The 67,554-nt window shown below is 31.4% G+C and overlaps 2 protein-coding genes across 6 annotated transcripts; both read right to left on the reverse strand.

Moving 5' to 3' along the window:
• Nucleotides 1–1,873: 1,873 nt before the first annotated feature.
• LOC142232329 (putative inositol monophosphatase 3) lies at nt 1,874–4,942 on the reverse strand. Its single transcript, XM_075303077.1, has 3 exons — nt 4,561–4,942; nt 4,160–4,490; nt 1,874–2,546 (listed from the first exon to the last, which is right to left on the reverse strand). The coding sequence occupies exons 1-3, from the start codon at nt 4,801–4,803 to the stop codon at nt 2,005–2,007; spliced, it is 1,116 nt and encodes a 371-aa protein (XP_075159192.1). The 5' UTR covers nt 4,804–4,942; the 3' UTR covers nt 1,874–2,004.
• A 14,487-nt stretch (nt 4,943–19,429) lies between these two features.
• On the reverse strand, nt 19,430–60,397 carry Stim (stromal interaction molecule). 5 transcript variants are annotated; one of them, XM_075303079.1, is made up of 12 exons: nt 60,205–60,397; nt 48,200–48,728; nt 47,973–48,130; nt 45,245–45,364; nt 45,068–45,180; nt 44,881–44,996; nt 44,649–44,821; nt 44,014–44,587; nt 38,120–38,167; nt 27,287–27,596; nt 26,814–27,074; nt 19,430–20,130 (listed from the first exon to the last, which is right to left on the reverse strand). In XM_075303079.1, the coding sequence occupies exons 2-12, from the start codon at nt 48,615–48,617 to the stop codon at nt 19,452–19,454; spliced, it is 2,970 nt and encodes a 989-aa protein (XP_075159194.1). In that variant the 5' UTR covers nt 48,618–48,728; nt 60,205–60,397; the 3' UTR covers nt 19,430–19,451. The 5 variants fall into 5 exon arrangements, with proteins under 5 accessions (XP_075159194.1, XP_075159193.1, XP_075159195.1 ...); XM_075303078.1 differs by having other exon boundaries at nt 27,287–27,617; XM_075303081.1 differs by lacking the exon at nt 19,430–20,130 and adding an exon at nt 20,932–21,116 and having other exon boundaries at nt 27,287–27,617; nt 60,205–60,395.
• Between the last annotated feature and the right edge of the window lie 7,157 nt (nt 60,398–67,554).

Below are 67,554 nucleotides of genomic sequence, written 5' to 3' on the forward strand. Positions count from 1 at the left end.
GGCTCCCCAAGCCAAATTTGGGGGTCGGTTTATATGGGGGCTATACGTAAACGTGGTCCGATATGGCCCATTTTCAATACCATCCGACCTACATCAATAAGAACTACTTGTGCCAAGTTTCAAGTCGATAGCTTGTTTCGTTCGGAAGTTAGCGTGATTTCCACAGACGGACGGACAGCCGGACAGACGGACAGACGGACAGACGGACGGACGGACGGACATGCTTAGATCGACTCAGAATTTCACCACGACCCAGAATATATATACTTTATGAGGTCTTAGAGCAATATTTCGATGTGTTACAAACGGAATGACAAAGTTAATATACCCCCATCCTATGGTGTGGGTATAATAATTGGATCAATTAATTTCGTGATTGCATCAGAACATTTGTTTTGTGTGTAGTGGGACTCGGAATCAGCTGGATTTATTTTCCGGATTGTGTTTCTCTTATCTGCCAATCTTGATATTCCAAAGGGATATGTGGAGGGATGTCGGGGATCCTCTTCAAAACATCCCTGAAGAATTCTCCCTACTCTCAGTTAGCTTTACCATAATTAATAAACGTTCTCTTCTCTGGAATAACGGTGTCCGTCTCTAGATAAATTTTCACTGTAGCCGGAAGGTGTTTAGAGTTCGTGGCCATGTTTTCTGTGCCACGAAATCAGAGCTTCGGCAGTTGCCTATTCGTATAGTCTTCATTGAATACACAAAATATGCGTCATCCACCTGATACGCAAATAATTCTCCCCTGCCGTCACATCTAAGCTCTGAGTACCAACTTTCTGGTCGCCTAACGGGATAAATTGCTACTGAGTTAATGTCTGAGTACTGGCTTATATCCTGCAAGGCAAACCGAATCGGAAGGAATATACGTTTTGCACACATGTATCTGCCTACTCCAGCGTGACTTTTCTCTAAATGGAGGTCTATCGTGGTCAAAGGCTTGGGTCTGTATTTCACAACAAAAGCTATTCCGACAACGACATTACTTTATCTTTCCTGTTTTTGAACAGAGTAGGAGTTTGATATAGAGAGACCATACCACAAGAGAGTTTAGTCTCTTGGAATGCGGCAATGAGAATACTTTTTCTGTCCATGCAATTTGTGCTTCCTATCATTGGTAGCCTTTTGAGTGTAATAAAAAAAATCCATCGACTTTATACAATAGCCTAAGGAGTATAACTGCTACTTAAAAATGTCTACAAGTTATCGCTCAAATCTTAATCGTTATTGAACCCAATGTCATTACCTAAAAATTGTCAGTTTATTGAATGATCGTTAGCTGTTTATTTATCGTATTTGGCTTGTTGCACAGCTGACAATTCATGCTTTACTACAGTTCACCGTGATCATTCAAAATAGATCAAATTTTGATGAATCAACTCTATAGCTGTCCACTCTCATATTTGGCTTATACCAACAAAATACAGTAAACGTTTATGAATAAATATTCAATATGAGTAAATAGGTTTTACATTTCTCAAGCAGATAGTTTCACACACCAACACATATTTCATACAAACATAAAAACACATAATTATTTTTTCCCCCATTCCCAATCAAGTTCATGACCTCTTTAGAAACTGGTTTCTGAATGAGTGAAAAAGAAATGCAAAAACAAAAGATGAAAAGAACTGATATGAAGATACTTACGCTATTTTGCTTCGAATATGAATATTCCAAATCATCATCTTGGCTTGCCAAAAACAATAACAACGGGAAGCTGGGGGACATCAGGTCTCCAAACAATTGTTAGCTGCTTCATTGCTGTTACTCTTCACGTTTAAAAGCTTATCGCACCAAATTATTATTCATGAAATTATTCAGTGTATAGCCCATATTTGATTTGATTTTTGTGTTATTAAAAAAAAATCGCTTGTAGCATAAGTTTTTTTCATCTTTTTTAATTTCACTCTAATATTTAAAATGTCTTAGAACTAATCTTACTGCCCATCTATATTTCACATAGGAACAATATTTATACTAAGTAGCATTGAAATATTACCGTTTCTTGGAGCTTGATTTATGGGTTTTCCTATATTCCATTAGTTTTTCAACATATTCCTTATGATTAACAATGGTGGCCAAAAGACCTCGAGCATTCACAGGAGATTCTGAAGGCCCATAATCGATGTATTCATTATCCAAGGTTGTCATTTTACCGCCAAGAGCCCTTAGTATGGCATCTCCTGCACAAATATCCCATTTTTTAATTTTAGTCGAATGCAAATATGCTGTGGCATTATTGGCCACAACTTGCAGAACTTTGTAACCAGCACCAGCTGCTGTTAGAATATTTGAATTTTCACCAAATACCGAACGTGTAAGCTCTTTAACATCGCCAGCATGTGAACGTGACACTGTAATAATGGGATGCTGGACATCAGGAATATCGGGATGAATCTGTGATAGATATTCTGACATGGAATGATCGACCCAAGCCCATGCGGTTTGTCCAATGAATGGGCTATGTATGACACCCATAACAGGTTTGCCATGAACAGCTACACATACCATGGTGGTTACATATTCATACAATTGTTCTGGGGGGAAAAATAAAAGGTTATGGAAATTTATTCAGGTTGATAAAAATAGAATTTTATTTTAATTAAATATTTATTGCTTAAATAGAATAATAAAAAAAGTATGTATATTAAAAAAAAACATATAAGAAAAGTTTAAGTCGGACATGGTTATGCTATATCCCGAACTTAAAAACGAAAATCCCAAAAGAAAATATAGAAATTTTATAATTCACAGCATATTAAAAAAATTATATGATAAACATATATCTCAAAGAAATTTGTAATTATCTTGTATCATAACTACTTTATTATTTTCAGTCACTATAGCTGATGGAAATTTTTTCGTAGAGCACATTAGGGTACACAACACCGACCTACCACAGACATCTAAATAGGTAAATTATTTTGGTTATTTTGACAAAATACATTTTTAAGAAAATTTTCGATAGAAATAAAATTTTAGAGAATACAATTTTGAGATTTTTTTTTATAATTCAATATCTTTGAAAATTTTAATTTTCGTGTTATTTCATACTATCAAAGTCCATGGTGGGTAAGTTCTCCCTTTTTGTAGAAGTCGTTAAAACATATAAAATTCTACACATTTACAATTCAAGGGTATTTATATACCCAACAAATTGTCGCTAATGGGAGGGATTATCCATTCGAAGAAAAAACATTTTTTTCATACTAACCACAAAGATTTGAACAAAAACTTCAAAATGTTTTTAATTTGGTACTTTGTGGTAAAATTTTCTTCATTTTTTTTTATTATTTTTGCCACGAGTGGCAAACGTGTCCCAAACAAGCCGATCAAAATATTTTTGGTTTTTTTGTGGCTATCAAAATCGCCATATGCCAATCCATTCGATTTTGGTCAGTTGAGAAAATAAAGGAGTAAAAACAAATGGCACTATAGAACAGTGAAGTGGAAGCCACCGTACTGCAATATTGAGTACGGCAAACTTGCATACAAATAAGTTTTTCAGCGGTGGATTATGTCCTCTCAGTTGTTCCACTGCAATATGTTAGGATGATCCCTTGAAATTGAGCTAAACATAGAAACGAACAGTACACGAACATACACTACGAAATGTCAGTAACAATCCATTTTTTTCTACGGCATTTGACTAAGTTGAAGAATGTCCAGAGTCCACACTACGGTTAAAAATAATGACAAATTCTGCGACCATCAAAAAATTTTCTTAAACTGTAGTCGTAAATTCTTTTTTCGCACTAGAAAAGCGCAAAGAAGAATTAGGTTAGGTTAGTGGCAGCCCGTTATTGTAGACTCATTTGTGAAACCTCAATGACATGCGATGAACTCATTTTTATAGGCGAGTCCGAGTCACTAAGAATATCTTTGAAACACATAGAAATGTCACCAATATTGCTTACAAGGGATAATCCTCCGATGAAAAACTTTTTGGTTTTTGGTCGAAACTGGCATTATCCATTGAATGCAAATCGTGCACCCTAAATATTGCATCATGATGGCTTCTTTTGGAAAGGTAGTCTTATTTAGGACCTTGTTCAAATTTATAATCTAAAATTACCATTTCCCAAGTTTTTGATTTTGAAATAGGCCTAATTCCACCAAGACCAAATTCTTACATAGAGACAATGCTTACCAGTAAATTCTTGTGTGGCATCCAATGGGTCAATCCATACGGTTACATCTTTGATATCTACCATTTCGTCCGGTATCACAGCAGTTTCATGCAATACCGTGGGATCCAAGTCGAATGTAGCCACATCAGCACATGATTCTTTATCCTCCTCAGAAAATATAGTTATGCGTGGGAATATTCGATGCATTCCCTGTTTCATTACACAATGACTGCGACCATCAGCATCGGTATAAGGATCATTCGCACCTTCATCTGTCTTGCCTTTACTTTTCTCTTTAAGGTCTCTGGTCTTAGCAACCTCCAATATTTCCAAGCCTCCTTTTTGTGCTGCCTATAAAGTTTATATACAATCAAAATGACACCGTTCCTTCTCCAACAAAAACGTCCTCGAAAATCATTACCTGTATTGCTCCTATCAGCAATTTCCTCATATTAACTTTATTTTGGTTCCTTAGCATTCCATACATGACCGGATGTTGTTCTTCATCCGAGCCACTGAACATAAAAACCATAAAACATAGAACCAATAAACATGCTATTGTGGCTGGAATACGATTGATTTTAATACTACGTCCATGCATTTTGTTGAAATTCGTAGGTTTTGTAGTGGCAGTGTTATTTAATAGGGGCTCTTCAGACGACATCCATTTGCCGTCGTTGCAGATATCAAGTGAGTGTTACAACTTTACGATTGTGCGAAGATCCAAGAACTTGAAGAAAGTGTTTGTTCTTGAGAGCTGAATTCATGAAATACTAAAATATTTTCTTCTCCCAACGACAATGTTGTTGTTGCTACATTTGTTTACATTTAATCAGAGATGTAAAAATTCGTATTAAAGTACTTTTCTTTGGGTATATCTAATAAAAAAGCGTTCCGGTTTGCAAGAGAAGATGGTGAGCGTATACTTTATTTTAAATATATACAGTAAGTGTATTTACGAATAAATATTCAAACGTTATTAAATTATAGTAATAATCTTTTCTTTTTAACACAATATTATTATAACAATTACTACAGGGCTTTCAGAGTGTATCTCGAATTTGTACAAAATTGAATACCTAGATGTTCAATTTTCTTTTTAACACAATATTATTATAACAATTACTACAGGGCTTTCAGAGTGTATCTCGAATTTGTACAAAATTGAATACCTAGATGTTCTAATATTTATGCATTATATATGACCTACAGTAACGAATCCGATAGGGTTCGTAACGGATATAAAGAACATCCCATACAAGAAAAAAAAAACGCATATGGAGAAACGCGATAACTTTTTAGTAGCAAAAATGTTTCGTATAAGAAAAAAAACTGATAATATAACAATTTAGCAATAACGCCATATGACCATCCTATTAAAAATATAGCTTCTATAAGAAAATGTTGTAATGCGGCGGTAATTATTCATAACTATTTTTTTAACGACAAAACTAGAATGCGTTTATTCCTATTAATTAAAAGAGATATAAGTGACATACAAGAAGAGGAATCGGAAGAAGGAAACAAGTTGTAACCACGGTTGCCATTCGAGCCAAAAATAATCTACCAAAAATTTCGACAAAATTTTACCAAAAACCTACCAAACAAAAATAAAATATTTTGCAAAATTGTATTTCTATAGAAAATTTTGTCATTTTTTTTTTTAATAGAAAGTTTTGTCAAAATTTTTGTTAAAATATCATTTCTTTAAAAAAATTTTCAAAATTTTACTTCTATAGAAAATTTTGTCAAAATTCTATTTCTATAGAAAATTTTGTCAAAATTGTATTTGTATAGACAATTTTGCCAAATTTTATTTTTATAGAAATATTTGACAAAATTTTATTTCTGGAGAAATATTTTTCAAAATTTTATTTCTATAGAAAATTTTGTCAAAATATTATTTCTTTAGACAATTTTGTCAAATTTTTTTTTCTATAGAACATTTTTTTCAAAATTTTACTTCTATGGAAAATTTTGTCAAAATTATTTCTTTAGAAATGTTTGTCAAAATTTTATTTTCATAGAAAATTTTTGTAATATGTTTTTTATAGAATATTTTGTAAAAATTATTTTTCTATAGAAAATTTTGTCAAAATATTTTTTCTATAGAAAATTTTGTCAAAATATTATTTTTTTACAAAATTTTGTCACAATTCTATTTCTATAGAAAATTTTGTCAAAATTGTATTTGTATAGAAAATTTTATTTCTATAGAAAATTTTGTCAACATTTTATTTATATAGAAAATTTTGTCAAAATGTTATTTCTATAGAAATTTTGTCAAAATTTTATTTTTATAGAAAATTTTGTCAAAATGTTATTTCTATAGAAATTTTGCCTAAATTTTATTTTTATAGAAAATTTTGTAAAAAGTTTTTTCTATAGAAAAATTTATTTCTATAGAAATATTTGCCAATTTTTATTTCTATAGAAATTTTGTCAAAATTTTATTTCTATAGAAAATTTTGTCAAAATTTTATTCCTATAGAAATATTTGTCAAAATTTTATTTCTATAGAAAATTTTGTCAAAATGTTATTTCTATAGAAAATCTTTCAAATTTTATTTCTATAGAAAATTTTGTCAAAATTTTATTTCTATAGAAGATTTTATCACAATTTTATTTTCATAGAAAATGTTTTTTCTATATAATATTTTGTAAAATGTTTTTTCTATAGAATATTTTGTCAAAATTGTATTTCTATAGAAAATTTTGTAAAAGTTTTATTTCTAATAGAAAATTTTGTCAAAATTTTATTTCTATAGGAAACTTTTTCACAATTCTATTTCCATAGAAAATTTTGTCAAAATTTTATTTCTATAGAAATTTTGTCAAAATTTTATTTCTATAGAAAAATTTTGTCAAAATTTTATTTCTAGAAAATTTTGTCAAAATTTTATTTTTATTGAAACATTTATTTCTATAGAAATATTTGTCAAAATTTTATTTCTATAGAAATTTTGTCAAAATTTTATTTCTATAAAAAATTTGTCAAAATTGTATTTGTATAGAACTTTTCCAAATTTTATTTCTATACAAAATTTTGTCAAAATTGTATTTCTATAGAAAATTTTGTCAACAATTTATTTCTATAGAAAATTTTGTAAAAATTTTATTTCTATAGAAAATTTTGTAAAGATTTTATTTCTATAGAAAATTTTGTCAATTTCTATAGAAAATTTTTATTTGTATAGAAAATTTTGTCAACATTCTATTTCTATAGAAAATTTTGTCAACATTTTATATCTACAGAAAATTTTGTCAAAATTTTATTTCTATAGAAAATTTTGTCAATTTCTATAGACAATTTTTATTTCTATCGAAAATTTTGTCAACATTTTATTTCTATACAAAATTTTGTTAAAATTTTATTTGTATAGAAAATTTTGTCAAAATTTTATTTCTATAGAAATGTTGTCAAAATTTTATTTTTATAGAAAATTTGGTAAAATGTTTTTTCTATGGAAATATTTGTCAAAATTTGATTTCTATAGAAAATTTTGTCAAAATTTTATTTCTATAGAAAGTTTTGTCAAAATTTTATTTTCATACAAAAATTTTGTAAAATGTTTTTTCTATAGAATATTTTGTCAAAATTGTATTTCTATAGAAAATTTTGTCAACATTTTGTTTCTATAGAAAGTTTTGTTTGTGTAGAAAATTTTGTCAAAATTTTATTTCTATAGAAAATTGTGTCAAAATTTTGTTTCTATAGAAAATTTTGTCAACATTTTATTTCTATAGAAAATTATTTCAAAATTTTATTTCTATGGAAAATTTGGTCAAAATTTTATTTCTATAGAAAATTTTGTCAAAATTTTACTTCTATAGAAAATTTTGGCAAAAATTTATTTCTATAGAAAATTTTCTCAAAATTTTATTTCTATAGAAAATTTTGTCAAAATTTTATTTCTATAGAAAATTTTGTCAAAATCTACCAAACAGTAAGAAATCTACCATCCCAGCAAACAAATTTGGAAGTTCTTCCAAAGGCACAAGTTTAAAAGCACTTCCAGAAGATGCACTCCCAATGATGTTCTTTATTTTAACTACCCAGGAAGTTCTTTTAATTAAATTTTTTAAACCTTGGGTTATTCATACTTTTAACGGGTAATTTTAACTTGTTTTGTTTCAAATAGGTTAAAAACAGAGTAATAATTCATAAAATGGTACAAATCATTTAAATTTTGTCGAAAAAATTCTAAATCCAATCTGAAAAAATTATTTATTCGACAAAATATCACAGAATTTTTTAATTTACATCCAAAACATTGAATTCGGATCATACCTTAAGAAGTGATGCAAATTCAGTGCAACGGCTGTTGAAATGGAGGACTTCCGTCCTATGACAAGCCCATGTTAAATTCATCGCTTCTGCGACAATTTCGCACCACTTCCGGATCCAAAAAGATTATTTTCATTACTTTTTTGGTGACGCTTTTTTGCTGGGATGTTTAGTAGATTTCTACTAACTGTGGCAACCCCTTCAAAGATTTTTTTAATTTGATACCACTTCAGAATGAAATTTTATTACATTTCCTGGATTTTTTAAATTTCTTTCCAAAACCATTTTTTTAAATTATATTCCTATAGGAAAGAGTATTCTTATACTCATATGTATGCTTAAAAGAAACGGGTTTTTTATAAACAATAATTTCGTTTAAGCAAACAAGTTGTGGTTTTTCTGACTTTCTTATTATATCCGTTTTGTTTTCATTTGGAAGGCATTTTTACTGCAGAATATTTATTTTTAAATAAAACGAATTGAAAATTTAGTAAGACTTTTTTTTTTGCTTTATTTTTTTATATAAATAATTTACAATATATAAAGTTGTAAATTTTATAAATATTACAATAATAATTTATAAAATTATACTAGAGAGACGCAAAAATTTCAAAAAAGAAAAAAATGTTTTAACATAAAATCATACATGAATAGATAGATATTTGTATACAAAGTAGAAAATGAATATTAAGTTTGATACTTCATAATACACGTTGGCAAAAAATTATATAAATATGTATGTAAAAACTTTTTAAGTATGTGTTGCACATAAAAACAACTTTTCTTATTCATATAATATCATTTTCGAAAATTTAGATTAAAGCATTTGAAGCCTAGAGCTTAAGTATATGGAAGAAATGGAGAATTTTCAAATTATTTAATAGACAGATAAATTTTTAAATTCAATTATGTAAAACGACAATAAAATATTTAATAGTATTTAATAATATCTCGTCTCCCATATGCATGTACATATCTATTAAAAGGCCCAAAAAAAAATTGAATTATAATTTTTGCGGGAGTAATAACAAGTGTAGCTGTAATTTATTGAATAATTATGCTAAGTACATATGTAAGTATAATGTGCACTATAAAGATTAGGTATGGTGTATTAAAAACGAGACGTATGTAATGGACCAAATCACTGCATACTTATTTTTTATTAATTGTTTACAGGAAAAAAAACATTTTTATTCAATCACAAAATCAATCAAAATACTAATTGACAATTTCTTTGCTTTTTTTAAATTAAAAAAAATGATTTGGCCCATCAATGAGAAATTACATGTGTTTAATAAATAATAAATACTATAAAAAAATTAATGAAAAAATGTATTAAAAATATCTAACCGAAATAGTGCGAGACAATCGATCAAAATCATAGACTATATAGTTGACAGCTGGTGGGATGATGATGAGAAAATATTGTAGAATATTTTAGTTTAATTGTTTATCGCATGAATCATCATGACCATATTCAAATGTCGTTCAATTTTCTTGTAATAAAAATAGAGGATATTTGATTATGTTTAAAAGCATAAACACTAAGGGGAAATTTCATGGCCAGACTTTTTTATGCATAGTTTAGGCGAATTTCATTCATTTGCGTTACTTGCAAATATAGTGTGCCTTTGAGTACCTGCGTAATACAATTTTTTTTTCAAGAAAAAAATTTTTCGCAATGATTTATCAGACTTCAATTTATTCTGAATAAGTAATCAAGTCATTAATAGGGGCCTAGTAAGAAATTTGACATTTGCTGAAAATTCTTGATATTTACGACATTGCATTTGATTATCTCAAAATAAATAAAAATTTGTTAAAGAAATGAGTTCAACAAACTATCATTTTTTTCTCACCCTAGTAAAAAGTTTCGGTTTCGAACATGCTCTTATTAATTTTTTTTTGGAAAATTATATTTTTTACATTACGAACCTCTGAAAAGTATACTACTCGATGGATTGTATACTTTAAAATAAACTTTCAATTTTATATGAAAATCCCGTTGTAAGTTCTTTTGAAACAATTTTAGTTGGTATTAATATTGAATTGATTTTAAACGCGTTTAAAATAGTTACTGTTGGAATAAAAAATATATCGAGTTATAAATAGAATTCTTCTATTTATACTTTTCATTGTTTCTTTATATCACGTATCTTGAAGTTCATATAAATTATTCAGCTCAAGGCAAAATGTCAAAGTTTTCATCTTTAAAAGTTTAAAAATTTAACTTACCTCGAATTTTTAAAAATTTAAAGATGAAAACTTATATGTCTTAATTATTTTTTGTTTAAACCCACTTTTGAAGGGCGCTATAAAAATGAACCCCATGAAAATTGGCCCCGAAACCTAAATGAAGTAGGACCCCAAAAAATTCTACGGAAAACAACAATACCAAATTTGTATGTGTTTTGGGGAGCAACTTCATTTTATTTATGGGGCCCGACATTATGAAAAATGGGGTCTATTTTCGCATTCTGGGTGTTAGGGGGTAACCCTGCAATCATAAACATAATAATTCGCAACAGCGATAATACTAAAATTGCTAGACAAGGATAGCAATAAAGCAAAAACTGACGCGCACAAAGCAACACGTTCAACCGCGTTTTTCAGCGTTTCTATTATTGTGTAGTTTTACCATTGTTAAGAAGAATAAGAATAAACACTTTACTTTATATTGTTAACATTAACAATCATAGTCTTTTATTTAACATAAAAGTACAACATTTGTGGCGACGAGGACGGAGCAATAAAATTTTTTCTAATTTTATTCAAGTTATTGTGAAATTCTTATAAGCAAAATGTCCGACGACAAAATTGTAAGAATTTTGGCTGAACAACAAAAAGCTATGAACGCACAAACACAGTTGCTCGAGAAACTCGCAGAACTAATCAAAGGGAAGGAGTCATCCACATCCACTGCAGTTTCCCAAACAAATTCCGGCTCATCTAAAGCTGCACTTATGGAGTCATTGGCACACTCAATGACAGAGTTCGTCTATGAACCAGAAAGTGGTCTCACATTCCAGACATGGTACAACCGTTTCGAACATGTGTTCGAAAGGGAAGCAAGTTCTTTGGAAGACCATGACAAAGTGGCTCTTCTCTGGAGAAAAATGTCAAACCAAGTCCACGAACGCTTCACAAACTACGTTCTGCCAAAGAAACCCACAGAAATGCTACTGAAGGACACAGTCGATCGTCTAACAAAACTTTTTGGTAAAACTGAAACACAAGTTGCACAGCGCTACAGATGTCTACAGCTGGCGAAAGCAGACAACGAAGACTTCAGAGAGTACGCAAGTCGCGTGAACTTGCAATGCGAACTTTTCAAAATGAACGAATTGCAACCCAATCAATTCAAGTGTCTTATTTTCGTACTTGGTCTCAAGTCCAGTAAAGACAATGAAATCAGGATACGTCTTCTCAAAATGCTCGATGAAGAAACCGACGGCATGAATTTGGACAAATTGGTGGATGCAACACAAAGGATCTTAGACCTGAAAGCAGACAACACTTTGATCGAAAATCAACAAAAGGTAATTTGTGCTGTTACGAAGGCAAAAAGCGATCCTAAGCATGCAGACCGAACACCAAAGACACCCTGTTGGTTTTGTGGAGATTTACATTACGTTAAATTCTGTCCCTATCGAGATCACAGATGTACCAGATGTCACCAAACTGGACACAAGGACAACTACTGCACAAGTGCAAGAACTGGCAGTACAACGAGACCGTCTCATAGTGGAACCAAGCAGAAAAACAACGAAAAGTCCAAAAACAATTTTCGCACAACGGCAGTTTTCACAACAAAACAACTAAACTTCAAGGAGCTTCGTAAGTATGTCACTGTACATTTCAACGACAAGCCCGTGAAACTACAAATAGACACAGCATCAGATATCTCCATGATTTCTGAGTCAACATGGAGAAATATCGGCAAACCCGAAGCTCATACCACCACTGACAGCGCTAGTGACGCCAACACAAACAACATTAACCTTCTAGCTAAGTTCAACGTAAATGTCACCATGAACAACACAACAAAACGTTTGCAGTGCTACATCACAGATGTAGATCAACTCAATATCATGGGTATCGATTGGATACAAGCATTTGGACTATGGGACAAACCAATTTCGATCTGGTGTCGTCAAATTTCTCTTGACGATGAAATAGCGGCATTAAAATCTAACTATCAATCTGTATTCGACAATTCTAGTCTCGGACTTTGTACAAAAACACAAGTTAGAATCCAATTACTGCCCAATGCAAAAGAAATTTTTGTTCCAAAGCGACCAGTCCCATATGCGGCAAGAGTAGAAATCGAAAATGAACTGGAAAGACTTGAAAAAGCCAACATAATTACACCAGTGGACACGTCAAGGTATGCAGCACCAATAGTAGTGAGTAAACGGAACGGGAAAATTAGAATTTGTGCAGATTACTCAACTGGACTAAATTCAATCGTAGAGTCTAATCAATATCCGTTACCAACGCCAGATGAAATACTCTCCGATTGCCATACAGCAACAATTTTTAGTCATCTTGACCTATCAGACGCCTACCTTCAAGTGGAAGTTGACGACGATAGTAAAGAGCTTCTTACTATCAACACCCACAAGGGTCTGTATAGATTCAACCGCTTGACGCCCGGCATCAAATCGGCTCCAGGGGCATTTCAGAGGATAATGGACCAACTTTGCAACGGCATAGATGGAGCAAAAGCATACATAGACGACATTATGCTTGCCAGTAAGTCAATTTCTGATCATATTACTAATTTGAATTTGCTTTTACAGAAAGTTCAAGAATTTGGTTTCAAGCTCAAGTTTGAAAAATGCCAATTTTTCAAAAACCAAATAACGTACCTCGGACAAGTCATCAGCAAAGAGGGCATTCGACCCGATCCGAACAAAATCGACGCCGTTCGAAACCTAAAGGTACCTCAAAATATATCAGAAGTTCGAAGCCTTCTGGGTTCTATCAACCATTACGGTAAATTTGTCAGCAACATGAGAAATTTACGCAAGCCTCTAGATGACCTATTGAAAAAGGATACACCATTTCAATGGACCCCAGATTGTCAAGCGTCATTGGATGAGTTTAAGAAGATTCTCTCATCGCCTCTTCTTTTAACGCATTACAACCCGGAATTACCGATACACGTCGCGGCCGACGCTTCTTCACACGGTATTGGAGCAGTAATTTACCACACATTCCCAAACGGCGGTATGAAGGCGATATATCACGTTTCAAGATCCCTCACACAAGCAGAGAGGAATTACAGCCAAATAGAAAAGGAGGGCTTAGCGTTAATCTTCGCAGTGCAAAGATTCCACAAAATGTTATTCGGACGCAGGTTCACGCTACATACCGATCACAAGCCTTTACTAACTATATTTGGTTCCAAAAAGGGAATCCCTGTATACACCGCAAACCGACTACAACGTTGGGCACTAATTCTACTTGCGTATGATTTTGAAATCACATATACCAACACCAAGGATTTTGGTCACGCAGATGTTCTTTCAAGGCTAATCTCGAATCACGAGAAACCACCTGATGATTACATTGTCGCTTCAATATCACTCGAGAAGGACATACAACACGAATTGAGCGAGAGCATGTCAACTCTTACAATATCACACGAAATGATAGTAAATACTACCAAAGAAGACAACGTTTTGCAACAAGTCATCAAATACATGCAAAATGGTTGGCCCGAAACTAGTAAGACAATAAACGCTTCCGTTCTTCCTTTCTTCAACCGTAAGGAATCACTCTCAATGGTAGACGGATGTCTTATGTTCAACACCCGAGTCGTAGTACCCGGTATTTTTCATCAGAAAATTCTCAAACAACTGCACCGAGGACACTTGTGTGCTGAAAGGAGCAAATCGATTGCACGGAGTTACGTGTACTGGCCGAACATCGACAGACAGATTGAGGAATATGTTCGTAAGTGCCAAAACTGTCAAAAGGCGGCAAAAAGTCCGGTTAAAACCAACCTCTGTTCATGGCCAGTCACATCCCAACCGCTTGAGAGGATACACATCGATTATGCTGGACCTGTAAAAGGCAAATATTATTTGGTGATTATTGACTCATACTCAAAATATCCAGTAATATATGAGACACAAACCATGACTGCAATTGCGACAATAAAACTACTCACCGAGTATTGCGCTCTGTTTGGTAACCCAGAACAAATCGTCTCAGACAATGGCACTCAATTTTGTTCTGAGCAATTTCAAACATGGTGCAAGGAAAGAGCGATCGTACACACAAGGACAGTGCGATTCCACCCAAGCTCCAACGGGCAAGCTGAACGATTCGTCGACACGCTTAAGCGAGCATTGAAAAAGATGGAAGGGGAAGAGAATACCACAGCAGCACTTCAAACATTCTTGGAAGTATATCGTTCCACTCCAAACCCCAATACTTCAAATTCCAGAACTCCAGCGGAATCTTTTATTGGCAGAAAGATGAGAACTGTCTTTGACGCCATTATAAGACCAGCTCCAAAGGAACCAAAATTTAACAAGGAAATGGAGGAGCAATATAACAAGAAACATGGTACACGACCTAGATCTTTCGACCACGGCGATCTAGTCTACGCCAAAAACTTCAAGGGCAACAAGAGCTACTGGGTTCCTGGAGAAATCATAGAAAGAATTGGTAAAGTAATCTATAATACACTCATCGACGTTGGAGACAAAAAGATACTCGTCAGAGCACACGCCGACCAACTTCGAACAAGAACCGCAGATATTTCATGCGATGAAACCACTTCGACAGGATTACCTCTAGACTTTCTACTGGATGAATTCAAGATTACACCTACTCATCAGAATGAAGACTTTGCTACACCACCATCTTCACCAAACTGGGCTCCTCAACGTATAGTATCAAGAAGACAGCCAGTGGAACCAGTATCGCGGTCTCCGCTTCAAATCTAAAGAGGGAGATGTTAGGGGGTAACCCTGCAATCATAAACATAATAATTCGCAACAGCGATAATACTAAAATTGCTAGACAAGGATAGCAATAAAGCAAAAACTGACGCGCACAAAGCAACACGTTCAACCGCGTTTTTCAGCGTTTCTATTATTGTGTAGTTTTACCATTGTTAAGAAGAATAAGAATAAACACTTTACTTTATATTGTTAACATTAACAATCATAGTCTTTTATTTAACATAAAAGTACAACACTGGGATTTTACAATGGTTGCCATCATACCATTGTATCGCTTCAGATTTGCTTTTTTCGTGGCCGGCCGGAGTTAAGACTTTCTCCTATGGACAGAGTCCAAGGTGGGATTAACAAGTTTCTCCAGAGATTCGTACTCAGGAACATATATATTTGTTTTTTCTTAAAACCTCATATTTTTCTAAACTTAAAATGAGCCATAATTTGATTTTGGGGGTCGCTTTTCATATTTCAGTTCAGTTTTTATTATGAAATGTCACCCCACATTTGTGGTCCTGTTTCTTTTGGATTTTGGCCTCATTTTCCTGGGGCCCATATTCATACCGCCCCTTTAGATTTGGCAAGAAATTTAATTTGTTGATTAAGAGTTTGCAAATACACTCTTCTAAATCAATTAAGATATTTGTCATGGTTAAATGATAATATATTGCTGAAGTGGGCTACATTTGGTGCTAATGAAATTGATCTTATATTATTGTCTAAAAGTTAAAACAAAGTTTTTTTTTTATATATAACACAAAGGCACTAACATTAACCTTAAAGGATGTTTCTTCAAACATAAAAAGAATATGAGGAGCTATAGTAGCGTATGAAATAGAAACAAAAATAATATCGAAAAAGTAAATCAAGTAAGAGACCATTCTTGTTTTTTTTTTTAATTAATTAAATTAATTTTAAATAACTTTAGTGATTTTAGTGAAACTTTTTGTCTTTTTTATTTTCTCGCAAAAGAGGCTTATTATTTTAGAAATCTAGAGAGATGAGGAAGGAATCTAAAATCGATTTGTTTTGGATTCCTTCCTCATCTACGCAATTTTCATACATGCATGACTTATGTGCTATTGTTCGTTAATGTTAAGGGAAAATAAGAACCGATTGCCTATTACCTTAGAAATGTAAATTATACATAAAATAAAGTTCTGATTTTTTCGTGAGACATTGCCAACACACAAAAAATAATTTTTGGATTTAATCACGAAATTAATTGATCCAATTGAAAATTTCCATTGATCCAATTGAAATCCCTTCAACAACAGTAATAATAGCATCAATCACTGAAGTTAATTAAATTAATTTAAATGAAATTAATTGATCCAATTAAAAACATAATTGATACTATTAATTCTTGTGATTGGTTTTTCTTTTAATTAAAAAAATTGTTAAATTGAAATTTGTAATTGAATATTTTTGAAAATTCAATTAAAATTTTAATTGAAAATATTTTGGTGAAAATTTTTTCTGTGAATCAATGTCCAATAATTGGAAGCAGTATAACTAATGAGAATATTATAATCTGAAACTGTACAGAGGTGTATCCAGTATTTTTCTGGCTCTTATCCCAAAAATGAAAGGTTTTTGTCCCCAAAAATCCACGGTTTAAATTAAAATTCTTCATAAAAATAGCCAATAAATTTTTGACAAGTTAAAAAAAAAATACAAAATAAAGAAATATTTTCTGCTATGGAAAATCAGTAATATTCTAAAAATTGAAAAAAAATATAAAATTTTTCTCGTACAAACAAACAAAGATCACTATTCCGAAGCACAAAACCAGGAGAGCGGTGATTATCTTTCAAATGCTCGTGAAATTAAAAAGGTAGAAATACTCAAGTAATAAAATTGGTTAGAAGATCAATTATAATGTAAAATGTCGTTTTTAATTAGAACGTCCTCCCATTTGGAATTTTCTTCCATTACATTTGGAATTATTTTCTCTTTCACCTTCTGTTTTCCGCAAAAGGTTTTTGGAATTTAGTGCGATCAATTCCTAATTTATTGTTAATGGGATTTTTTCCTTTACTTTGATTAAAATGTTTGTTATTGTTTAGGGAGCCATATTTATGCATTTTTGTTTTATAATCACGGATTATTAGTATAATAATAATTTATCTGTTATTATTATTGGTTTGTAAAAAGTATATAACTTGGTCTCATTATTAATATTAAACAGGATTAAGATTCTATGTAATATTGATAAATTGGCCTTTTTGGTTTTTAATATTGCAATAAAATAAATTAAATTATAAATTTGCGAATGGACCCATAAAATAAAATCCTGTGTCCATTACTAGACTTTTTGTTTTTAATTTAACTATCGCTGTGCTTCTTTTTTAATAATATAAGGTGGGTATTAAGTTCGAGTTTAGCCGCTAAAAACGTCATTTGTTCACGATTACTTTTCTTTAATAATCCATTTTAAGGAATACAAACTTTGTGAAAATTTGCTTTGGACTTTTCCCCATCAAGTTATAATAAAATTTGCAACAAATCTGTATAATTTCATGCATTTTTCTTACTGATTTAGTTTTCACTTTAGCGATTTTAGCGGCTAAACTCGAACTTAATACTCACCTATAGAAATAAAAAGAATTTCATTTAATCCTGATTTAACTGTTTCTCTCCTACAAAAAATCCCCAACTCGAATATTTTCTCTCCATCCATGTTTGGGGAAAATCCCCAATACTGGCAACACTGCTGTGCAGTCTTTTCAACTTTTTGGGATGTTAACAAAAACTTGCGCATTTTTTGTATGAGAAGTATTTAATTTTAAAAGAAAAAATGTTTTCACAATTTTGAATATTCATAAATTTTTATCTGTCGACCTTTCGAAAAACTTTAGTTCAGAAAGTTTAATTGAAATTATAACAATTCGACATTTTGTAAATAAAAAAATATTCAATGTTTTAAAAAACAAATTATTAAAAGTTAAATAAAATGGAAAATTCATCTTTTGAAATTCTATATATAAAAAAATGTGATTTTGGTTAACGCACATTATATGAATTTATTTTAAATCTTGACAAAAATCGTCAAATAAATTAAATTTAACAAACCCAACGAAACTATGACAAGTGGACACTTTGTACAGAAAAATTATTCAAAGTTAAAAAAAAAACAAAATCATCCTTTGAATTTCTATATTAAAAAATATGTGATTTTGGTTAATGCATGAGTTAGTTTTAAATCTTGAAAAACTCTAAAAATAAATAAAATTTAATAAATTCAACTAAATTATGAAAAATGGACATTTTGGTAAGAAAATATAATTTAAAGTATTAAGTTTTTTAAAAATAGATTAAAAAAAAAAAAATAAAATTAACTAAATTTTTCCGATGTTTTAAACATCAGATTTTTTGAAAAGTCAAAGAGTAATACCTCATTCACATTACACTTCCAAAATCCACTCTAACTAGATTTCAGCTGTCATTTGCCTTATACAAATGGATTTCAAATCCACTTTTACTCGATCGATTCGAGCCTAATGTGAATGAGCTATAAAATTAAAAAAAAAATGATATAAGTCCACCTTGTGATTTTATGTACAAAGAATGATTAGTCTCTTTTTCGATATTATTTTTTTTATTACCCCAAATAAATACCCTGTTTTGCAGTTACTTTCTTTCATTTCGTATAAAAAAAATAATTTTTACATTTACAAAAAAAAAAAAAAAAAAAAAATAGTGAGCTACATTAAATATCAGATACGTTAACTGCAAAAGAGAGTGCTATAACTCTAACTCCTCAAGGATGCTGTTTTGTTAGGGACCCTACCACTTTTCGGAACATAGTTAGTGTAAAATCCAATATCTTTCTCAAGTCGCTATTTGTCTTTTATAGTTTGTCACTTTGGAAAATGGAAGACTATTTACAGTCATATATTTATATATTGCTTATGTTTTTTTTTTTTTTTTTTTTTTGGGAGGCAGGGGATTCATTTAGCCGGACTTGAGATTGTTCCTATACTAATAACCTACAGGTGAGAAACAAAAACACTAAAAAAAAGAAATTCATGCACAAACACATGAAAACTATGTATTCTTCGATTTATTGCTGGTATCCGAAGAGCTTGATACACTTTGAGATTTCTTACTACCAAAGCCAAAACGCAAACCCTTCTTACGCTTTTTAACATTAGTACTGCCATCCGTGGTACTCTGGTCCCCTGAAGTTAGCTGTGTATCACTATGATATGAATCGGATATCATTGAAATATTGTCCATTGCATGTGAGGGTAATAACTCTTCAGATTTTAGACTTCCAGCCGATTGAAGCGTAGAGACTGACGATAGAAAATCGCTATCAACACTGGGAAAAGTCATCGGTGTTACAGATTTAGGTGGTTTAAAATTATGTTGCTGTAGATGTTGTGGCAATATTTGTCGTTCCAGCGATGATGTTGAGAAACGACTAGGCGATTGTTGTTTACTATTGCAACCCTGTTCGGGAGCCGATTGTACAGATGATGATGTGGATGAGGTAGACTGTTGACTTGCTGTACTGTGTTGTTTGACCATGCGTTTGCTTTTATTACCACTAGGTTTTGCCACCACGGCCGAAGAAATCGAACCATTATTGTTGCTATTAGGGCCCCCTTTAATAAGTGTCTGTATTTGTTGTGCTGTTGCCTGTGATGGTGGTGGTCTTCCCATTAAGGCGTAGAGATCTTTGACAGCCATTAAGTCCGAACTTTGCGATCTCAATAGAGGACTGTATAAAAATATAAATTGAAAATGTTTTTAAATTGAAATCATGCTATTTTTTTTTTTTTTTTTGCTTAATAAAGTTGTTAGTTACATGTAAAGTATTAGAGAAATATTGATAGGAGAGGGGTATGATGTGAAAATGTAGCATGCCAAATTATAGACTAAAAAAGAGGAATTTCGGCTTACGTGAACTTTGATATTTTGTGAGATATTTTACAATGTGGAAAACGTATAGAAGATTTTTAAATTCTTTAGATCAGAGATCTCTTATCGGTAGAAATTTTCTTGACTTAGGTTAAAAACCCTCTGCTACTTGTGATTTGTCCAATTTCGACTCTTCAACAAGAGAATAAATTAAACATAAATTTGTGAGTGAACCAATTTTCCAATTTAAAAAATTTCGACTATAGAATAATTTAAAATTTAACGACCCATATTAAACCCGCAACCAATGCAAATGGAAATAAAGATATAACATACACTGTCAATGTCCATGAGCACCACTATAGAAATGAGATTGTGTCATCATTATATCCCTCAAAAAGAAATTAAAACGGCGCAAAGTTCGGCCGGGCCGAAACTTGTATACCCTCCACCATGCATGTGAAATGTGTTGAACAAACTAAAAGTGGGACTAACAAAATTAAATGTTTTTACAGGTTAATTTGCGAGTCAAAAATGTCAATAGGGTCTATAATTTTTACTCAGATATCGGTCTATATGAAACTTAAACCCAAACGGACAAATGACAAACCCCTCATCCTATGGTGGAGGGTATAAATGCAATGCAATCGTATAACCGAAATAAAAAATAACAATAAATTTATTAACAAAATAATAAATATACATTAATAATACAATAAAATAATACAAGAATTTAATAGAAATAGTAGAAGTTGTAGTCGTTAAAATTATAGTAGAAATCAAGTCTATATGGTAGTTGTGTGGCGCACGAAGTCAAAAATTCATGTAGATTTCTGCTTCGAGTGTCTGAAATAGGAAAAAAAACCAAGAATCAAAAGATCTAAATTAGAATCGAATGATTTTATGGTGTGAATATGATTCTGTCGTTGGATTTGTAAGTGGAGTGGAAACAGGGGGACAGTGGTAATTAAATTATGGGCGGTGTTTGTACACGAATTTTCGTTCAGATAGCAAGTGGAAATAATTTTTTAATAAAATTTTCTAAAAAAAAAAAAACAAGTGAGGAAAGTCTAAAGTCGGGCGGGGCCGACTATATTATACCCTGCACCACTTTGTAGATCTAAATTTTCGATACCATATCACATCCGTCAAATATTTTGGGGGCTATATATAAGGGTTTGTCCCAAATACATACATTTAAATATCACTCGATTTGGACAGAATTTGATAGACTTTTACAAAATCTATAGACTCAAAATTTAAGTTGGCTAATGCACTAGGGTGGAACACAATTTTAGTAAACAAAATATGGGAAACATTTAAATCTGAAGCAATTTTAAGGGAACTTCGCAAAAGTTTATTTATGATTTATCGCTCGATATATATGTATTAGAAGTTTAGGAAAATGAGAGTCATTTTTACAACTTTTCGACTAAGCAGTGGCGATTTAACAAGGAAAATGTTGGTATTTCGACCATTTTTGTCGAAATCAGAAAAACATATATATGGGAGCTATATCGAAATCTGAACCGATTTCAATCAAATTTGGCACATATGACTATATTACTAATTGTACTCCTAGTGCAAAATTTCAACCAAATTGGGCCAAAACTCTGGCTTCTGGGGCCATATAAGTCAATATCGGGCGAAAACTATATATGGAAGCTATATCTAAATCTGAACCGATTTCAACCAAATTTGGCACGCATAGCTACAATGCTAATTCTACTCCCTGTGCAAAATGTCAACTAAATGGGAGCAAAAAATTGGCCTCTGTGGTCATTTGAGTGTAAATCGGGCGAAAGCTATATATGGGAGATATATCTAAATCTGAACCGATTTCAACCAAATTTGGCACACATAGCTACAATGCTAATTCTACTCCCTGTGCAAAATGTCAACTAAATCGGAGCAAAAAATTGGCCTCTGTGGTCATTTGAGTGTAAATCGGGCGAAAGCTATATATGGGAGCTATATCTAAATCTGAACCGATTTCCACCAAATATGACACGCATAACTATAATGCTAATTCTACTCCCTGTGCAACTAAATCGGAGCAAAAAATTGGCCTCTGTGGGCAAAGGAGTGTAAATCGGGCGAAAGCTATATATGGGAGCTATATCTAAATCTGAACCGATTTCCACCAAATTTGACACGCATAGCTATATTGCTAATTCTACTCCCAGTGCAAAATTTCAACTAAATCGGAGCAAAAAATTGGCCTCTGTGGACAAAGGAGTGTAAATCGGGCGAAAGCTATATATGGGAGCTATATCTAAATCTGAACCGATTTGGATGATATTTTGCAAGTTTTTCGAGACTCATAAAATATTGGGATGTACGGAATTAGAGGAAGATCGGTTGATATACACGCCAATTATGACCAGATCGGTGAAAAATATAATGGCAGCTATATCTAAATCTGAACCGATTTTTTCCAAAATCAATAGGGATCGTCTTTGAGCCGAAACAGGACCCCATACCAAATTTTTGGGTCTCAGACTTTTCCTTCTTGGCGTTACATACAAATGCACAAACTTATTATACCCTGTACCACAGTAGTGGTGAAGGGTATAATGACACGGTGATCAAGCACACAAAAAAATCAGATTCAATTACGAAATTAATTGATCCAATTAAATTTAATTAGGCATAAAAAATATTCGATATAAAAAATTAATTGATTTCAAAATTTCAATTAATTAAAAGTGATTCAATTAAAAATTTTATTAAAAAAATTATTGATTTTTTTTTAATTTTTAATAAAAACAAGTGAGTAAAGCAGAAAGTCGGGCGGGGCCGACTATATCATACCCTAAACCATCCCTAAACATTGTTTGTGGCGTATCAATGATATAGATTTGGGGAAAAACCGCATTTAAGAACATTAAGGGGTACATGGTTAAGGAGGTTTCATCACAATCTGAACAAAAATATCTGATATTAGGAGCTATAGTTGATTCTGAACCTACAGAGTTAGTATGCCACTAATATTGAGACCACTATAAAAAAAGAAGAAATCGCTCAATTAGTGTGGGTAATAAAGCCAAATTTCTGAAAATAGGGTAAAAGATTTATGCAAGAGCTACATGTAAGTCTAAATACGATCGCCTAATACATGTACATTTGAAATTTGAGCAACATTGGTTAATAAATAAGAGTATTATGGCCAAATTTTGGGAAAATCGATCGATGTATATATATGGGAGCTATATTTAAATCTGAACCGATTTTGATGATATTTCCAAGATTTGGTTGATACTAGAGGTCTGCACAATTCCATTTGTAAATGAAGAGTACACGTGTACTTGCTACATGAGTGCATCTATTTGAGAGAGTCGCAAAACAATTGGTACACATTTTGATGAACACCAAAAGCCACGAGTAACTTCTTGTTGCTACTCTGATGTCTTCACTACCAACAAACACATATTCCTCTTTCTCTCTTATTGAAGTGTACTCAGAGTGATCACGTCGAGTATATTGCGAGAACAAAACTTCATAGAGTACTCCATGTACCACGTGCAGTTTCAGAAATACAAAAAACAGTTACTCTCCATAATATATGTTTTCGCTTTGTTATAAAGAACGGCAAATGTTAAGGTAAGTGTGTGACATACATAAATATATGAAATATGTGACATACATACATATCTATGATTAATAATAACGGAAAGTTTTGCTTCGCACATAACTGAGAAATACTTGTGGTACCACGTGAAGTGAAGAGAATCCATGTTGTACTTTTTCTCAAGTACTTACATTTTTATTGTTCCTTTTTCTCGGAACACATATTGTTTCGGATAAGTACTTGGTGGTATTTGACAAGCAAGTGTTCTCTTCACTTCACTACTTGCGCTCTGAGAGAAATACAGTGTATGTACTATATTCGACAGCGAATTGCATACATGTAGTGAAAAGTTATTCGATGCAGACCTCTAGTTGATACCTCAGAAGGTTACCTTGTGCTAAATTAGAGTAAAATCGGGTACTAAATAAGGCTGTTATGGTCAGAAATATATTTTTAAGGGGTAATTTTTTCAAAACCGGGCGATACATACATATATATGGGAGCTATATCTAAATCTGAACCGATTTGGATTATATTTTGCAGGTTTTGTTGATATTACCGGAAATTACCTTGTGAGGCTACTACGGTCAAAAATAAGGTTATAAGGGGCAAATTTTTGAAAATTGGGCGCTACATATATATAGGAGCTATATATAAATCTGAACCGATTGGGATGATATTTTACACATGTAGTCAGTACTATAGAACATTATAGGAAGCCAAATTTGAGTAAGATCGGTTGATAAATAAGGGTTTTATGGTCAAATTTCTGAAAATCGGGCGATACATATATATGGGAGCTATAGCTAAATCTGAACTGATTTCGATTAATTTGGCCAAATTTCTGAAAATCGGGCGATACATATATATGGGAGCTATAGCCAAATCTGAACCGATTTCGATGATTTGTTGCACATATAGTAAGTACTATAGAAAACTAGATTTGGCCAACTTTGAGTCAGATCGGTTGATAAATAAGGGACTTATGGCCAAATGTAGGAAAATCGGGCGATACATATATATGGGAGCTATATTTAATTCTGAACCGGTTTCGATGAAATTTGGCACACTTAAAGGGTGGTCTATTGGATTACTTTGTGGCAAATTTGACGCCGATCGGCTAGTAAATGAATGCAATCCGGCCCCATTTATCGAAATCGGGCGATACCTATATATGGGAGCTATATCTAAATTTGATCCGATTTTTCCAAATTCAATAGCGTTCGTCCGTCCTCGTACCAAAAAAAGCGCCACATACAAAATTTTATCAAAATTGGTTAATAACACCAAGCGCTAGATCGACTCAGAAGGTGATGCTGAGTCGATTGGTATATATTTTATGGGGTCTAAAGTCAATATTTCACATTTTTTGGCGGATCAAAGTTATTATACCCTGTGGTTTAGGGTATAAAAAATTAATTGCTGTAATCAATTTTTTAATCCAAATAAAAACACAAAAGTCAGTTAAGAAAGTGATTGAAAATAGTTGCAAAAATCAATTCATTTTTTAATTGATTCAATTAAAATTTAAATGATTCAATTAAAAACTTGATTAATGTTGATTGCAGAAATCAATTAATTTTTTAATTGATTCAAATTAAATTTAATTGGTTACAAAAAAAAATATTTGATTAAAAAATTGATTAGAAAATTTCAATTAATGATAAGAGATTCAATTAAAAATTTAATTAAAAAATTAATGTTTTTTTTTTTATTTTTAATAAATAAATTCATGTAATCAATTTGTTAATTATAACATAAAAATACAAAAGTCAATTAAGAAAGTGCTTGAAAATAGTTGCAACAATCAATTAATTTTTTAATTGATTCAATTAAAAATTTAAATGATTCAATTAAAATTTTAATTGATGTCGATTGCAAAAATCAATTACATTTTTAATTGATTAAATCAAACATTTTATTTAAAAAATGATTGATTTTTTTTTAATTTTTAATAAAAAAATTAATTCATACTATCAATTTTTTGATCAAAATAAAAACACAAAGTCAATTAAGAAAGTGATTGAAAATAGTTGCGTCTTTAATTAAAAAAAAAAATAATAATTGATGCAATAATTTTTTAATCAAACTAAATACACACAGTAGTTAAGAAAATGAGTGAAAATCTGGGAGTTTTTTATTAAACAATGAATTTTTCCAATTAACAATTTAATTTAAAAAATTTAATCGATGTCGATTGCAAACCTCAATTAATTTTTTGATTAACTGATTTAATTGAAAAGTTTAACTAAATAATGAATTGAATTATGAACATTTTTCAATCATTGACGTAAAAAGTTAATTGTCAAAACTTTTTAATTGAAAGTTTTTAGCTTCAATTAACTTTTTAATTTGCTATATTTCGGTGATATCTAGTTTGATTAAAAAGTTAATTGTAACAATTTTTTAATTTATAGCTTTAGCTTCAATTAACTTTTTAATTGGATATATTTCGGTGATATTTTTTTCTGTATATAGAGCAAGAATATACCAAAAACTTAGGTTTGAAAAAAATTCAGTATGAGAATTTTATATATGACCTCCAATAACATAAATGAAAATTCTCCCTATAGCCGCAAAATCCGTTGTAGATAACTGATGTAATCTCGTGAAAATCCACATATAAACAAGGATTTGTTTTTTTAGTTTTTCCAAATGCGGAAAAGTCGACTTCGATTTTTTTTTAAATATGCGATTTAGCCATACTTATACTGGGGCCATTTAGACTGTTATGGTGGGGTACTTTTTGTAAAATTTTTCCTATTTAAAAAAAAATACAAATAAAAAGAGTTGATTACATAGAGGACTTTATGTATAAGGTTTGGAGGGTAAATATAACCATCGCAAAAATATCGTCATGCTCTGCTCAAAAGTATGTGTTAAAAACATGTAAGGATATAGGAGTCATCAAAACATATGTTCCCAAAACTTTGGGGGCGGGGATATAGAGTATAGTAGAGGGCTAAACAAACCTTTGGTTCGATTTACGTGGAGGGGGTAAAGGCGCTCGACCAACTGGTGCAGCACTGGGTGGCGATGGCGAAGATATTGATGTAGTCGAAGAAGGTGTCGTTGCACTTGTCGATGGACTTGTCGTTACAATTGCCAATGATAAATTGGGATTGCTATGATTGGCTTTTTTAGTACGTGGTGGTACAACTATTGAAGAACGGTCAGAGCGTTCTGATGATACCGAGGGACTATGACGATTAACGTCGTGTATCATGAAGACACTAAACGATGAAATATTTTAAAAGATTTTAATTAAGAAAAAAAAACAAAAATATTAAAAGAAAAAATATAGAAATGAATGAAGGGATGAAGGAGGAAAATAAAAGGAAGTTTAGAGAAAATTTATTAGAACACACACACACTCTCGTTGTATTAATGCCTATGTTAGAATCCGGAGGCTAATGTTAGGATTAGAATCATGCAAACCATATACCTGTCATTATACGAAGTGGATGAAGCTGCGCTGGCATTTATAATGTTGGCATGGTTACTAACGCCGACATGATTCAAAGCTTCAAGGGGTGCCGCCGGTGTGGCCAAGGGTGTACGTTGTGTTATCACCGGTGTGTTAACGGCACTTGCACTTATTGTAGACGAAGGGACATTGCCCAAATAGAATTGTACAGATTGTGATTCCACATTATCTTCGCTACCCGATGATTCATCACGCATGGCATTCGAAGTACTATTCAAGATGGAACTACCACTTAGACCGGAACTTCGACTATAGCCATCGATCATACCTGGATAAATAAATAAAAGTTCTTAAATTTTTTAATCGTTATGGGCCAAGCTGGGGGGACATTTAATGGATACTAGTAGCTGGTGGTTAACTTCGTCTAAATGGGTTTAGTTTAAATGCATTGATAATTAAAATATAGCTAGAGCAATTTAGTGTTTTTTTTGTCCTTGCAATTCAGCAATACAGCATTCAAAAGTACATATACATATATATGAGATTCAGACAAAGGAAAATGGTAATAAGATACAGGCAAAATGGTATCGAGAGTTATTCTGAGATTTCTACCAACAAAAATGATTTACTCATCGGATATCGATTTGGTTTTAAGAAACGTGATTTAGTGATTCATTATGATTAGTTGTCGGATATTCTTTTAAGTTTTTCTTCTTCTTGATCCATATGAGAATGTAAATAGGTGATGATGGAAATATAAGAGGAAACAAAAAAAAAAAAGAGAAGTAAATATTTTTCATCCATCATGCCAAGACAAACAATAGTAATGATGCTTATTAATGACAATTTAAGAAAATTATTTACATACGGGCAATAAAGACAGACATATGTAAGACAAAAGAAAAAAAACTCACTGGATTCTTACCTTGGAAGAAACCAAGTTTAGGCCCATATTTTCACAATTCTCAGTTTTCACAGATCTCTTTATGAACATCATTCACACGCTAAGATTCCTTGGGTTTTGTGGTACTACACATCTTTGTTTTTTTGTTTTTTCATGGATTTCAAGGTTTGTAAGGATGTATGAACGCAAATTGGTACAAAAAGAATGGACATTTTTTTATGAAGAAATTTTACAAACATTTTTCATATGATGGTTTATGGAAACAACAAACCATTAAAATTGATTCCTTCAATGGAAACCATTTACTAGCTGCTTAAGCACGCATATACTTACTGATAAATCTCTTATTCCCTATACTCTAACCCTTTGGATATTTTTTAGCCCTTCCGGTGTTTACCAAATTAATTTAAAAATTTTATTACCGACTTTTTCAACACAATGTGATTTGTCGCATAATAAAATCTATCGATCTATGGTGTACTACAAGAATTGTCGCATTTTATTCTAGATCTTTTTATGTAATTATAAGCCTTATAATTCCCAATAATTGTTCCACAAGTTAAAGTAAAGGGTGGTTAAATTGTAAGGGCCGATGTTGAATGTGAACCACACCTAAACGCCAAGTTTTTTTCCGAATTTTATTTGACATTTCTCTATTTCAGACTTACTCAATTTGAACCATGGAGAGATACACAATCCAACAACGTGTTAAATGGTTCCACGAAATGGCAACAGTGGATGATCAATTATCGAAGAAAATCATCTTCAGTGATGAGGCACATTTTCACCTCAGTGGATTCGTCAATAAACAGAATTGCCGCATTTGGGCGGATGAGAATCCAAGAGTGATTGTCGAAAAACCAATGCACCCACAAAGATTGACTGTTTGGTGCGGTTTATGGGCTGGCGGCATCATCGGGCCGTATTTTTTCCAAAATGTGGCCGGTCAGGCAGTTACTGTGAATGGTGTTCGCTATCGTGAGATGATAACGAACTTTTTATGGCCGGAATTGGAAGAAATGGATGTGGACGGTATGTGGTTTCAGCAGGACGGTGCCACTTGCCACACAGCTAACGAAACAATGGCTCTTTTGCGCAACAAATTCAATGGCCGTGTTATCTCACGTAAAAGATCATGTGATTTGGACTTTTTTCTTTGGGGTTATTTGAAAGAAAAGGTGTACAATTCAAGAGCTAAAGGATGAGACAATTCGGCACATTAACGGCATAGAACCTCCATTATGCCTCAGCGTCATCGAAAATTTGGACCATCGGATGGCCGATATTTTGTTCCATACATAATTGAATAATACCAATACATCATAATAAAATAAAATAACAATAATTTCCTAAATAATTTGTCTTTTATTCAAAATCAACATCGGCCCTTGAAATTTTAACCACCCTTTATTTAAGCCAGGTATTGAAGCCAGTTCAATAACTTTACGAACTTTCACAGAAAACAAACTTTCTGATGCAATCACGAAATTAATTGATCCAATTAAGTTTCGTGTCAATCACGAAAATGATAGCATCAATCACAGTTTTAATTGGGCATGAAAAATACTTGATTAAAAAATTAATTGGTTTCATGAGCAAATTTCAATTATTTTTTTATTAAAAACCTAACTTCTTTCAAACACCTTATTAGCCGACATAAGGTTGAGTTAAATATCATGCGATAATCCGTGAGATCAAAGAGAAAATTCAACTCTTCAATCAACGAACGCATTAACGCATGGTATGTAACTCAACCTCTAGTCTTCCTAGTAGAGGTGTGCGCGTGAGTGATATTTCACTCACACTCACGCACATTCACGCTCGCACGATAGGTGTGGTAGCCACTCACACTCACGCACATTCACGAAATGAAAACCAGTACTCACGCACGATTCACGTGACTCACGAAAAATTCACGATATTTTCCAACCGAGAATGAGCAAAGGTAACAAAATTCATGAATAGAATATAGTTCGACAGCTAAATTAATTTCAGTTAACATACGAGTAAGAATTAAATCTTGATTTTTTTCGTGAGCGTGATTTGCAGGAATTTTATTCACGCACATTCACATACCGAGTTTATTTCTCACGCACGCTCACACACGACACATTTGTTTCAGTCCCATTCACGCACATTCACGAGAGTTGCTTCAGATTTCGGTCACGATTCACGCGTGTCACGCGCACACCTCTACTTCCTAGTTTGATTAAAATATTAATCGCATCAATTAATTTTTTAATTCAAAATTTTAAAATTTTCAATCATTGACTTAATGGACGTCATGTTTCTAGTGTGATTAAAAAGTTAATTGAAAAAGTTTTCTGCTTCGAGATATTTTTTTCTGTGAAATGTTAGTGTCAGGCAGCAATCATTGATAAGAGAAAAGACCACCACTTCTTCCCAGCAAAACAAGCGTCGCCAAAAAAAGTAGTGAAAATTTTCTTTTTGGATCCGGAAGTGGTACAAAATTGGCACAGAAGCGATGAAATTAACATGGGCTTGTCATAGGACGAATGCCCACTACATTTCAACAGCCGTTGCACTGAATATGCATCACTTCTTTAGATGTGATCCGAATTCAGTGTTTTGGATGTGAATTAAAAAATTTTGTGGTATTTTGACAAATAATTAATTTTTATAATTTTTTTTATGATTTTTAATGCAATATAATGCTTGTCTGGAACCCTTGATAAAAAAATATTTGAAATATTTTCAAAATTTCGCAATTTTTCTAGAATGAATTTAGAATTTTTTTCGACAAAATTTAAATATTTTTTACCCTGTTTTTAACATATTTGAAACAAAAAATGTTAAAATTGCTCTTTAAAAGTATGAAAAAAGCGAGTTATAAAAAATTGAATTAAAATAACTTCCTAAGTAGTTAAAATAAAGAACATCTCTGGAAGGACATTTTTGGAAGTGCTTTTAAAGTTGTACCTTTAGAGGTACTTCCATATTTTTTTTCTGGGCTATAGTGTCACAATGGATCAAATAGTCTAAGTGAGGCTGAAATAACGGGCCGCCGCAATACCTTACCTAACCTAGACTTAGAAGTTAGAAGTATATTTTCAGCAATTTTGACGATTAGAAACAAAAAATTAAAAGGCTCTACACATACATCAAAATTTTTAATTAAGCAACTTCGAATCATTTTTTAAAACATTGTAAATAATTCGAATAGTTAACTGGGTGCATACGTTACGATGTAATAACAAAGTGGTATTATTGCAGATTTTTTTAATGAGTATATTCTTCAAACGTCATGCGGATCTTTTATTATTTTAAAATTATGGCAAAGTTGTCCAAAAATATTGTATAATAGCAATTCCTAAACAAATTCTTGACATTCTGGAAAGAAATTCAACACAGACCTAACATTACTTCTAAAAAAAATTCGATATAAATGCCACGTAATAGCAAGACGAATTCCCACAATGTAAAAAATGCAATTAAAGACTTAAATATTGTATATCGAAAATATAGCTACATTTTTCTATTCTTCTATTTCAAATTTTATAGTGACAAACTGGAAAGGAATGTCGTTATAAACATCAATGTCACGTTCTAATGACTAGATTTACGGATATATTCAGATGCCTGATTCTCGTTTTCATATGTGTACATTTTTGCTACGATTTCCGTCTGTAGGGCATTAGAGAAGGAGGCACAGTCAGCACGTGCTTAGGTGGCATGATATGAGTATTTCTGAAAGACTTGTTCAACCCATCCTAACTTCTCAAACTATTCGAGGATTTTTTTAACTCGGCTCAAAATTTAGAATATTCGAATTTTTCAAAAATCTGCTAGTATAATGAAATTACTCAGACAGAAGGAAATATGATAATCGTGTATGACTCATACTATATATCTGCCCATGCATGTTGTATTTCGAAGCATGAGAAGTTTAGATCAAAATTTTATTTTTATACAAAAACTAACTAAAAGAAAATTTTCTATAGACAAAGTCTATAGAAATTTTTTTTCTACGGAATATTTTGTCATTATTTTATTTCTATATGTTAGAAAAAATTGTCAAAATTTTATTTCTGTGGAAAAGTTTTTCAAAATTGTATTTCTATAGAAAATTTTGCCAAAATTGTATTTCTTTAGAATATTTTGTCAAAATTGTATTTCTATAGAAAATTTTGTCAAAATGTTATTTCTATAGAAAATTTGTCAAAATATGATTTCTATAGAAAATTTGTCAAAATTATATTTCTACAGAAAATTTTGTCAAAATTGCATTTCTTTTGAATATTTTGTCAAAATTGTATTTCTATAGAAAATTTTGGTTAGATTTTGTCAACATTTTATTTCTATAGAAAATTTTGTCAAAATTGTATTTATTTAGTATATTTTGTCAAAATTTTATTTCTTTTTATTTTTATAAAAAATTTGTCAAAATATTATCTCTATAGAAAAGTTTGTCAAAATTTTATTTCTATAGAAAGGATTGTCAAAATATTATCTCTGTATGTATTACTTCTTTATTTCATCATATAAATTTTGTTTGTACAATTTCAATATGAGTATGTTTATAATATAAAATAATATAAGATAATATAAAGAAGATGTATTTTAATTCATGTGCCATGTTACATTGTAACGTCTCTGTAGAAAATTTTGTCAAAATTGTATTTCTTTACAATATTTTGTCAAACTTGTATTTCTATAGAAAATTTGTCAAAATTGTTCTATATTCTATAGAAAATTTTGATTAAATTTACTCAAAATTTTATTTACATAGAAAATTTTTCAAAATTTTATTTCTATAAAAAATTTGTCAAAATTTTATTTCTACGGAAAATTTTTTCAAAATAGTATTTCTTTAAATTTCGCCAAAATTTTATTTCTATAGAAAATTTGTCAAAATTTTATTTCTATAAAAAATTTTGGTTAAATTTTGTCAAACTTTTAATTCTATAGAAAAATTTGTCAAAATATTATTTCTATAAAAAATTTTGTCAAAATATTATTTCTATAGAAAATTTTGTCAAAATTTTGCCTAAATTGTATTTCTATAGAAAATTTTGGTTAAATTTTGTCAAAAATTTATTTCTATAGAAAATTTGTCAAAATTTTATTTATATAAAAAATTTATCAAAATTTTATTTCTATAGAAAATTTTGTTGAAAATTATTTCTATTTTCTCAAAATTTTATTTCTATAGAAAATTTTGTCAAAATTTTATTTCTATAGAAAATTTTGCCAAAATGTTATTTTTATAGAAAATTTTTCCAAAATTTTATTTCTATAGAAAATTTTGCCAAAATTTTATTTCTATAGAAAATTTTGCCAAAATTTTATTTCTATAGAAATTGTTTTGCTATAGAAGATTTTGATTAAATTTTGTCAAAATTTGATTTATATAGAAAGTTTGTCAAAATTTTATTTCTATAAAAAAATTAATTTAACCGACAGAGGAAAAGAATGTTTGTCAAATTTTTTTGGGCAAAGCCCTATAGACTGCAAGATGGTTGGATGGACGCACGTTTCGGAATTACTACATTCCTCATCAGCATGCTCTACTTGCAGCAAAACTCTCAACCAATTATAAGAATAAATTCAGGTAGTTCATTAAAACCAACAATGAACCAAAATAAATTTGACAAACATTATTTTCCTCTGTTGGTTAAGCTACACTTGTAGTTTAGTCAATGCATCGTTTTAAGCTGACATCAAAAAAACAACAACAATGATTAAAGAACAAAACCAACAATAACAAAACAAAACGAATGAAAGAAGAGGAAGCACGCTCAAAATAAACGCAGCCAACTGCACTCAAATCGATGATTTGACGGTGGCAAAGGAAAAGAGATATGTTTGTACGAATTTATTTCGGCATAAGCCGGCTATCATGTTAAACCTTTTTTCGGAAGATTCAAGCGTGGTTCATTGTTGGGTTTAATGAACTGCCTGAATTTATTCTGATAATTGGTTGATAGTTTTGCTGCAAGTAGAGGATGCTGATGAGGAATGTGGTAATTCCGAAACGTGAGTCCATCCAACCATCTTGCAGTCTATAGGGCTTTGTCCAAATAAATTTGACAAACATTCTTTTCCTCTGTTGGTTAAGCTACACTTGTAGTTTAGTCAATGCATGGTTTTTAGCTGAAATCAAAAAAACAACAACAAAATTTTATTTCTATAGAAAAATTTGTCAAAACTGTATTTCTATAGAAAATTTTTGGTTAAATGTTGTCAAAATTGTATTTTTTAGAATATTTTGTCAAAATTGTATTTCTATAGAAAATTTTGTCAAAATTTTATTTCTATAGAAAATTTTGTTAAAATTTTATTTCTATAGAAAATTTTGCAAAATTGTTCTATACTCTATGGAAAATTTTGGTTAAATTTTGTCAAAATTTTATTTCTATAAAAAATTTGTAAAAATTTTATTTCTATAGAAAATTTTGTCAAAATTGTATTTTTTAGAATATTTTGTCAAAGTTGTATTTCTATAGAAAATTTTGATTAAATTTTGCCAAAATTTTATTTCTATAGAAAATTTGTCAAAACTTTATTTCTATAGAAAATTTTTTCAAAATTTTATTTCTATAGAAAATTTTGTCAAAATTGTTCTATATTCTATAGAAAATTTGGTTAAATTTTGTCAAAATTTTATTTCTATAGAAAATTTGTCAAAATTTTATTTCTATAAAAAATTTGTCAACATTTTATTTCTATAGAAAATTTTGTCGAAAATTATTTATATTTTCTCAAACTTTTATTTCTATAGAAAATTTTGTCGAAAATTATTCCTATTTTCTCCAAATTTTATTTCTGTAGAAAATTTTGTCAAAATTTTATTTCTATAGAAAATTTTTCAAAATTTTATTTTTATAAAAAATTTGTCAAAATTTTATTTCTATAGAAAATTTTGTCAAAATTTTATCTCTATAGAAAATTTTGTCAAAATTTTATTTCTATAGAAAATTTTGTCAAAATTTGATTTCTATAGAAATGTTTTGAATAAATTTTGCCAAAATTTTATTTCTATAGAAAATTTTGTCAAAATTTTATTTCTATAGAAAATTTTGTCCAAATTTTATTTCTAGAGACAATTTTGTTAAAATTGTATTTCTATTCTATTTCTATTGTATTGGGGAAAATATTCTGCAAAATCTACCTAAAAATCAAGAATACTACCAATCTACCAAACAGTCAAAAATCTACCATTTTTGGTAGAATTGTACCAACTGTGGAAACCGTGGTTTTGTGTCCTTAAGAGTATCGCTATGTCTTGCAAAATACGACCTTTCCCAGAGCTTCACGTTCAATCACATTCGACCATTCGATTATCTCGTTCAAAATCGATTTAAAGTAGATTATGGCCAAAATCAAAGTTCGATATTCAAAAAAATCAAATGTCATTTAGTCGAATTCGAAGATTACAAAAAGTCGACATGTCGACTTTTATTATTAACAACTATTATTCGAAATAAAGGGTGGTTAAATTGTAAGGGCCGATGTTGAATGTGAACCACACCTAAACGCCAAGTTTTTTTACGAATTTTATTTGACATTTCTCTATTTCAGACTTACTCAATTTGAACCATGGAGAGATACACAATCCAACAACGTGTTAAATGGTTCCAAGAAATGGCAATAGTGGATGATAAATTTTCGAAGAAAATCATCTTCAGTGATGAGGCACATTTTCACCTCAGTGGATTCGTCAATAAACAGAATTGCCGCATTTGGACGAATGAGAATCCAAGAGTGTTTGGTGCGGTTTATGGGCTGGCGGCCTCGTCGGGCCGTATTTTTTCCAAAATGAGGCCGGTCAGGCAGTTACTGTGAATGGTGTTCGCTATCGTGAGATGATAACGAACTTTTTATGGCCCAAATTGGAAGATATGGATATGGACGATATGTGGTTTCAGCAGGACGGTGCCACTTGCCACACAGCTAACGAAACAATGGCTCTTTTGCGCAACAAATTCAATGCCCGTGTTATCTCACGTAATGGCGATGTCAATTGGCCGCCAAGATCATGTGATTTGACACCGTTGGACTTTTTTCTTTGGGGTTATTTGAAAGAAAAGGTGTACGTCGATAAGTCAGCAACAATTCAAGAGCTAAAGGATGAGACAATTCGGCACATTAACGGCATAGAACCTCAATTATGCCTCAGCGTCATCGAAAATGTAGACCATCGGATGAAGGTGTGCCACCGAGGTCGAGGCGCCCTTTTGGATATTTTGTTCCATACATAATTGAGTAATACCAATATATCATAATAAAATAAAATTACAATAATTTCCTAAATAGTTTGTGTTTTATTCAAAATCAACATCGGCCCTTGAAATTTTAACCACCCTTTAATATTTGAAACTTTTGGAGATAAACATGTAGTTAACCGTCCTATTTGTGGTAGGGACCCTGCGGACATTTATTCATATATAGGTCTGTTTTTTTATATGATCTTAAATATGATGGTTTGGTAATAAACTGCATTTCGTAGATCAGGTAAAATACGGAGTTAAGGTTGAGTTACATACCATGCGTTAATGCGTCGGTTGATTGAAGAGTTGACTTTCTCTTTGAAAGCAACAGTTTTGTTAGAGTGCCTCAAAGTGAAAAATATAAACCCTTCCATCAGCGCACGGATCAACGCATGATATGTAACTCAACCTATATGAAATAATAAAAGCCAACAATTTACAAGGGGACCTTACCCCCTTGTCATTATAATTCAAAATTTAATAGGATTTCATATAACATAATCATACGGAATCTCATAGGTTAATATTCATTAAATATCCCCCAAATAACCATTGGGGAAAAATGAAAATGTCATTGATCAATACTGCCTGCTTAAAAAAGCCTTTTTCGAAAATTTCTCAATTAAAATTCATTATCATCCGATCTATTTATACACTTTCTGAGACTACCTTATTATTTGTTCTCACAACAATATTGTGTAAATCACTTTGTTCCCAATAATATGTATATGTACATTGCGTGCTGCGTCAGAACAATTAAAAAATATAAATCCATAAGCAAATAATTAACAAACAAAAATAAAAGTAAAAGCAAGCACCGGAAAGGATTAAAGCAAAATATCACACAGTGAAACCAAAATCTCATCGTTTCTATGTCGGTAGGTTGAGAGATATGTACAAAAAAAAAATAAAAAACAACATGAAAAACACAATCAATTCAAAAAATTAAAATCAAACAATTATTTATTAGAGAAAAAATAAGGAAAAAAATGCTAAAATAAAAAAGATAATGTTCTTAAAATATGTCTATGACCTTTGGAAGAAGATAGATAGAACATACAAAGAAATCAATTGTATACGTATTGCCGTAAAAAAACACAACGAGATTTTTTTTCTTCTAACAGTTAACATAAGAGAAAAAGAAACATTCCATTAGGATAGAGAGTGAGAGATATTATGATAGAAACTAATAATTTGCCAAAGAACAATGGGAATAACAAACGAAATCCAAATAAATGAAATCAAATGCAAATAAAGAAAGGTTTCTTTTTCATATGACTTATCAAATATTAAATATAATTGCACTTAGTTATAAATGGAAATTAAAACAGACACAGCATGTTTTTTTTTCGTAGGTTTCGTTCAAACTTAAAACTGAACTATTCAAATTTTAAAAATAAGGGAAGGAAAGTGTGTAGTTTGTTTTTTACTAAGTATATAGACATGTTTTAAACATAATAAACTGGGTTTATGATAAAAAAAATTTTAGCTTCATGTGGTATATTCAATCGTTAAATGCCATTAAATGATATACGATTTGAAATTAATTATTGATTTTCTTTTTTTTATCGTTATTCGATATTTCTGTACATATTGTTTTTGTCCATACATATTCGTATAAAATAGGTTCGTGAGGGGGTGGGGTTGTTGTGATAGTAGGTAGTAGGTTGAATCATTCAGCGGAGATCAAGGAAAAGTTTTCAAAATTGAGCTTACCTTGAACAGATTCATCATCTAATTCATCTGAGCTGCTTGTTATGCGGCCTGCAAACGAGATGAGAGAGACGTTTGAAATTCAAATACATGTCGATGTAAAGATTAAAAAAATATTACTGTTAACACACGAAATAATTAGTATAAAAACGGAAATTAAATAATTAAAATAAAGTTGCGGACAAAAAAGATACATTATTGGATAGCAATAGAAATATCAAACAGAGGGTCCACCAAACCACAAAATGTATCGGAAAACCATATAATCCATGACATGTAACGTAGGAAATAATAGTCTTCAAATGTACACAATATCGTTATTTATGGCCAATATAAACTGCCACAAATGGTCAAACACCCCATAATGGATGAGTACGGAAGGAAAGCCAAGATTCGAGTATGGGCGAGTCGTACAAACACGGTTGACACAGTTGGTAGAATTCTACCAAAAATGGCAGATTAGTTAATGTTTGAGAGATTAGCGGAATTCTAAATGTTTTGGTAGGTTTTGCAAAAGATTCTTCACCAAAAATTTTCTATAGAAATAAAATTTTGAAAAACTTTTCTATAGAAAAAAACATTCACAATGTTTTCTATGAAAATAATATATTGACAAAATTGTCTATAGAACTAAAATTTCGACAAATCTTTCTATAGAAATAAACTCTTGACAAAATTTTTTATAGAAATAAAATTTAGAAATAAATTTGCTTACAAAATTTTCTATAGAAATAAAATTTTCACAAAATTTTCTATAGAAATAAAATTTTGAAAAAAACTTCTATAGAAATAAACTTTTTACAAAATTTTCTATGGAAATAAAATATTGACAAAATTCTCCATAGAATTAAAATTTTGAGAAAATTTTCTATAGAAATAAAATTTTCACAAAATTTTCTATGGAAATAAAATCTTGACAAAATTTTCTATAGAAATAACTTTTTTTACAAAATTTTCTATAGAAATAGCATTTTGAGAACATTTTCTTTAGAAATAAAATTTTGAGACAATTTTCAATAGAAATAAAACTTTGACAAAATTGTCTATAGAAATAAAATCTTGACAAATTTTTCTATAGAAATAAAATTTTGAAAAAATTTTCTATAGAAAAAATTTTTTTTCTGATTTTGACAAAATTTTCTATAGAACTAAAATTTCGACACTTTCTATAAAAATAAAATTTTGACAAAATTTTCTATAGAAATAAAATTTAGAGAAATTTTTCTTCAGAAATAAATTTGCTTACAAATTTTTCTATAGAAATAAAATTTTGACAAAATTTTCTGTGGAAATAAAATTTTGACAAAATTTTCTATAGAAATAAAATTTAAAAAAAAACAACTTCTATAGAAATAACATTTTTACAAAAATTTTTGTGGAAATAAAATTTTGACAAAATTGTCTATAGAAATAAAATTTTGAAAAAACTTCTATAGAAATAAAATTTCGACCAAATTTTCTACAAAAATTACATTTTGAAAATATTTTCTATAGAAATAAAATTTTGAGAAAATTTTCTATAGAAAAAAAAACATTCACAATTTTTTCTATGGAAATAATATATTGACAAAATTTTCTATAGAACTAAAATTTCGACAAACCTTTCTATAGAAATAAATTTTAGAGAAAATTTTCTTTAGAAATAAATTTGCTTACAAAATTTTCTGTGGAAATAAAGTTTTACAAAATTTTCTATAGAAATAAAATTTTGAAAAAAATTCTATAGAAATTAAATTTTTACAAAATTTTCTATGGAAATAAAATATTGACAAAATTCTCTATAGAATTAAAATTGTGAGAAAATTTTCTAAAGAAATACAATTTTGACAAAATTTCTATAGAAATAAAATTTTGAAAAAAAAAACTATAGAAATAAAATTTTTACAAAATTTTCTATGGAAATAAAATATTGATAAAATTCTCCATAGAATTAAAATTTTGAGAAAATTTATATAGAAATAAAATTTTTAAAAAATTTTCTATAAAAATACAATTTTGACAAAATTTTCTATACAAATAAAATTTTCACAAAATTTTCTATGGAATTTATATAAATTGGCCGCTAAGTGGATTCAAATTACATGATGAAAATAAAAAATAAAAAAAATAAATAAATAAAATAAAATCTTGACAAAATTTTCTATAGAAATAACATTTTTTAGAAAATATTGTATAGAAATAGCATTTTGAGAACATTTCTTTAGAAATAGAAATTTCTTTGGAAATAAAATTTTGAGAGCCCTTTCTTTAGAAATAAAATTTTGAGACAATTTTCAATAGAAATAAAACTGACAAAATTTTCTATAGAAATAAAATTTTCAAAAAATTTTTTATGGAAATAAAATCTTGACAAAATTTTCTATAGAAATACAATTTTTTACAAAATTTTTCTGATTTTGACAAAATTTTCTATAGAACTAAAATTTCGACAAAACTTTCTATAGAAATAAAATCTTGACAAAATGTTCTATAGAAATAAAATTTAGAGAAAATTTTCTTTAGAAATAAATTTGCTTCACTTTCTGTGAAAATAAAATTTTGACAAAATTTTCTATAGAAATAAAATTTTGAAAAAACTTCTATAGAAATAAAATTTTTACAAAATTTTCTATGGAAATAAAATATCGACAAAATTCTCTATAGAATTAAAATTTGGAGAAAATTTTCTATAGAAATAACATTTTGACAAAATTTTCTATAGAAATAAAATTTTGTCAAAATTTTCTATAGAAATAAAAATTTGACTAAATTTTCTATAAAAATAAAATTTTGACATTTTTTATAGAAATAAAATGTTGGCAAAATTTTTTATAGAAATAAAATTTTGGCAAAATTTTCTATAGAAATTAAATGTTAACAAAAAATAAAATTTTCCAAAAAAAAATTTTGAACAAACCTTTCTGAAGAAATAAATTTTTTGCAAAATAATATTTTTTTGGTAAGATATTCTCCAAATGGTGGTAGATTATTTTTGTCTTAAGTTTCGAGCGTGACTGTAATTGTTTGCATTAATTTAGTACGCGATCGATAACTTATTATCTAAAAAGTGTTCGTGTGGAAGCGTAATATAGAAACACATACTTTTTTCGACTAAAACATTCTTGAAATTCAATAAAAATGAAATTTTTGACTATGGCTTTTACAAAATCGAGATTTTTCCCGCATGATAAATATATCACTGCCCAAAACAAATTCTCTCGCATGCTATACAAAGGATTTTTTTGGTAAGCTCGAACATTGTTGCTGTTTCACAAATTAATTGAACAAGGTACCGTTAACGGTTCAGGGGCCAAATCACCGCAGTCGAAATCGAGTACTTCGTCTTCGTAATGTAGTTTACGCGGATCACCGTGCAGTCGTTATCGAATTGTTTCTACTCGAAGTTGAACACGATAAGTAGCATGCTATCGAAAACGAAGTATATAGTGATTTTTGAGCAGAAAAAGGTAAACAAAAAGAAAAAAGTTGGTGAAAATGTAATTATTATTCCATTTTGGCAAAATACATTTAAGAAAATATATTACTTGCATTTATGGAATCGGATCAAAGAATGCTCAGTAGCCGCTTCAAAAAAACTTATTTTTTCAAGAACATATTTAAAAGCTTATTTTGACATATGAAAACGTCTTTTAAATCTACGGATGTTAAAAACACAATACTCTTACTCTACTTCAGGCAATGCTAAAGGACTGCTTTTGTCACGAATATTTTTCCTTATTAATGCCACTTTGTACTCATCGTCTGAATCCGAAAACGAGGAAAAAACACTTGGATTCATAATATATTTTTACACATATATTTTAACACACAAAAACAATATAAATATCTCAGAAATAACATAATTTGATAACAAAACATTATTTTGAAATTCTACTCTCTTTCAATTTCTTATTACCATATGTTTACAGCAATGTAAAAAAAAGTAGTAGACAAAATAAATTACGATCGAATGCGGTGATCCAAAAATTTAATGCGATCGAAATGTTTCTCTATACGAAACAGAACTCGATGACGAATGCGGTGATTTGGCCCTAGAACTATAAAGCGCCCTCACGTTAGGCGCGAATGCGAAAACCGCTCTTTTGTTACTGCACGTAGACGAAGCAGTACGGGTGGAGTAGAATCGCAGTCTATCACGTTGTTACCGCTCACGGTAAAGGTCATCTGCGAATAACACGTACTCTTGCCTTTGCTCCCATTGACATTATCTCCGCTCCTCAAATACTAGCGACTGCCTTGCTCTGTGTTCCGAATGCGGTCACTGTCATGTCACTTTCCGTTGTCTCACTCATGTTATCGCGACTTGGTTTTCGAAATGTAATTTTGTACGGCCACAATTAAATTCCAGAAGAGAAATTTGAATATCACGGTTAGAGTCTTGGCTACAATTTACAACTGGTTACTCAGTACCTTTACATCGAATACGTTTTGGTTTACAATCGGTTTTGTAAAACAAGGTTCACAAAACAAAACAAAATTTCGATCTGAAACCTAACCGCATATGCGAATAAGATCAATGGTCTTCTACATTTAAAAGTAGTCGGTCTACTAGGTGTTTATAAATGATTTTTTACACTTTAGTCTTGTTGTTCAGTTACATCCGCAAACTGATCACTTTTTATTTCGACACAAAATTCTCCATCGACCAAAAAGCATTTCACAATTTATTCGGAATTGACAGCGACATGGCTGACGAGTGTGTGCTATCTATAAGGTGGGTATTAAGTTCGAGTTTCGCCGCTAAAATCGCCATTTTTGACGAGATACTTTTCTTTAATAATCCATTTTAAAGAATAAAAAATTTTATGAAATGTTGCTTTAGAATATTTCCCATTAAGCTATAATAAAATTTCCATCAAAGATGTATATTTTTATATTTTTTACTGACTTATTTTTGATTTTAGCGGGTAAATTCGAACTTAATACCACCCTATACACCGAAAGGAATTTGCAGAAAAATCTTACAAAGGAAAATCAGTCTCTTGTTGCTGAAATGACAAACATACTCTACATAGAAAATAAAATAGCAAAAAATTACCCCAAGATTCTCGGGGTCACATTCGACAGCCTCTTTAAGTCGTCCGCCCATGCCACTGCAATTTGTGATAAGCTCCGCGGTAGAAACAATGTCCTCAAGTCGCTTGCCGGTAGCACTTGGGGTGCGGACAAGGAAACCTTGTTGACAGTACATCCCTGGATCACCTTTATGCGGAGACCAGATCATCCCGGTGCGTCGACACAATTACATGTCGTCAAAGCAGTACCTCTTGGGTTGCCATCGAAGTTGTCATCCAAATCACCATCTTGTGGATAGGCAACCTCCACCCAGGAATTTAGAGGTTGATCTTCACGTTCTAGAGCGCGAGATCCAGCGTTACAAAAGCGAGCCTCTAGATCAGGCAGCATATCAGACAGGATACTGTAGCTGAAGCGGTGAGCCCAATTAAGATCAGGCAAGTGCAGCCGCCTCAATTCCTACTTATCAGAGATTGATAGCAGCGTAGCTAGCGTGTGTCCCATCTGTAACCAAGGGCCTTTTCGCTTGCCCAGCTAAACCTACCCGACTCACCACCAGATCACTCTGGACGTACCCCACCCTTGTCGCAGAGTTCCTAGATCTGGAAACCAGTTGACGTACCAAAGCATAGAACAAAATGGATGAAATTACATTAAAAACTGTTACAACAACAAGTACAGTAGATGTATTCATTCAAGCAACTCTGCAACAACAACAGGCTCAATTTGAGTGCAAGAATTTTTTCAAACTTGATTGGATTTTCAATAAGACAATCCAATACAATAGAATATGTCATATGTGAAGATAAATTCCTTTCTTTATATTCCTAAATGTAATTTTTTCCATTAACTCTACGAGATTATCCAAAATATCGACTCACCTCTTGAAGTTTTAATCGATGCTCCTCCATTATTACGGCCATATAGAACATTTTCCAAATAAGATAATCCATTGTTGTTAACAATATTCATACCCAAACATTGCTCAATCTGTTTCCATCTATGCAAACGTTCTTGCAGTTCATTTGTTACTTCACCCAGAGAATTACGTGCCTCAACAATGGAACGATCAACGTCATCAATACTTTTGCCATGGGTAGAGACAAATGCGCCCACTAAACTGGAACGTTTCTTTCTTAGTTTTTCACATGCTTCACGGGCCGATTGCAGTTGTTTCTCCGCTGCAACACGCTTCTTTAGATGATTTTTACTTTCAAGTTCGTAGGTATATTGTAACCATGATTGTAACTGCGGAGGAGGGGCCCAACAGTTATCGACCAGCTCAATTTCAGCCCTCGACAATTCTGTGCGTAGCATTTCAATTTCTTTCTTCAACTGTTGTACCTCTAAATCGGAATTTGAAGAAGTTAATGTGGGGACTTCTTTTAGACGTCTCTCTAGGTCCATTTTCTCGGTAGCAACATTCTCCTGTTCCAATCTGGCTCTTTCCAATTCCTTAAATAGAATAGAATAGCAAAGTTCCTAATATCACTTGGAGTATATTTTAACTACAAACCTTTTGCATTTCTTGTAAACTTTGCTCTGCTCTTTGTAAACCCTCCATATCCTGAGCCATTCTTCTTAGATGTCTTTTGGCATTTTTATTTTGTTGATAAGCATACCAACAACCTATTATAGCACTTAATAATAATGTAACTAATATATAATCCTTCCATCGAGTACCAGTCTCTGAAAAAATTAAAATATTCATCAATATATACTCTAAAAACCTTTGCTGTATTATATACCTCTTGGAGGTCCAAACAATACGACATCCATAGCTTTAAGGGCAATTTTTTGTTTATGTATAGGATCTTTAATTCCCAAAACAGTACCCACATAGTGCATATTATTAACTGCCAACCTAAGGATTGAAACAAAATTTGTAATTGACATAAAGGGTAGAATATGTAGGATTAATCGAAATATATTTACCGTGGCAAAGCTGCTCCAGAAACCTTATGCTGTTTAAATAAATCAACATATTGGGGCAATTGTACTGATTGCGCAAGCCAATCTGTAGTTTGTTCAATAGTCCAATTGTGTACCTATTTTGAAATTCAAATGAGCTATCGGTTTTTGTATTTACTATGGCAGATATGATTCACTTACTTCAGATCTCAACCATGCTTCCCACAATTCTTTAACAGAGATATGCATATCATCATTGAAATGGAAAGCCTTTTGTCGCTTTTCGTAACCTGAATCGTATTTCAACTCCTCTCGTAAGAACTGAAAAAAAAAAACAACAACAAAAAAATAAATTGAATTGAATATTTCCTATTTTGAACAATTTATATACAATTTCAAAAACCATTTATTATCGAAAATTTTGGGTTAGATAAAATTTCATTGATAAAATTTCATAGAAAATTTTTATCAACATTTTTTTTTTTGTTACATTTTGACCTTAGATAAAATTTCATGGAAATTTTGTCTTTAAATAAAATTTCAGGGAAATTTTGTCTTTAGATAAAATTACATAGAAATTTTGTCGTTAGATAAATTTTCATACAAATTTTGTCGTTAAATAAAATTGCATACAAATTTTGTCTTTAGAGAAAATTTCATACAAATTTCAAATTTTTCCTTAGAGATAAATTGTTATCAAAATTTTGTCTTTAGATAAAATTTCATCGAAATTTTGTCGTTGGATAAAGTTTCATCGAAATTTTGTCTTTAGATAAAATTTCATAGAAAATTTCAGAGATTTTGTCTTTAAAGAAAATTTTATGTAAATTTTTTCTTTAGAAAAAAAATTGTACAAAAATTATCTTTTTGTCTTTATATAAAATTTCATGGAAATTTTGTTTTTTGATAAAATTTTATCGAAATTTTGTCTTTCAATGCAATTCAATTTCCATTTCCATCTGTCTTTAGATAAGATTTCATCGAAAATTTCATAGAAATTTTGTCTTTAGATAAAATTTAATAGACATTTTGTCTTTAGAGAAAATTTTATACAAATTTTGTCTTTAGAGAATATTTCGTCGAAATTTTGTCTTTAGATAAAATTTAATAGAAATTTTGTCTTTATATAAAATTTCATAGAAATTTTGTCTTTAGAGAAAATTTTATACAAGTTTTGTCTTTAGAGAAAATTTCATACAAATATTTCCTTAGAGATATTTTTTTTCCGAATTTTTGTCTTTAGATAAAATTTCATCGATATGTTGTCTTTAGATAAGATTTCAAAGAAATTTTGTCGTTAGATAAAATTTCAGGGAAATTTTGTCTTTAAATAAAATTTCAGGGAAATTTTTTCTTTAGATAAAATTTCATAGACATTTTGCTTCAGATACAATTTCAGGGAAATATTGTCGTTAGATAAAATTTCATAGAAATTTTGTCTTTTGATAAAATATTCATGGAAATTTTGTTTTTTGATAAAATTTCATCGAAATTTTGTCCTTATATAAAAATTTCATAGATATTTTGTCTTTAGATAAAATTTTCATAGACATTTTGTCTGTAGAAAAATTTTGGTTTTAGATAAAATTTCATACAAATTTTGTCTTTCAATACAATTCAATTTCCATTTCCATCTGTCTTTAGATAAGATTTCATCGAAAATTTCATAGAAATTTTGTCTTTAGATAAAATTTTATTAAAGACAAAATGTCTATGAACATTTTGTCTTTAAATAAAATTTCATATAAATTTTGTCTTTAGAGAAAATTTCATACAAATTTTGTCTTTAGAGAAAATTTTATACAAGTTTTGTCTTTAGAGAAATGTTCATACAAATATTTCCTTAGAGATAATTTTTTTTATCAAATTTTTAGATAAAATTTCATCGAAATATTGTCTTTAAATAATATTTCATAGAAATTTTCTCTTTAGATACAATTTCAGGAATTTTTGACTTTAGATAAAATTTCATGGAAATTTTGTATTTAGATAAAATTTCGTCGAAATTTTGTCTTTAGATAAAATTTCATCGAAATTTTGTGTTTAGATAAAATTTCATCGAAATTTTGTGTTTAGATAAAATTTCATCGAAATTTTGTCTTTAGATAAAATTTCATCTAAATTTTGTCTTTAGACAAGATTTCATCGAAATCTTTAGAGAAAATTTCATCGAAATTTTGTCATTAGAGAAAATTTCATACAAATTTTTCCTTAGAGATAAATTTTTATCAAAATTTTGTCTTTAGATAAAATTACGTAGAGATAGATAAAATTTCTTAGAGAAAATTTTATACAAATTTTGTCTTTAGATAAAATTTAATCGAAATTTTGTCTTTAGAGAAAATTTCATACAAATTTCGTCTTTAGAGAAAATTTCATACAAATTTCGTCTTTAGAGAAAATTTCAAACAAATTTTTCCTTAGAGATAAATTTTTATCAAAATTTTGTCTTTAGATAAAATTTATTAGAGATAGACAAAATTTCTTAGAGAAAATTTTATACAAATTTTGTCTTTGGATAAAATTTAATCGAAATTTTGTCTTTAGAGAAAATTTCATACAAATTTTTCCTTTGTCTTTAGATAAGATTTCAAAGAAATTTTGTCTTCAGATAAACTTTCAGGGAAATTTTGTCTTTATATAAAATTTCGGGGAAATGTTGTCTTTAGATAAAGTTTTATGGAAATTTTGTCTTTAGTAAAAATTTCATAGAAATTTTGGCTTTAAAGAACATTTCATAGAAATTTTATTTTAGATGTTTTATTGAAATTTAGCCTTCAGATAAAATTTCAAAGAAATGTCTTTAGATAACATTTTATTGAAATTTTGTCTTAACATAAAATTTCATTGAAAAATTGTCTTTAGATAAAATTTCATAGAAATGTTGTTTTGGACAAAAAAAATGAACCATTTCCTTCTCTTCACTTACATCATCGGATTCGCTTAAATCAATGTTTCCATTATCGTCGTCATCCAATTGTTGATGAAGCGTTCTTATGGCTTCCATACCCAAACGATCTTGAACATTATAACAATCGATATCATCAGCATGGCAAGCACCATCAGCCGAACCACTACCTAGAGAGCCTGAAATTAGGTCAATGAACTCGTATTAAGATTCGAAAAAATCAATTAATGGTCTATTACTAAACTCACTGAATTCATTACTAACGGCCTGCGACATGGCTTCACTTAATAAGTTATAGGTGTTTTTGGGTTCTGCATGTCCACTATGTGATGGCTGATATACAGCAGGTTGTGATGGATGATGATGAGGCAAACCGCCCCCACCAATGCCATGTGAAGAATACTGATGTTGGTACTGTGCGTGGTGATGTTGGTGTTGCTGCTGTTGCTGTTGCTGCTGCTGCGGATGGTGATGAGGTGATGCAGAATGTGTTGATGGTGGTTGCTGTTGTTGTTTTGGTCCACCATTGTCCGCTGTAGCTTGATGCGGATTATAATTACTACCGGCTATTGCATCACCCGGTGAACTACCGCTACTATGGACTAAACATCTATGTGAAGTAAGGGTAAGTAGTGTAAACGTAAGAATAACTTTGAAAAACTGCATTTTGTCTTTTGTTTGCGTTCCTTGCGTTCGCACAGCACTCTCAAGGCACACAATTTCGTTGAAATATATTAACGTTTATAGTTAATATAAAAAAGGGAAGAGATTTTTAGGCTGCAAAAACGAAAAAATAAATAAACATTAAATAAAACCGAAATGATGATTATAATACCAAATAGTGTTTGCCATAAATTGAGTAAATGCCGTAATTGTTAAAGCATAATGTTGTAAACTTTTTACCTTATTTATATCCATATTTTTAACTTTATTTAAAACCAATAACAATATACAATAAAGATAATTATCATAAAAAATTTGCCAGGTTGTAAAGATAAATGTTTATAGTGTTTATCATTCTATCATACCAAACAAAGGAAACAAAACAAAATGTCATTAAACAAGTCGGTCATTACGATTGTGCTCGACTCTATCTCCGTTTAATTCACTTTTCGTGTTAAGTAGAAAATGTAAATTTGTGTGCCAATAAGAAAATTTAAATACGAAAATATACTTTGAAACGGATGAAACGTCTACGCCAAACGTGTAAGATAATGTTCATGGTTTTGGCTAGAACATTGTCGAGAAGGCAAGCAGGAACCTCTTTCATTACAATGGGGGTAGACTTAGCATAGTTTTCGTCGATTTTTCGGTACTGACAGCAGGGAAAATTGTTCAAAAAGGCATAAGAATAGGTATGTTAGATTGGTAGATGATAACTTCAAGTGCAAGTACCACTTATAGATGATAGGTATAAATTCATTTCGGAGACATGAAATTCATAGCATGCGGCCGGCAGAAACTTAAATACCTATAACCATGGATCAAATATAATAGATTCCTTTTAAAACCCACTCGTTGTACCCGCAACGATAAAAAAAAATTATGAAAAATTGTACTCATTTCAATTTAACTTCCGGAATCGATGATCGGTGTATGTGTGGGTTATACCAAAACATGGATCTATGTAAACCAACTTCGATATAGAAAGGCCGATTAAATACGTATATAACTCAGTTCTTGAATGGTATATATAGGGGAGTCTATAAATAACTACGAACCGATGTGAACTGTTGCGAGGTAATTAGAGAACCAGAAGTGAAATCTGGAGATAGGTTTATATAGGGGCTTTTTATAATTATGAACTGATATGGACCAAATTTTGTTTAGTTCGGGGTATGATATGATGAAATTTGCTCCTCCAAGAGGCTCCGGAGGTCAAATCTGGGGATCGGTTTATATGGGGGGTATATATAATTATAGACCTATTTGGACCAATTTTTGCATGGGTGTTAAAGGCCATATATCAACACCACGTACCGAATTCCAACCGGATCGCATGAAAATTGTTCCTCCAAGAGCCTTCGGAGGTCAAATCTGGGGATCGGTTTATATGGGGCCTATATATAATTATGGACCTATATGGACCAATTTTAGCATGAGATCGTATACTAGCACCACGTATATATATATATATATATATAATATATGGACCAAATTTAGCGTGAATGTTAGAGACCACATACTAATACTACGTACCAAATTTCAACCGGATCGGATGAAATTTGCTTCCGCAAGCCAAATCCGGGCGTCCGTTTATATGGGAGATGTTCGTAAGTGGTCCGATATGACCCATTTGCAATACCATCCGACCTACATCAATAACAACTACTTGTGGCAAGTTTCAAGTCGATAACTTGTTTCATTCGGAAGTTAGCGTGATTCCCACAGTCGGACCGACGGAAGGACATGCTAAGATCGACTCGGAATGTCACCACGACCTAGAATATATATACTTTATGGGGTCTTAGACCAATATTTCGATGTGTAACAAACGGAATGACAAAGTTAATTTTTTATACCCTCCACCATAGGATGGGGGGGGGTATATCGTATGGTGGAGGGTATAAAAATCGGTATGTAAAAGCCATAGCAATAGAGGATAGAGGACTAATTTCATGCAAATCAGGTATCCAAAAAAAGACCGATCACAATTTTGATTTCAAGATTATCAGTGAGTAGAACCGAGCTTATATAAACGGATTTTAGGACATCTAAATGATCATGGAATCTGTGGTTTTCTAAAGAAAACGCCTATATCACAAAATCGCAATAATGTCCAAATAGTTTTCGAATTTTATAAAACGTATAGGCCTCAGGGTGATCGTGTAGTTAAAATAAGGTCCTTCTTTTTTTCGTCGTTTCGATGAGTGGGTTCAACCTCATGCCCAATTTTCCATAATCACCTTACGTTTTCCGGTGTACTTGAATTTTTCGGGGAAGGAATATTATATTTCTCGCCAAAAATGTACCCCATTTCAGGATTTCCAACCTTAATATCCTGAAACAGAGGAGATAGACACATAGGAGATAGTCACATATTCCAAGTTGATAACATATAACAACGTAAGTCTGTTCGCCGGTAGAAAAACTTTTCTTCTTAAAGAGTGGGAAACACGTGTAATCTACTTCAAATTTAATTTGTCCCCCTTTTTTTGATCGGAATTCTGAAATCTCGCCTTCCTGAGGCTAGATTTTTACAAGAAGCAGGATTATTATTATCGTTAAATGTGTCAAATTTAGTTCATATATAGGCCCGTCAATTCGATTCCTCAATATCAAGATATATAAAGAATTATAAATGATTTTTTGAAACAGGGACGATTCAGATTTAAATATATTACCGAGCCAGGATTTGGAATTTTATAGAATGACCAAATTGCTATGCTATTCATCTCCTGATATATCAATTAAAAATTAGTTTAATCAAGCATGCCTATGGTTTAAATGTCAAAAGAGTAGTTACTATTTTTTATGACCGCCATAAAAATGTTCTTGCAGACTTCTATCGCCAATATCATATATACACAAATCACTAATCTTCAGTAAACTTTTTCCCACCACGTAATCCCACTGACAAAAAAATAGGATACAAAATATGATGAAAGACTTTATATGATTGCATAGCACATGACTGAAAACAAATTTATTCCGGTTACAGCAATCACCTAGGTTTATGGTTGACAAGTTTGTAGGTGGACTGAATCACTCAATCAAAGGTGCCATGGATAAATGTATACAAATAGATACAAAGTTGTATGTGTGTGTGTGTGAATGCAGGCAATCATTATATTCAATGCGTGTGAAAGATAAGAAAAAGTAACTGCTTTCGCTGCAGCCAGGAAAAAATGTTAAATTATGCAAACAAAATATTTATAACTTTTAATTAATTGTTCTATATCAAACATTCCACATTCAAGCTGTAAACTAGCCCACTAGCTCGATGCAAACAAAATTATAAAGACAAACACACCTGGATACCGGTGAGATACACGCATATGAGTAATTCGCGAACTGTGACAACAGATAAAGCGAAATACAAAATGATTATGTTTGTATTTTGAAGGTTCATGTGGCCAATGAGCCAGCCAACCAGCCAGCCAGCCAGTCAGGGCAACCACAAATGCTCCAAAACTTGTTTAGACTTTTTCCGAAAATTTTTTTTGTTTGTCATTTGCTTTTTTTGTTTTGCATTAAATAAAAATTGCTGCTGTGTTATTGTGTATTCAGAGTACTTGAACTTGAGAGAAGTTTGCAATAATAATGGAAAAAAACAAAATCCATAGTAATCGCAACGACCATAAACTACCATAACAACAACTACAATAGTATTAACATTTTGAAGCCAAAGTGGAAATTGACAAAAACAGAAACTGCAATAATAATGACAATAACAATAAAAACAGTTCGAAATGGGGAATAGAAATTGTTTGAATTTTACTGACTAGAATTGCAAAACAACTACAGCTACCAGCATCTTCTATCTATCTCTCCTAGCCACTATGATCATTTTGTTTCCTCTAATTTCTGCTGTCATTACAAATATTAACTGTCTCAGCCACATTGAATTTACACATGAGTCGTGTGTACTTTCTCTCTACACACACACTCTCTCTCTCTCTCTCTCGATTTTGGTAAACATTAATTATCAGCTTTATACACCGTACAATTGAAATACAATTAATTTAAAACTTTATTGACATAACTTATTCACCCAATAATATCTAATAATTTTGGTATTAAAATTTTTTATTTCATATTTTGAATGAGCATAGAAAATACCACGTAGTCGATGTTCTTTGATGTAACTCATGCCCAGTCATATTGCCATGAAATTGTCTAGAACACTCTAGAACACAATGTATCCCTTACTATTTACACTCATTTTCATGAAGCTAACGTACTTTTAAACCGTCCCAGCAAAAAATCTCATTACCCGGTAATCTTGTATGTAAGCCTATTTAAAAATTAATATCTTATTAATTGGCATCGCTTCGGATTACATTTACATACGCATGTCCTAGAAGGAAAGTACAGTATGTCAAGAAAGTCTTTTGACATTGCCAAATATTTCAAATTCCAGAAATAATTGAAGTAAAAATCGAGTTGTTAATTCGTTTTGAGAAAAATAAAATATGTATACTTTGCAAAATACATAATAAAATATTTTTTAAAATTAAATTATATTTAATTTTGGAACAAAACATAAGTTTTATCCTATTGTCAAAACACTTTCTTGACATACTGTACTTCTCCCCAGGCATACTTTCGGCCATAAAATAAATAGTGCATTTAAAGCATATAATCACCTAATATGTAATGACTTATTCGTAGATACACCAAAGTTTGCAAAATAGCCATTTATTGTCTCAGCCAACCAAATCTCGAAAATATTGATTTCTATCGCCGATTACAATGGATCAAAATATGGCGAGTGATGCTGTAATAGGAGAACTATTTGAATAGAAACGAATATTGTATAAATAAACAAAAAATCTAATAAATAATCTAAATAAGATTACACGCAAATTAATTTCACACTTTAAATCTAAATAAATGTAGGTTGTTTAAGGGAGTTGGATTCGTGAATTACGTTATAATATATCCAATAGCCAATTCACATAAGGTTCGAAATCTACTAAAAGTGGATTTTAAGACTCTTTTCTTATAAGGCAAATGGCATTTGAAATTTAGTTTAAGCGCATTTTGGAAGTGTAATGTGGATGAGGTATAAAAAGCATTTATTTAAAACATAATATGATAATGTGATTAAACACAATTATTATGAAATATTTGTGATAAAAATTTCTTAACGGAAAATTTTTCAGAATTACCGTTACATTACATATTCTTTTTGATTTTTTATGTAAGTGCTCGATTATGTTAATAATTATACCTAATGGTGCCATCATGTATTCTATTTTATTAATTCGTTAACTACAACTGCCTAAAAATTTGAAAATAATAATTCGAAAATTACCGAGAAGTATTTATTTTTGTCATTACAAGTTAGTCATTATAACTCGCCGTAATGTAATGCAACGTGTAATGACAGCTTTACTCCTGGTAATGTCAATTGTAATGAGATGTGGTTACCAAGTTTTTGCTGAGCTATTATGGACATAGCTGCCATCTAGCCTATATGCCAGTTAGGAGCTTAACTGCCAAAAATTTTTCAGTTAAAGTTAACCGGACAGAAGATATTCGGAATATAAAGCCTGTTTCTGTATGTCGAACGAGCTCTATCGATCGACTGAAATGGAAACAGACAGCTGAATTTATAACCAAAAATCAGCTGTTTCTATGCATTTTAGTCGATCGATAGAGCTCGTTCGACATACAGAAACAGGCTGTTACTTTCTGTTAGCTACATGAGCTATATGGAAATGGTCGTTAATAATAAAAATACTTCTTTATATAGGAGGCTGCAATTTTGCAACTACTAAAACTACCCAGCAAAAAAAAAACGTTGACAAAATGAAAATGTTCTTTTTGGATCCGGAAGTGGTGCATAATTGACGCAGAAGCGATGAATTTAACATGGCCTTGTCATAGGACAGAAGTCCTCCATTTCAACAGCCGTTGCACTGAATTTGCATCACTTCTTTAGGTGTAATCCGAATTCAGTGTTTTCGATGTAAATTAAAAAATTCTGTTATATTTTGTTAAATAAATAATTTTTATAATTTTTTATAATTTTTAATATATTCTAACGCTTGTCGGAAACCTTTGACCTCAAATATTTTAAAAATTTACAATTTTTCTAAAATTGAATTTAGCATTTTTTCGACAAAATTTAAATGATTTGTACCATTTTATGAATTCTTACTCTGTTTTTAACCTATTTGAAACAAAAAAAGTTAAAGTTAGCCATTAAAAGCATGAAGAAATCAAGTTATAAAAAACTGAATTAAAATAACTTCTTGGGTAGTTAAAAAAACATCATTGGTAGTGCATCTTCTGGAAGTGCTTTTAAAGTTGTGCCTTTGGAAGAACTTCCAATTTTTTTGCTGGGATATAATTAATATAAATTCAAAAGTCGAAAATTTATTTTTATGGAGATAAGTCTAAAGAAATAGTTTGTACTCTTCAAACTAGGCTGATATGCATTGACTTTTGAGTTCCTTTTTTTTTGCAGCCAGTTCATACAATTACGAAAATTCCCTTGTTATGCTGATGTGACAATCCTCTCCTTAAGATCAATTTGAATTTGCTACGGCTTCGACGCAGAATTTATTTCCTGTATTTAGATTAACAGATGTTTTGTTAATGAATGATATGTGGGTTTATACAAACTTTGTAATTCAGTTTGTAACGCATCGAAATATTAGACTCAGATACCAGCAGCGTTGCCGTTACTGGCTCTAAAGGGCCAAATTGGCTCTTTTTTGAGATGTTGGCCCTTTTCTGGCTGTTATTTATTTTGGCTCCACATTTGGCTTTTTTATACCCACCACCATAGAATGGTGATTGGGGTATAATAAGTTTGTCATTCCGTTTGTAACACATCGAAATATCGATTTCCGACAATATAAAGTATATATATTCTTGATCAGGGAGAAATTCTAAGATGATATAACCATGTCCGTCTGTCTGTCTGGATGTCTGTTGTAATCACGCTACAGCCTTCAATAATAAAGCTATCTTGCTTAATTTTTGCACAAACTCGTCTTTTTGTCACCAAGCAGGTCAAGTTCCATTTTTTGGTAAATTTCATTCACACTCACGCACATTCACCAAGCCAAATATTTATTCACGCACACTCATGCACGATAAGTGTCGTAGCCTCTCACACTCACGCACATTCACGAAATGAAGAGCAGTACTCACGCACGAACTACTTTTACAGACTCACGCTCATGCATGATTCACGACAATTCCCGTGACTCACGACAAATTCACGAAACTCACGACATTTTCCAATCAGGAATGAGCAAAGGTAACAAAGTTCATAAATAACATATAGTTCGACAGCTTAACAAATTTCAGTTAACATATGAGTAAGATTTAAATCTATCACAATGGACTGAATAGTCTAAGTGAGCCTGATACATCGGGCTGCCACCTAACCTAACCTAACCTAACCTAAGATTTAAATCTTGATTTTTTTCGTGAGCGTGATTTTGCAGAAATTTTATTCACTCACATTCACGAACCGATTTTATTACTCACGAACGACATATTTATTTTAGTCCCATTCACACACATTCACGAGAGTTGCTTCAGATTTTATTCATGACTCTCGTGATTCATGCGTGTCACGACAATTTCGTGTCACGCCTCTAGCTCCCATAATATAAACCGACCCCCCTATTTAGGATCTTGGGCTTCTAGGAACCGTATTTTCTATACGATTTGCCTGAAATTGGAAATCTAGATTTATTTTAGTACCATAAATAAGTGTGCCGAAAATGGTGCCTAACGGTCCATGTTTTGGTATAGCCCCCATATAGACCCATCTCCCAATTTTACTTCTTGGGCTTCTAGAGACCGTATTTTTTAATCCGATTTTTTTAAAATTGGAAATCTATAGGTATTTTAGAACCATAAATCAGTGGGCAGAAAATGGAGCATATCGGTCCATGTTTTGGTATAGCCTCCATATAATCCGACCCCCCGATTTGGGGTCTTGGCCTTCTATAAACCTTATTTTCTTTTCGATTTGCCTGAAATTCGAAATCTAGAGGTATTTTGGAACCACAAATATGTGTGTCGAAAATGGGGTGTATCGGTTCATGTTTTGGTATAGCCCCCATATAGACCGACTTCCTGATTTAACTCCTTGGGCTTATCCGATTTGCCGAAATTGTAATGGATTTAGTTTTTATCGCTCCATTTCGTATGGCCTCCATGTAGACCGATTTCACTTCATGAGGGTATATATAGAAGGCGCACTGATCATGAAAGTTGCTTGAAACTGAAAGTAAATTTTCCAAATCTATAGATTTTAGATTTCAAATCAATGCGTTATTTAATCATTTCTATATATTATCATTCTATACATTATCAAGTAACCCTCTATATATTATCAAGTAGCATGCTATGACGAAGAGTTTTCAAAGGTAACTGTTATATTTGATTCATGGTACTACTGTTACTACTGTTTATAATAGTTTTTAATTTTTCTGGTCCTTTCTGTCTCATTTTTAGTTTTTTCCTAATTACAAAATTTAAAGCTACAAACAAAAATGGCAAAGGAAATATAAAACAGGTTGGAAAATTTTTTTTAAGAATAAAATCCTAAATAAATCCCTAAAGGGCATTGGTTGATTAAATGAATGAATAAATAAATAAATCTGTTCCACATTAAAATACATACCAGATTACATCGAACAACTACAACGAAATCTTTCTTTAAAAATTCCAAACGCCAATCATGGTTTAAGGGGCACAAAAATATTATCGAAGCCCAGAACATAAAATCTTGAAACGTAGTGATAGGTTAGGTTTGATGTATGAGACATTTTTTCAACGATGAAGAAAAAAGAATTAAAATCTTCTGAAACCCTCAATAAAATTCATGCCATACAAACGGGACCATGCCCACGCACAGCGGACCTTGCATTTTCGAAGTTAAACCTTCAAATTTGATTTCAGATTTACCTCATAAATAGCGAAAACCTTTATCTGCAAAATGAAAATTTCTAAAATTCAAGTGCAAATTGTTTTGCTACAATTGAATTAAACGCGTAAATTATTTAAGCTTTTCTTTGCAAAATGTACTCTTATGTTCTAATGAATTTTAAATTATTTTTAAAAATTTGGCAAAAAAGTCTGGGGAAATGCGGTACCCCATAAACTATATCACCAATTCAGATCAATATCGATAACAAGTACTTGTTATTGATATAGGTCAAATGGTATTGCACATCGGCTACATTTAGGTATAGTCCTTATATAAACCGATCTACAGATTTGACATTTGAAGCCTCCTGGTAGTGCAAATTTATTCTGAGCCGTAATTCAAGGTGGTATATGTATTAAAACTTGATCCGTATCGGTTCACAATTATGTATAGGCGCTTTGTAAACCGGCCCCCAGAATTGACTTATGGGGCCTCCTGGAGGAACACAAATCATATGATCCGGTTAAAATTGGGGGGGTGTTATGTCAGTATTGCTTTCCAACTACGAAACTCAATATATTTGATACAGGGGACATGTATAGCATCTATATGAAATATCGGAACAAGCTCCCAGATATGACCCAATTCGTAATTCACTATACTGAACCAAAAGGACCCTTTTTACGACTCAGTTTTTTTGCCAATTAAAAATAAATTAAAAAAAAAAAACTTTGCAAAATAATTAGTCGTTATTGAGATAAAAAATATTAAGTAAATACAAATACAAAGTAATAAAATACAAATTTCCTGAAATTTTCGATTTTGGAATTGAAACAACAAACACACACAGAAACTTTTCTTTCATGTTTGGTTTATTTTTTATATGGGGGTAAGCTTGAGATATAACGACGAAAGGTCAACATCTCTGACCCACTATATCACCCAACACTGGCCTAACCCATCTAAGGAGATCAAATTATTATGGCATTCATCATACAAATATTACCAATAATTTGGGATTGAAACTTGGAGGGAGACATACACAACAGTGACCTTTCTTGTTTTGGTCTGGATGTGCTGATATATTACTCGTAGAACGCAGGCTCCACTTGTACTGATTGTTTACCGTAGAATGGTAAATAGAATAATTTATACAATTTGGCGTTAGCATAAATTATTAAGTCAAGATGACGACAAGTAAGTTTTCTCAAACTGTTTATCGGAGGAGAGTGTAAAGGATGATTTCTATTGGGTTTGGTGATTACAATAAAATTTGTTTTAACACACACATACGCCCACTCAACTCATTTCCCCATGTCAAATGTCATCCTCCAGTCACCCAAGTCAAATTTGGGGATAAATTTGTAATGTTGTAGTTGTAGTTTTTAGGCAAAGTAGAACAAATGAGTGCCATGATGATGTCACATTAGGACATGCCACACAGATGACCTTCAACTTGATATATGAAAACCGCAAGATTCTAAGATTTCAATTTACAAATTACTTGTCAATTCATTCAATGGAGCGCCAATATCAAAATACAACGATTTCTTCTCGAATCACGTACGAAACATAAAAATGTTTTCTGAAAACTAGCTAATAGAAATAGGCGGCATACAAAACAGAACCCATGGAATTTCGGAATTCATTGAAGCAACAGGTTTCATTGATGGGTTCTTTCATCTTTGGTGATCCAATAGTCAATAAACATTTATATGGGTAGACCTTTTGCATTGCATTCTGACTTCAAGTTATTCTAATGACGATCAATTAACGGCGTAACTACCTAGGGATTATATGGTCCATGGGTGGGGAGATAGGGCAACCGATTCATATAAGAAATGCGGAATAGTAGGGACTGGCTGGTTGTAGCTGTAGTTAGTTAATATTAATCAATTGAAAATGTTTACTTTGGCGCTGTTGTTGTCGTTGCTATTTTGTTATTATTTGTTATTATTGAGTAGCTTCGATAGATTCAATGCGAAAAACAGTAAAACACATCCATATACAGATACAGAACACTTGTGAGACACGTCCATCAACGTTAGTTGCAGCAGCCTAGACTTTAGTTCCCCATGTGAACACTCACACGCGCACTCATTTCCAATGCGGGCCAGTCAGAGAGACAGCTCGTAGTGCAAACAAACAAGAGGGGAGCCATCCAAACAAATACGACGATGATGACGACCCAAAAGATCGCAAAACAAAACACACAAAACACTACACTTGAAATACTTGGATGTTTTCAGGATTTGTACTATTAACCAGCCAACCAACAAACATCTGGGTGAATTATACTCTCTGTTTTCTCTTTATTCACAGCGACCGTTTGTATTTTTATTTTTTGTATGATGCGAACTTTTGCATCACCGCACTTATCGCCCGTTTGCCCGCGCCCACGTTCATTACACGATCGCGCACAACAAGGCACACCACTCCGTATAACTGCCACAGAATTCAACTCCTCCGGGAGACACTATTTTACTCTACGTAAAAGCACAAAGTGGCATTCTTAGGAATTCTACGGATATCTTGTCATGTTATACAAGTTGGAAGTTGCCATAAATTTTATACCACCTTTACTCGTTCCTCAGCACACTATACACTATGTATGCACAATTTATTTTCTTCACATTAGCAGCAATTCTCAATATTTAGCAATTTTTTCTTGTTAGATGACTAACTTACATTTTCTGTTAACACATTTAGTAATTCATTTTATTCCGCACTATGGTCGTCGTTTACTTCGTATTTTAGCAGAACGTAAGCAAATTGTTTAATTTTGGTGTTTTGCGGTGGAATAGAATTGTTAAAATTACTTATTTTCTTATTTTGTTACTAGACTTAAAGACTTCTCCCTTGTATTTGAAAAAATTCATCGAAAACCCAGCGAATTGTCAAATTCAATGGTTGCAACAATAGGTAGTAGAACATAAATAGCTAACGACGTAACGTAACGTTTGAGTATACAACGTTCACGATTCAGACGAAATGTTGATTTTTATTTGATGTTAATATATACGGATATAGTTTAATGAAAGTAGTCGGCCAACATTCTAATTAGGGCTGGTATCACGTTAGTTTGAATCCCTGTATTTTTCGAGATCCCGAAAAACGAATTCCAGTTTGTAACTTTGGCTTCCAATTCCAATTTGTTAAGTTTGTGACTTTTTTGGAGTCTCCATTCAGTGCGAACGGCCCTTTGATTTCATACCCGACAAATTGAGTTAATAATCATAGATGGTACGCCAAGGCATATTAACTAAAGGTAAAGTCACGAGCAAACGTGTGTACACCCCATGATATTTAGAAAGTCAAACTAAAATGGCAGGTCTTTCCCTGCCAACATTTTTTGAATATGGGGGCGCTTCTGAGAATCCCCACTACGTCGAAAACAGTCGTATACGATATCCAAAACTCCTCGGAAAAGCGCCGTCACTATTGAGAAGTTGTACCACGCCAAGTTACTACAAAAAAGTATCGCATGAGTGCAATTATTAGGTGCCCTTCTGGAAACATTTATAAGGGCGCCAATAAGAGCCCCTTCCAACAATCAGAGAAAGTGCATTTTAAGATAGTTGTAAAAGAATCCTTGTGGTCAAGTAAAACACGATTTTATAGATGTTTATTAATTTTATTAAACATTTACAAATTCTCATAAATAAAGGGTGATTCTTTTGAGGTTAGGATTTTCATGCATTAGTATTTGACAGATCACGTGGGATTTCAGACATGGTGTCAAAGAGAAAGATGCTCAGTATGCTTTGACATTTCATCATGAATAGACTTACTAACGAGCAACGCTTGCAAATCATTGAATTTTATTACCAAAATCAGTGGCAGAAAATCCGCTTTTTTATCGACAAATTTTGTTCAGCGATGAGGCTCATTTCTGGTTGAATGGCTACGTAAATAAGCAAAATTGCCGCATTTGGAGTGAAGAGCAACCAGAAGCCGTTCAAGAACTGCCCATGCATCCCGAAAAATGCACTGTTTGGTGTGGTTTGTACGCTGGTGGAATCATTGGACCGTATTTTTTCAAAGATGCTGTTGGACGCAACGTTACGGTGAATGGCGATCGCTATCGTTCGATGCTACCAAACTTTTTGTTGCCAAAAATGGAAGAACTGAACTTGGTTGACATGTGGTTTCAACAAGATGGCGCTACATGCCACACAGCTCGCGATTCTATGGCCATTTTGAGGGAAAACTTCGGAGAACAATTCATCTCAAGAAATGGACCGGTAAGTTGGCCACCAAGATCATGCGATTTGACGCCTTTAGACTATTTTTTGTGGGGCTACGTCAAGTCTAAAGTCTACAGAAATAAGCCAGCAACTATTCCAGCTTTGGAAGACAACATTTCCGAAGAAATTCGGGCTATTCCGGCCGAAATGCTCGAAAAAGTTGCCCAAAATTGGACTTTCCGAATGGACCACCTAAGACGCAGCCGCGGTCAACATTTAAATGAAATTATCTTCAAAAAGTAAATGTCATGGACCAATCTAACGTTTCAAATAAAGAACCGATGAGATTTTGCAAATTTTATGCGTTTTTTTTTTAAAAAAAAGTTATCAAGCTCTTAACAAATCACCCTTTATAACATTTATACGACTATCACATCACATTTAACATATTTTTATGCATTAAGAAAAGATTGATGTTGAGTTACAAGTTGCAAGTTACATGTTGTAACGTCTATCAGCCAGCGCATTTATTCCCAATGGAGGCAGCGTGTCTGGAAAAATATTTGAAAAACTATCACTTTATTCCATTTGGAAAGTCAAAAATTGTTCACCAATATACCTTTTACAATTTTAAGCGAAATAACTATGTTTTCAGCACTTCATTACCGTTTTTATTTAAATAAATTATAAGAAGCTAGTTATGCTTGGTGTTTCACAAAATATAAAAAGGCTCTTGCAACAATAGTGATGGCAAAATACTATTATGCGAATAGTGATGGCAAAATACTATCACAGTTGGCGATTGTTGCAGTGTCACTTACGAGTCTGTGGTAGCGATGGGGATGAAATGGAACTTTGAAATGCTGGCAGGGTTAATATGCCTTGATGGTACGCCTTGAGTAAGAATTTATTATACATGAGGTATCAAAGATTATCTGAAATAACAAGATGTCTATATGCTTCCTCTTTTTTTCCAATAGGCTCATGAGTTTAGGTTCATACATGTATGAGAGAGTTGTAAAAAAGATGGGTATGATGTTACGAATCTAAAAAAGAAAAGAAAATGAAGAATTTTCAATTCGGTTAATAGGCCTGTTTCTGCACTCTTTTTCATTCAACATTTATGCCAAAAGAAATTTACGAATGCTTTGTTATCAGTGAATAAAATTTTCTTGTCCAGTAGTAAATTCTTATACCCAGCGAAGAAAACAGTATTAGTAAAATTCCATGCCCTATTCTAGTTTATGAACTATTCCTAACTGCTTTCAGTTTAGGGTTTTTTTACTGAAACAAGTAAATTTTTTTATTTCACACAAAATATTAACTGAGTGGAAATAAAATGGCTAAACTAATAATATGTCAATTTAAAAAGCAGGCTTACTCTTAAAATGATTTCAGTTAAAATACGATTGTTTTTAATTGTGTCAAACATTAAAAATTGCCTTTTAACAGAAGCGTTTAAAAAAAATAACGAAAATTATTGCATATTTGCTTGTATTTAGGATATTCTTCTTGACTTCCCGCATCTTTTTTCTCATAATCCATGCCAGAATTGTTCCGAATTTGCTTGAGATTTGCTCCACTTTATAAGGTCTAAGATATTTTTTTTATCCCCAAAAATCCTCATAAATAAATGTTACCCCTAAATCCCCCTAAACGTGAAAAAACCCCCTAAATTTGGGGGAAAACCCCTAACCTGGCAACACTGTTATAGTGCCACTTATGCGTCGTCCAGACTATAAGTTTTTCCGGACGGAATGTCTGTGATTGTAAAGAATCTTACAGTGTGGCCAATCGATACGAATAGTCGGCGATGACTAATAATCGGTAAATGTGTTAAACATGCAGCAGTATCGTTGTAAAAGAATCATTATGGTCAAGTAAAACATAATTGTTTAGATGCTTATTAATTTGATTAGACATTTATAAATTCTTATAAATATAACATTTATACAACTATCACAAACAATTTAATATAAATTTTTCGTTAATAATAGAATGATGTTGATTTACAAGTGACAACTTACATGTTGCAGCGTCTATCAGCCAGTGTTTTTATTCTCGATGGAGGCAGCGTGTCTGTAAAATATCTGAAAACAATCACTTTATTCCACTTGTTCACCAATATACCTCTTATGCGCTTTACAGACTATCAGTTATTCCGGACGGAATATCGGTGTTTGTAAAGAATCTTACAGTGTGTCGCATCGATACGACTTGTCGGCCATGACTAAATAATCGGTTAATGTGTAGCAGTATCGATTATGCCTTCGGACTTAACTTATAATGTGCACAATATATGGGATATGTTCGACACGAGCACTGTCGTCCGTAATAACTGATAGTCTGTAAAGCGCATTACAATTTTAAGCGAAATAACTATGTTTTCAGCACTTCATTATCGATCTTATTTAAATAAATTATAAGAAGCTAGTTGCGCTTGGTGTTTCACAAAATATAAAATGGCTCTTGTAACAATAGTGATGGCAAAATACTTTCATGTAAATTTCATACTTTTTCATGCAAATTTCATACTTTTCGCAAAAGTTGATTTATGATTTATCGCTCGATATATATGTATTAGAAGTTTAGGAAAATCATTTTTACAACTTTTCGACTAAGCAGTGGCGATTTTACTAGGAAAATGTTGGTATTTTGACCATTTTTGTCGAAATCAGAAAAACATATATATGGGAGCTATATCTAAATCTGAACCGATTTCAACCAAATTTGGCACGCATAGCTACAATGCTAATTCCACTCTCTGTGCAAAATTTCAACTAAATCGGAGTTAAAAATTGGCCTCTGTGGTCATATGAGTGTAAATCGGGCGAAAGCTTTATATGGGAGATATATCCAAATCTGAACCGATTTCAAGCAAATTTGGCACGCATAGTTACAACGCTAATTCTACTCCCTACACCCTCAAAAAAAAATCGCTTCTTTAACATATGTTCCAAACATATTTTGCAGGAAGCACATATATTATTGGATACTGCCGAAACATTAATATGTTTGTTCTATGTGAACATATTATATGTTTGGAAGCATTTTGAGCCCAAAAATATTATATGCTTGGAAGAATTTTTCCCAAAGACGATTGTGCTCATTCCCTAACATACTCGTTATTTTCACTTCCACGAAATATTTTAATTCTTGGCACCTTTTTCTGTAATACAAATAATGTTGAAGAAATTATTCACTTTTATAAATTTTTTTAATTTTACCTTTCGCCTGCACGGAGAATCGAACCGAGAACCATACAGTTTGTATGCCAACACACTATCCACTGGGCTACGTAGCTGTTATGGTCACCAGCAGATAATTATCGTTATAAGTTACATAGTTTGCAGCGCCCACGAGCCCATGCAAACATAATATTATTTAACAGAAACATACATTTGTTTGCCACGTGGAGCAGTGGTTAGCATGTCTGCCTTGCATGCAAAGGGTCGTGGGTTCAATCCCTGCTCCGACCGAACACTTTTTTTTTTTTTTTTTAAATTTACACATTTATATTTATACTATATTCAATTTTTATAATGAAACTTCGAAATGTGGGTTATTAAAGATTTATAGTCATTAACAGTGTTTGATATAAACGAAATTGACTGATTTTTGGATAAAATATTATTTTTTTATTGCAAAAATAACAATTTTGTAACAAAAAACTGTTTTTGGTACAAAACTTTAAAATTTGAAAGGAATTCAAAAACTAACAAAAGAAGAACGTGGAGTCGAGTATAAACATACATAAATAATTTTATAATATAAACATACATTTATTTAGGCGTGGACAGTTTTTTACTAGCATTTAACACCATCGCTCTAAAATGCCTTTTATTTTTCTTTAATAATTCATTTTAAAGAAAATAAACTTTTTAAATTGTTTTAGCTGCAAAACTCGAACTTAATGCCCGCTTTTATATTTGAAGGTGTCCGTCAACTCCTCTTGGACTACTTATTAATAAAGAGGAACTAAACTTTGTTTTTATACATTTTACTGTGTAATTTTTCACTATTTCCTCCTTATTTCATTTTACTGTCCCAACTCTAAAAAGAGTATAGTGCCCTTTCGTTATTTTTATGAAGACCCCTGATTTCTTTTAACGAACCAAGAAAAAAATTGTGCCCATAATGCCAAAATGATAAACAAAACACATGTCCACACATACATATTCTCTTGGTTCCGAATGTCCATTCTCTTTATTCAAATTAAATAATATTTAGACTTAGGCATATCAAATTTTTGGCCTTATCATAAAACAGTTTTCCGAAACAACATACCAGCGGCTTCACAGAAATTGTTCTCTTTTGATTCTTTCGCTGTGTTATGTTGATATCTTTCGTCAACTCTCCCGGTTTCCATTTCTCTCTCTTACTCTCTCTGTCGCTTTGGATAAAATATCACAACATATGTATGTTTAGTCGAAATTTGTAAATTTATATATGTTGGCATTCACACATATGATTTTTATGAAACATTTATGCCCCAAACATAATATATTCTAACATATTAACATAGATATCCCAAACATTTAGTGTTAGTTTAGGAACATTACATGTTTGCACTTAAATATATTGTGTTTTAAAATTGTGCCCGAAACACACTTTGTTTATATCGGAACATATGAAAAACATATTTTTCTAAGAGTGTATGCAAAATTTCAATTAAATCGGAGTAAAAGATTTGCCACTGTGGTCATATGAGTGTAAATCGGGCGAACGATATATATGGGAGCTATATCTAAATCTGAACAGATTTCAGTAAAATTTGGCACACTTGACTATGGTACTAATTGTTCTTCTTGTGCAAAAATTTAAGCAAATTAGGGTAAAACTCTGGCTTCTGGGGCCATATAAGTCCATATCGGGCGAAATATATATATGGGAGCTATATCTAAATCTGAACCGATTTCTTCCAAAATCAATAGGGTTCTATTCTGAGCCAAAACACATACTTGTGCCAAAATTGAAGTCGATTGCACTAAAACTGTGACCTAGACTTTGATTACAAAAATGTGTTCACGGACTCACTCAGGAGCCCACCCTGAGCATTTTTGCCAAAGACACCATGTGTCTATCTCACAGTGTTGCCAGGTAATTTTTGATTCTTCCCCCCAAATCTTCAGAAAAAAACCCTAAAATGGTCTAGACTTTTTTCAAAAACCCCCAAAATTTTTAAGAATGTAAATAGTACAAAAAGGGGTCCCAAATTTCGTGTAAAAATCGTGTAGCGATTCACTTTAAAAATTAAATTTAACACAAATAGAAACGAAATTTTAGACAAACTAAGTTTTCTTTTGAAGTAAAGAAAAAAAATTTGCTCTTCTAGAAAATACTCTATAACAAAAGGGAATTTCGTTTTTTCAAAATTTCGTCCCTGAGGAAAGTTTTTTTTTCTTGGGTGTAATAATACAATATGTCTATCTATTAAAACAGGCAGGCAAAAAAAAATTCAATGTATAAATGTTTTAAATCAAATTAATAAAAAAAGGTTTGTAATGTATAAATAATAGAAATAAACAAGGAAACAAAAATTAAAGTTAAAATGCTTTCAGCTGCTAAGTTAAAACATGATTTCTTAATTTGTTTTTAATTATGTCAAATATTAAAAATGCTCTTTCGACAGAAGCGTTTGAAAAATTTAACGAAGATAATGCTATTGCATATTTGCTTATATTTGGGGACTTGGGTGGACTTTTTTCTCAAAATTCATCCCAGAATTGTTCCGAATTTGGTTGAGAATTGCTCCACTTTAACATATAAGGTCTAAGATACTTGTTTACCCCCAAATAAATGTTACCCCTAAAAATCCCCCTAAACGTGATAAAACCCCCCAAACCTGGCA

Source organism: Haematobia irritans, chromosome 3, assembly GCF_050003625.1.
Source record: "Haematobia irritans isolate KBUSLIRL chromosome 3, ASM5000362v1, whole genome shotgun sequence".
Classification (NCBI taxonomy): domain Eukaryota; kingdom Metazoa; phylum Arthropoda; class Insecta; order Diptera; family Muscidae; genus Haematobia; species Haematobia irritans.

Bases quoted from the DNA above. Each gene is read 5' to 3' on its own strand.
- LOC142232329 (XM_075303077.1), bottom strand. From the start codon at position 4,803: ATGTCGTCTGAAGAGCCCCTATTAAATAACACTGCCACTACAAAACCT. The intron at 4,491-4,560 runs GTAATGATTTTC...TAAACTTTATAG, and splicing joins TGCTGATAGGAGCAATACAG to GCAGCACAAAAAGGAGGCTT. The intron at 2,547-4,159 runs GTAAGCATTGTC...TTTTCCCCCCAG, and splicing joins TGCCACACAAGAATTTACTG to AACAATTGTATGAATATGTA.
- Stim (XM_075303078.1), bottom strand. From the start codon at position 48,617: ATGCAGTTTTTCAAAGTTATTCTTACGTTTACACTACTTACCCTTACT. The intron at 44,997-45,067 runs GTAAATATATTT...TTCAATCCTTAG, and splicing joins TCTGGAGCAGCTTTGCCACG to GTTGGCAGTTAATAATATGC. The intron at 20,131-26,813 runs GTTTGTTTAGCC...ATTTTTATACAG, and splicing joins CCACGTAAATCGAACCAAAG to TCCTCTATTGAGATCGCAAA.